The sequence below is a fragment of the Salvelinus alpinus genome, chromosome 36 (assembly GCF_045679555.1).
Source record: "Salvelinus alpinus chromosome 36, SLU_Salpinus.1, whole genome shotgun sequence".
Lineage (NCBI taxonomy): Eukaryota > Metazoa > Chordata > Actinopteri > Salmoniformes > Salmonidae > Salvelinus > Salvelinus alpinus.
The window spans coordinates 1,613,943-1,686,031 of NC_092121.1; the positions used below are offsets into that span (position 1 = coordinate 1,613,943).

The 72,089-nt window shown below is 43.5% G+C and overlaps 4 protein-coding genes across 5 annotated transcripts; 2 read left to right on the top strand and 2 right to left on the bottom strand.

Moving 5' to 3' along the window:
* Window positions 1–485: 485 nt before the first annotated feature.
* LOC139565378 (cyclic AMP-dependent transcription factor ATF-4-like) lies at window positions 486–3,639 on the bottom strand. 2 transcript variants are annotated; one of them, XM_071385669.1, is made up of 3 exons: window positions 3,452–3,639; window positions 2,140–2,547; window positions 486–1,821 (listed from the first exon to the last, which is right to left on the bottom strand). In XM_071385669.1, exons 2-3 carry the CDS (start codon window positions 2,429–2,431, stop codon window positions 872–874), a joined length of 1,242 nt encoding a protein of 413 aa, XP_071241770.1. In that variant the 5' UTR covers window positions 2,432–2,547; window positions 3,452–3,639; the 3' UTR covers window positions 486–871. The 2 variants fall into 2 exon arrangements, with proteins under 2 accessions (XP_071241770.1, XP_071241771.1); XM_071385670.1 differs by having other exon boundaries at window positions 486–1,818; window positions 3,452–3,598.
* A 12,917-nt stretch (window positions 3,640–16,556) lies between these two features.
* LOC139565379 (cathepsin D-like) lies at window positions 16,557–24,627 on the top strand. The gene is made up of 9 exons (XM_071385671.1): window positions 16,557–17,076; window positions 17,470–17,638; window positions 17,943–18,066; window positions 21,345–21,463; window positions 21,699–21,898; window positions 22,657–22,779; window positions 23,090–23,234; window positions 23,452–23,550; window positions 23,780–24,627. Exons 1-9 carry the CDS (start codon window positions 17,009–17,011, stop codon window positions 23,939–23,941), a joined length of 1,209 nt encoding a protein of 402 aa, XP_071241772.1. The 5' UTR covers window positions 16,557–17,008; the 3' UTR covers window positions 23,942–24,627.
* A 4,031-nt stretch (window positions 24,628–28,658) lies between these two features.
* Window positions 28,659–29,902, top strand: LOC139565260 (uncharacterized). The gene is made up of 2 exons (XM_071385443.1): window positions 28,659–28,771; window positions 28,981–29,902. The coding sequence occupies exon 2, from the start codon at window positions 29,026–29,028 to the stop codon at window positions 29,773–29,775; it is 750 nt and encodes a 249-aa protein (XP_071241544.1). The 5' UTR covers window positions 28,659–28,771; window positions 28,981–29,025; the 3' UTR covers window positions 29,776–29,902.
* A 4,739-nt stretch (window positions 29,903–34,641) lies between these two features.
* On the bottom strand, window positions 34,642–53,103 carry LOC139565291 (mitochondrial dynamics protein MID51-like). Its single transcript, XM_071385495.1, is given in 5 exon segments — window positions 34,642–35,476; window positions 35,685–35,837; window positions 43,207–43,322; window positions 50,019–50,223; window positions 52,825–53,103. Coding segments are annotated over 5 exon segments (1,449 nt in total). The 5' UTR covers window positions 52,972–53,103; the 3' UTR covers window positions 34,642–34,648.
* Window positions 53,104–72,089: the final 18,986 nt, after the last annotated feature.

Below are 72,089 nucleotides of genomic sequence, written 5' to 3' on the forward strand. Positions count from 1 at the left end.
GCCTGTGAAGCCCTTTTTGTGCAAAGCAATGATGACGGCACGTGTTTCCTTGCAGGTAACCATGGTTGACAGAGGAAGAACAATGATTCCAAGCACCACCCTCCTTTTGAAGCTTCCAGTCTGTTATTCGAACTCAATCAGCATGACAGAGTGATATCCAGCCTTGTCCTCGTCAACATTCACACCTGTGTTAATGAGAAAATCATTGACATGATGTCAGCTGGTCCTTTTGTGGCAGGGCTGAAATGCAATGGAAATGTTTTTTGGGGATTCAGTTAATTTGCATGGCATAGAGGGACTTTGCAATTCATCTGTTCACTCTTCATAACATTCTGGAGTATATGCAAATTGCCATCATACAAACTGAGGCAGCAGACTTTGTGAAAATTAATATTTGTGTCATTCTCAAAACTTTTTGGCCACGAGTGTATTATGATCATACTGTATATTCCCAGAGTTTGCTAAATGAATTGCACAAAACCAAATGGATGTTACTTTTTAATAGATAATGAAAGGTTTACAATTAGATACGATTCAGACAACAGTAAAAATACATATGAATAATAGGATTCAAAACCTATTTAAGACTACGTGCTTCTACAGAAATAGACATGTCTTGATAAGAATAAACAATGACACAGACTACAGAAGATCAGACTAATTACACAAGTCAATATACTGTTCGGAAAATACTTAAGGTTTTTATACAAGAGATCAGGGACTACATCAAACTCAAGCTACAAGAACAGTTTCTTTAAACTCAAAGGAGGAGACAGGCAGGAAGGTCAATAGAACTTGGGCTTTGGGAGTCTCAATACATGCATTTAAAAAGCATTATAGATAGTAGGATACTTGGTGGGTTACACTACGGTTAGAGGTCTCTGAGTCCCTTCTTGCTCGTCGCTTGGCGCACCTCCTCCATGAGGTCCTTGAGATACTGGATCCCATTGGCGATGGAGTCTGCTTTCTCCGCCAGCTTGTGGTTCCTTTGCTCCAGCTTGTCGCACTCCGCGCTCAGGTCCTCCTGCGCAGTCTTCTTCTTCTGGCGGTAGCGCGTGGCCGCCGTCTTGTTCTGCGCCATCTTCTTGAGCTTCTTCTCCTTCGGGGGTCCTCCAGTGGACGTGGTGGTGGGAGATGGCTGGTCTGGATGTTGTGGCCTGGACTTGGGGGTTGTTGGGTACGGGTTTCTCCTGTTTTGGAACCTTGACTGAGTTGTGGCGATGGAGGGCCAGTTGAGCTGACCGGAGGAGCTTAAGCTGCCGTCACTGTCAGAGGAGAGGATCTCTGGGATGGTGACGGTGGGGGTTGTCACGCCAACCTCGTGTTTAGGGGCCAGGAGGACAACGATGCGGGTCGGGGAGAGAGACAGCACGATGCTGGGGACCGGCTGGCGAACCTCCAGGTGAAGCAGCTTCTCGCTGACACTCGCCGAGGCATCCACCTCACTACCCAACTTTAAGGTGAAGGTGGGAGATGGAAGAAGAGAGGGGGCTGGGGACTGGGGCTCTGATTTGATCTCCAGCTCCTCCTGGGCATCGGGGACGCAGGGGGGAGGTGAATAGACCTTCTCCTGAGGGTCTTCCTGGGGCTGTGAGACGGTCGGTGGGAGGAGTGGATCAGTGGTGGTGGGGAGGTCCGTGGGAGTAGGGAGAGTTGGGAGGGGCAGTGAGTCCAGCTCCATGGGACACTCAAAGGAAGGAATGAGGTCTTCAGGGGTGCTGGGGGAACCGTCTGGGCTGCAGGAACATATAAGTGAGTCCAGGTCAAACTCACTCAGGTCGACCTTCTTAGCCATCCAGTCCATGCCAGAAAAGGCATCTTCTGTGGAGGACAAAGAAAGCGGGTTAATAGCTAAAGTAATATTAAAATACAAATATTCACATTACAAGTGGTGATCATAAATGTCAAAGTGGAAGTCTAAGTTTTAATATTTGTGATAAAAGCATTTCACTGTAAGGTCTACTACACCTGTTGTATTTGGCGCATGTGACAAATAAAATTGGATTTGAAAACCTATTACCTTTTCAATACTGCAAAAAAACAGATCATGGGAATAAAATATAAATTGCTATGGATTTCTACACACTGTTGACCAGTATGAACATACATGTGGAGGACTCAGGATGTGGTGGTCCTCACCTTTCCCATTATCTGCACCAATGTGATGGGTGTGGCCTAGCTCATCAGCAGATAGCCAAGGGAAGGACAGCAAGTATGCCTCAGCCTTCTCTTCCTGGAGGAGCAGCGAAGGCGGAGAGGGAGGGGATAGAAGGAGAATTGGAGATGACGAGAGGGGTGACGCCCCCCCCTCTATCAAGGTAACTTCATCATGGTAGAGCAGCGACCCCATGGGGTCAGCCATGAGAGAGGAAGGCCCCCTGAGTAGGGTCTCCATATCGCCCAGGCCAAACTGTGAGCTCATCATGGTCATAGCTCTGTTGTTGTTGTACAGTCACTAGGATCTGAGACGGTAGGTACTGCAGTAGGAGGTCGAGCGGTTCTTTTATGCTGTCAACTACAGCAGTGCTAAGGGTTTCCACAAGGGACCTGGGAAAGAGATCGGAGAAGACATGGTGAGTTCATGTAATAATGTAAACCGAAGCTCATAATGTAGCCTAAAGAAATGGCCTTTTCTCCTTTATGTTAATTCTATATTTTGTCATGGTCAGTCATGTTATGTTGTGATTGAGTAATGTAATATTTGTCTGCACACATTTTTAATTGGGTGGCAAAAAAATATGTAAGTCTGAACTTATGTTTATATCTGTAATGCGTTTTGTGCACAACACTGCCTCTACTATTTTACAACGCACCTCCTTGCACTGGCACTGAATACCCTCCCTGTCTTTGTCTTGTGACTCGCACACGCGCCAAATGAGGTCAGTCAGTTTCCACAGCAACCATCGTCAGAATGGAAGCAAAGATTTGTATAACTACACATTGTTCGATCTGTGATGGAAGTGTGTCTAGCGAATGAGATGGCTGCTTCTGCCTTCCTAACAGCCACGCTTGTGTTCACCCTCCCGCCTTAAACACTGATTATATCGCCATTTTGTTCGAAAAAGAACAAGAACCATTTTGTTCCAGGTTGGCATTCCTGGAATAAAATCGTATCACCCATATTATTTATTATTATTATTTTATTTTTTACCAATTTGGTGACAATGTCGCGGGCTGTTATATTAACAATTCACTGACCATTTTGCCCGAAAGAGATACAATGTCACATTCTCTGATCTGACTCGTGACGTCTGTATCCAATGTCATTCCAAGGATTTGTCTGGCGAATGGCAACCTTACGGCAAGATATACTATATGCATTTATAAAAATACTTCGCTACCCAACATAAGCAGGCTAATAGCGTCACAAATTGAGGTTAGAGCTCATTGTCGTCATTGACCTGTCACAGATTCACGTTAGCTAGCCACTTGCCTACAAATATATACTTACGTCATTTTGACAAATATGAAGTTGAAGCAGTGCACTGGATTGATGCACTGTTGGATTTGCTGCTGCTAGGACCGCCGCGAACCGTTAAACTGCCATTTCGCCCAAGAAAGCGGTGTCACTTGAATGTTGTTGGGTGCTGGTTGAAAACGACGCATGCTGAGGGCGCAGCGTAATAAACAACTCTCAAAAAGACCAACGATGTATATATACACACTAGATGACTTATAGGAGGCTTTGTGTTGAAGCCACCGTGCTTCCATCTTGCCCCCCCATTGTAAAACACATTTTGGAAGTTAAAGAAAAGCATTTATTAATGTCTACATTCATTTTTGTCACGTTTATACTATTACAGACACCTTAATGCATACTTTGAAATTATATTATGTGAGATAAACATAAAGTGAAAAAATAGTCAGATTCTTTGAGGCTTCTGATGTTACTGTCCCCACTACCGCAACAAATACTTAAATACATGTAATTTTGTCCTTGAAACATTTAAGTGAAATAGAATTCCATTAATTCCTATGGAGGACTGCGCCTACTGGGGAGTGCCAATATGTCCGACCAGTGGCTTCAAAGCCTCAAAAAGGCATTCAAGGGTTTATATACATCGCTGATGCAGACCTTGGATATCCTTCCACGGGTCCTCACTAGCTTCTATAGCTACAAAGTCATAAACCCCACCCATTTCTACAAATTCTCTTCTTAAAATGTGATATTAACCCTAACCACACTGCTAACCTTATGTCTAACCCCTAAATTTAAATTAAGACCAAAGCAAATTTTTTTCTGTGGAATCTGACTTTGTGGCTATAGAAGCTAGTGGAAACCGTATCATTCCGCACATTGGGGGTTAACGGGCCAGTTTTAGAAATCATCCTGTGATGTCTTATACTAATCACATAATTTATGTGAGCAAACAACTTTTCAATAAATGTAATTGCACATCCTTTTTAGTATTCAGATAATTCACAAATAGGATATAGATCAAATGTCCTGTGGATATTCTCAGCAGTACACACTGCGTAGTAAAACATTTCACATTCACACTCGTACATTTTAAATACTTTATTTTAATCCACAAATCACATTACAGTTGAGAGGATTCAAACATTTCGAAGTTCATGGATATATGGAGACTTATGGATACAGAAAGCACCAAGGCTGCCCAAACAGCTGACACAGAGCAGTACCGCTGCTTTGCCTTTGTCCTATTCAGGCCTGCAATCTGAAAGCCAGGTACTGTCAGCCTATGTACATGGCTGAGACTCCCAAATATTAGCACTGCAAGTTTGTACTGTTAACCAAGGCTGTTCACGGGGGCTGACATTTCAGTAACTTGTCAGCAAATGCTGGCTTCATGTGTGCTTCAATAGGGCAACCCACTTCAAAAATGAGCACCTCCCTCCGGCCTACCCCCAATAAAACAATATCTTGTATGTGTCCAAAACATTGCCAGACCTTTACTGCATTAACGACGGCACACACACACCTCAAAATCTACCGGCTGTTAGAGAGAAAGTCTGCCAGACCTGGTGCAGTTCATTGAGCTCCTCCTGTAGCTCTTGGGTCACACCACAAATCCTGGTTGCAAACTTAGTCTCAGAGCCCTTTTCAGCCTCTGGCCGTCCTTGTCAGTATAATACAGGTCCATGTCTCTGGCAAACCCTTTAGGATCATCTCAGACTTCATGCCCAACTGTTGGGACTTATTACACCCAGGATGCACTGCCTCCAGCACCGTGGCCATCCGCAGGGCCTCAGGATCAGCATGATGGAGCCTGTGGAAGTTGTACCGCCTCAGCTCAGCCATCCCACTGTGGATGAAAAAAAGACACAACTCCAAATCTGCTCTCTCGGCTTCGTACTTCTGCACCACCTCCTCCAGCCTCTTCCGGTCCACAGAGTTGATTTTGTTGTTGCCCATGGCCGCTTTGATGCCTATCCCACTACCCGACGCCACCATGCCCGCCCAATTGCTGTGGCTATGAGGGAGGAACCCATGGTCATGTGGGTGAGGACGATGCCCACAATGGCCACCGTCCCTCCCGTGGCGTCCGTGGTGCCCCCTGCGATAGCCATGGTTTTGGTTTTCTTTTGCACTTTGTCCAGCTTCTTGGCGAGGTCGTTGAGCTCTGTGAAGTGGCCTCGCAGGGTATCATTACGCTTCATTAGCAGGCAGTTGAACAGACAGAGGCCATTTTTCACATAGACGCACCTCTAGCTGAACTCCCTGGTGGGATGGAAAGACAGATTTAATAAAAGACAGAGGGCTGATTAAATGGTATGCCTGGCTGTATTAGATGTAAGATCAAAGCTCTATCCTTGAAATGGTGTATTAACCACATGTGTACAGTAAGAGGTTAGTCAGGTCTCACCTGGTTTCATCCTCTAGACTGAGGCCATAAAATGAAGGAGGCATGTTTTCCCAGCCTGAAAGAGACACATACACAATTACAAAACCAAATGTATTATCCCTCAGTAAACTCTTGGCATTCTCTCAACCAGCTTCACCTGGAATGTTTTCCCATGAGTCTTTTCCTAGCCACCATGCATCTACATCTGCATTGCTTGCTGTTTCTAGTTTTAGGCTGGGTTTCTGTATAGCAAATCTCATCTTTGTATAATACACTCAATAAAAACTATTATATTTATCATAGTGATTTCAGAGTAACATTAAAACACAATAATATGCCCCACCAACATTAGACAACAGTAAAACCTCAAATTGTTGAGATAAGTCAGATTAACCGATGACTAAAATAGCAGTGCAGAAGGCACTCTTTTGCTAAGTGCAGAGACTTATTGTAGGTAATGAATGTGAAGGGCAATGCTACATCATTTGTGGTGCAGCAGAAAGATCAGTGCACCACAAATCCAGAGGTTGTGACTTCAAATCCCAGGTGTTGTCATGTTTCAGCTGAACAGCGTACCACTTACTTTAAAACTACCATACCATTACTTTATTAATAATGGTTTGGGATCATCTGGGACCATCATGTGACGTCCTGACAACTGGTAAAACAAATGTCTTGCGAACATTTCACAAACATCCTAACATGGTCCTCACCCCATTACGGAAAACCACATGAATGTCACCTGATCACGTGTTTAAGCTAAGTTAATGTGACAACATGTAAAGTGTGAGTGGACCAAGTAATTTTAGGTTGCTCGAAAGCGGAAAGGTGGAATAAACGAGTCGGGAGCAGGTTTTCTTACATTGAACAAAGTTCTCTATTTTTCTCTATTTTCTTTCTTCTCAAACAATCCCACACAATCAAGGATCTCACAAGGATAACACAAATCTTCTTCTTTACAGGGATAAGGAACACCAGGTGAGTAACATTTAACTATAACACAAATCACGGGTGTGTCACTGCCTCAACTATCCATTCGTGGAGAGCTCCTTTCGGGTGGTGGTGCGGATCAGTGGTTGCCATTCCCAAGAGGTAATTTGTCCTCTTCTTCTCCCTTTCATCAGGTAAATCCTCTCCTTCGGAGAATCAATCACCATTTCTTTTTCTCCAGACTGCCAGTTCCCTCCTCTCTCTTGTAGGGGGATAAAAATAGGTGATTAGTACAGTCAGCTGTGCTTAACTGCCTTTGATCACCTTTACTCACCGGGCTGGGCTACTATCCGTGGGACCAGGCTGCCGCCTGCTGGTCCTTCCACAAGAGCAACATGTATTAACATGAAACTAAACACGCGACAACATGTGAAAACATGGTCTCGTGAAATGTTCCAAAAACATGTTTCCAATTGATTTCACTTGCACATGTGAAGTGTCCCAAAAACACATGTTTTCACATGTGAACAATAACAACAAATCAACAAGACACAAGTACATTTAATAACCATGAGGGGACTTTTTGAGTTTCAGGAAGGAAGGAACATAAATAGAGGTGGTTATATTTCACTGTGAACACTTCCCTGTCTCTGTCACACACATACAGTATCTGTTTCACCTCAGATGAAAGCAATGAAAGCATATCACAATAAATAAATGTTGTACTATATCCTTTGAACGGCACCATGTGTGTATGTAAATTTTCAGTCGTGAGCTGTATTTGTGCTTCTGTCAGCACCAGTTGGAGACAGGGACATGTACTGCTCTCACCTGCAGCAGGGGTTGGAGTTGTGTGGCCAATCACTGAGGGGGAACGAGACAGGGTGTGGAAGGGGGGCCCTCCCGGCCATGGTGGGGGCCGTGATGGGTGAGGCAACCTCTCATTGTCTGTGTTTGAGGGATATTGAACATGAAAAATCCCAGAAGCGATGTTAGTTGTGAATTGATATAACGGCCTAAAAAGTAACTTGAGTGATGCTGATATTGAGTGGTGCTTACCGTCGGACTCTGGGATCTATTGACGTCATAGTCCCCATACAAGGACAGGGGTTCAGATTTGGGTGGAGCTGGGGGTCGAACAGGGCAAGGGGACTGACTGTGCTTTCGTGCTATGGAATCCTATACCAATACAAAGAAAGCAAAGATGTCTTATTGACAGAAAGTAAAGTTACACTGATAAAACAGTGAACGTTGATGTCTTTTCTTATTTTTGCTCTACTCGTCGAAGGCCTGTGTTAAACCTTAGCGAAGACTAGTGGGTTGATTTGTTTTATTCAACCTATCTTACTGTATACACTATATACTGGCTTATTCAGTGGTTCTCTTGGTTTACCTTCTCAGTCATTCCAAGTTTAGATCTATCAACATTGTCATAGCCCCCACCTGCAGATGGAGAGGGCCTCAGAAGAGTGCAATAGGTCTTGGGAGGAACTGGAGGCCGGCGAACAGGACGGGGGTTCAAACAGGGGCTCTGATAGGCTGTTCGGGAGCCAGTCTGATTGGAGGTCAGTCAAAACAGTTCATCAATCATTTAGCAACAACAATTGGAACATTAACCGCAAGACACAGTGAGCCAGACTAGAAGCGGAAGAATGAGAGTGGAAAAGAGGAAGAGGCCCCTGGCCTCTGCACAGCAGTGAGTGCATCTTCTATGCTGGTTCTGACAGGAAAACTGATTAGAAGAACCTAGATGTAATGAAACACGAGAAGAGGGTGTTGTTGACTCACCTGGGTATCCATCACATTGCTGTAGCTTGGGGAGAGGCCTGGGAAGCCTGAGTTCTGTTTCTTGTCCAGGGGCTCTGAGTGGGACATAGACTGGGGTAATGCTGGCTGAGTCTAGATTTGGTACACAGATTGACTTCTTCCTGTTAGACTTAGCTGAGACACAAATCACAAAGTCACGATTATGTGCAGTTAAACGGTATATAGACTGTTGTGGTGTCATAGAGCTTTGGGACAGTAACGGAAAGGTTGCTGGTTTGAATACCTGAGACGGCAAGGGGAAAAAAATAAAAAATATATCTGTTGCAGTGCCCTTGAGCAAGGCACTTAACCCTAATTGCTCCAGGGGCGCTGTACAATGGTGACCCTACTCTCTGCGGGTGTCTCAGGGGAAGTTGGGATATGCCAAAAATAATAAATACATTTCTATTACACGCTTTTGTGTAACAGGGCAAATATAAGCACCCCCCCAAATTAGTAGTATTATTATAATATGAATAATAAGTACTTTACAGTTACAGCCCATTAGGATTAATGAAATTATAATATAGCTATTGTGACCAACCAGAGTTTTGAAACCCAGGTCTCCTGCGTACGACAGTATAAGGTGCATTTCTTCATGTCTTTAAATCATACATTTTTAGTGCTGTCATAGCAATTGAGTATGGGGAAGAGGTTAGTGCTGTCCTGCATTTGATATCACTTGGCTTCTACTCACCTGGGGCTCTGACATCTGAGGCAATTAGTCACCAGCAGTCACAAAGTTTGGCCGAAAGGGAGACCGGCTCCTTGACCTGGCAGACCCTGGTGTCTGGCTATTCCATGGGCTTCCATTGTACCTATAATTCTATCAAACGCAATTCAAATATCTTTAACACTGTCAAAGAAGGATTTGAAAATTTGGCAATTTTCCTTCTGCATCATCCTTACCGTTGATGCGTTTTCCTCTTGGCTGTCTGAATCCACGTGTAAGGATGGGAGATCATAGGACCCGATGGCCGTGGACGACTTCACCAAGAATGACTTCAAATCACTGCAAACTCTCGCTTGTCTTTTTACATGGCAAATCTCCAGTAAGAGCTTTGTTTTGAAATGTTGCACTTCCCCACTGATATCAAGTCTACTGTGCGAGGAAGATCCAAGACTCAGAAATACAAGATTACATCTAACTATGAGCAGTGACGAAGAATTTTAGCCATAATGTGGGTTAAGGCTTTAGTTTCACACTGAAAGTGGACACTGTTTTAATGATAACACAACAACCAACCAATGAATAGGATATCCGACCATATCATTTTCACAACATTCCCTTTTGGAAATGGTAGGGCGATATACACTACCATTCAAAAGTTTGGGGTCACTTAGAAATGTCCTTGTTTTTGAAAGAAAAACACGTTTTTTTTGTCCATTAAAATAACATCAAATTGATCAGAAATACAGTGTAGACATGGTTAATGTTGTAAATGACTTAGCTGGAATGTCTGATTTTTAATGGAATATCTACATAGGCGTACTATTATCAGCAACCATCACTCCTGTGTTCCAATAGCAAGTTGTGTTAGCTAATCCAAGTTTATCATTTTAAAAGGCAAAAAAAACCTTTTTCAATTATGTTAGCAAATCAAATCAAATGTATTTATATAGCCCTTCGTACATCAGCTGATATCTCAAAGTGCTGTACAGAAACCCAGCCTAAAACCCCAAACAGCAAGCAATGCGGGTGTAGAAGCACGGTGGCTAGGAAAAACTCCCTAGAAAGGCCAAAACCTAGGAAGAAACCTAGAGAGGAACCAGGCTATGAGGGGTGGCCAGTCCTCTTCTGGCTGTGCCGGGTGGAGATTATAACAGAACATGGCCAAGATGTTCAAATGTTCATAAATGACCAGCATGGTCAAATAATAATAATCACAGTAGTTGTCGAGGGTGCACCACCTCAGGAGTAAATGTCAGTTGGCTTTTCATAGCCGATCATTAAGAGTATCTCTACCGCTCCTGCGGTCTCTAGAGAGTTGAAAACAGCAGGTCTGGGACAGGTAGCACGTCCGGTGAACAGGTCAGGGTTCCATAGCCGCAGTCAGAACAGTTGAAATTGGAGCAGCAGCACGGCCAGGTGGACTGGGGACAGCAAGGAGTCATCATGTCAGGTCGTCCTGAGGCATGGTCCTAGGGCTCAGGTCCTCCGAGAGAGAGAAAGAAAGAGAGAAAGAGAGAATTAGAGAGAGCATACTTAAATTCACACAGGACACCGGATAAGACAGAAGTACTCCAGATATAACAAACTGACCCTAGCCCCCCGACACATAAACTAATGCAGCATAAATACTGGAGGCTGAGACAGGAGGGGTCAGGAGACACTGTGGCCCCATCCGATGATACCCCCGGACAGGGCCAAGCGTTTGTAGACTTTAAGAAACAAAGATGAAGGGACAGTTTCATCAGTACATGCTTAAAGAAAGTCATATCACAAAGATCACAGTGCCCACCAAATCTATGACAATAGAGCATGAATTGTAAGCACCAAAGTGTGTTTGTCAAAATAATATCTGAAAATGTCAGTTGTTGTACATAAATTGCTATTGCAAATAGAAGTATTATGATATATGCAGTTGAGGAATATTCCATGTACCAACACTAGATGTAGAACGGACATAAGACATTCCCACATACAGTATTTTTTTATTTCACCTTTATTCAACCAGGTAAGCCAGTTGAGAACAAGTTCTCATTTACAACTGCGACCTGGCCAAGATAAAGCAAAGCAGTGTGACACAAACAACAAGGCAGAGTTACACAGGGAATAAACAAACGTACAGTCAATAACACAATAGAAAAGTCTATATACAGTGTGTGCAAATGAAGTAAGATTAGGGAGGTAAAGGCAATAAATAGGCCGTAGTGGCAAAATAAATACAATTACGCAAATAAACACTGAAGTGATAGGTGTGCAGAAGATGAATGTGCAAGTAGAGATACTGGGGTGCAAAGGAGCAAAAGAAAAATATCTATAAATAAAATAACAATATGGGGATGAGGTATTTGGATGGGCTATTTACAGATGGGCTATTTACAGATGGGCTATTTACAGATGGGCTATGTACAGGTGCAATGATCTGTAAGCTGCTCTGATAGCTGATACTTAAAGATAGTGAGGGAGATATGAGTCTCCAGCATCAGTGATTTTTCAATTCGTTCCAGTCATTGGCAGCAGAGAACTGGAAGGAAAGGCGGCCAAACGAGGAATTGGCTTTTGGGGTGACCAGTGAAATATACCTGCTGGAGCGCGTGCTATGGGTGGGTGCTGCTATAGTAACCAGTGAGCTGAGATAAGGCGGGGCTATACCTAGCAAGGACTTATAGATGACCTGGAGCCAGTGGGTTTGGCGACGAATATGAAGCGAGGGCCAGCCAACGAGAACATACAGGTCGCAGTGGTCACAGTGGTGGGTAGTATATGGGGCTTTGGTGACGCATCCAATTTGCTGACTAGAGTGTTGTAGGCTATTTTGTCAAGGATCGGTAGGATAGTCAGTTTTACGAGGGTATGTTTGGAAGCATGAGTGAAGGATGCTTTGCTGCGAAATAGGAAGCCAATTCTAGATTTAATTTTGCATTGGAGATGCTTAATATGAGTCTGGAAGGATTACAGTCTAGCCAGACACCTAGGTATTTGTAGTTGTCCACATATTCTAAGTCAGAACGTCCAGAGTAGTGATGCTAGGCGGGCGGGCAGGTGCGGGCAGCGATCGGTTGAAGAGCATGCATTTAGTTTTACTTGCATTTAAGAGCAGTTGGAGGCCACGGAAGGAGAGTTGTATGGTTAGTTAACAGTGTCCAAAGAAGGGCCAGAAGTATACAGAATGGTTTCGTCTGTGTAAAAGTGGATCAGAGAGTCACCAGCAGCAAGAGCGACATCATTGATGTATACAGAGAAAAGAGTCGACCCGAGAATTGAACCCTGTAGCACCCCCATAGAGACTGCCAGAGGTCCGGACAACAGGCCCTCCGATTTGACACACTGAACTCTATCAGAGAATTAGTTGGTGAACCAGGCGAGGCAGTCATTTGAGAAACCAAGGCTGTTGAGTCTGCCGATAAGTTCCTAACTTCCCTGAAAAGTTGCATATCGCGGGGGCTATTTGATGCTAATGCAGTACGCCACAGGATGTTTTTGTGCTGGTCAAGGGCAGTCAGGTCTGGAGTGAACCAAGGGCTATATCTTTTCCTGGTTCTACATTTTTTGAATGGGGCATGCTTATTTAAGATGGTGATGAAAGCACTTTTAAAGAGTAACCAGTCATCCTCTACTGACGGAATGAGGTCAATTTCTTTCCAGGATACACGGGCCAGGTCGATTAGAAAGGCCTACTCGCTGAAGTGTTTTTGTGAGTGTTTGACTGTGATGAGGGGTGGTTGTTTGACCGCGGACCCATTACGGACGCAGGCAATGAGGCAGTGATCACTGAGATCCTGGTTGAAGACAGCAGAGGTGTATTTAGAGGACAGGTTGGTCAGGATGATATCTATGAGGGTGCCCGAGTTTACGGATTTGGGGTTGCACCTGGTAAATTTCATAATTTGGGTGAGGTTGAGGGCATCTAGCTTAGATTGTAGGACGGCCGGAGTGATAAGCATATCCCAGTTTAGGTCACCTAACAGTACAAACTCTGAAGATAAATGGGGGGCAATTAATTCACATATGGTGTCCAGGGCGCAGCTGGGGGCTGAGGGGGGTCTGTAACAAGCGGCAACAGTGAGAGACTTATTTTTGGAAAGGTGGGTTTTTAAAAGTAGAAGCTCGAACTGTTTGGGCACAGACCTGGATAGCATGACAGAACTCTGCAGTAGATTGCAACTCCACCCCCTTCGGCAGTTCTGTCTTGGGGGAAAATGTATACACATTCATAGAGGCATTTTCCAGCTATGATTTTACCACTCATAATCCAGAATGGATATGACAATGTGGCCAGCACAGGACGTAATACACCACATTTACATTTACATTTTAGTCATTTAGCAGACGCTCTTATCCAGAGCGACTTACAGTAGAGTGCATACATTTTATTACATTTTTTACATACTGAGACAAGGATATCCCTACCGGCCAAGAGCAGACGCTCTTATCCAGAGCGACTTACAGTAGAGTGCATACATTTTATTACATTTTTACATACTGAGACAAGGATATCCCTACCGGCCAAACCCTCCCTACCGGCCAAACCCTCCCTAACCCGGACGACGCTATGCCAATTATGCGTCGCCCCACGGATCTCCCGGTTGCGGCCGGCTGCGACAGAGCCTGGGCGCGAACCCAGAGACTCTGGTGGCGCAGCTAGCACTGCGATGCACCCTTACAACAATCTACTTTTTGATCTTTTTGACTTCTTATCTGGTAAACTGCTACTACGTGTCAAGAAGAGAGCCCCAAATAGGGGTTAGTGTACTCCAGTAAAAAACTATTGCCATGTGTCCCCGTTCATAGGAGCATGAAAGACTCGTCTCTGGTAGAATTGAGTTGGCACTTTATTGGCCCAAACACCCACAGACCCACAAGGTTGAGGTTACTCATGGACAGTAATTAGTCCTTTTTTTCTGTTGCATTGCTGCATTGTGGCTTCTAACTGTCCAAGAATAGGATCCAAAGTGCTAGGAAATATTTGTTCCCATAAATACAAAGGAGGATGTCTCTCCTCGTACCTCTGGCACTTTAGTCAGACTGCCAGACTGTGCACCACAGAGCCAATCAGGAGAGAATACATACAGGTCAACGGTGCCAATTAAAAGTCAAGGGGTGTGTCTGTGCCTTTTGGATTACTCTCTTTACAGAGAACCCCTGTGGTTCAAGTCTGCTCTGCGCATGTCTGAAAGTGACAGAGCCAGCAGCCAAGAGAGTTTTTCACAGTATGTCATAAAAAATTATTACACTTATGAATGTAGGTAAAATGCTAATATGTATTAGATGCAGTACAATGGAATAACTAAGACCTGAATTTGAATCCTGCGTGTTCCGATTCCTCCTTCTCTTTCTGTCCAGCAGGGTCAACCAAAAACACTTGGGCCTGATGGTTCATGCAGATACTGGGGAAGCAATATAGAAATGTATTGATCCCTTAAATGATTTTACTATTAAATGACACATATCACAACCCTCATACCTCTTCACAAAAATGTACCTAAATCAATTTTGGAAAAAGGATTTTACTCACAAAAGATGTAGGAATGTATTTTTCCAGTTAGAAATAGTAGGCCATGCATCAAATAACTATTTTCATCAGAAAAACGAACCCTCAAATGCACTATTGCATTTTGTAAGTTGTCTGCAGGTGGCTTGTTGTGAATACACTCAAATATCAAGTCATTATCAGGTTATGGAAACTGCGTTCTAATACTCAACGTAGAAGGATTTGTCTTAATGTACAGTATATGAAAGTGATGCTATGAAAAGGATTCTTTCACCTTATCAAGCTTACTCTGACTGACAAATCACTGCCTATTACCGTGAATAAAAAGAACACATGAAACATTGTTTTTCATGAGGCCTACATGTGTGCCTTCCTTTAAGCACCTCTGTTTGAACACCTCTCCTGTCCTTGATCCATACCACATACAGCCATTTGCGGATCTTTTCAGTGTCCATGTGAAAGATAGTTATTGCGAGGCTGGAACATTTGTTAACTTAAATTTTTTTTTTTAACACCCATGTGAAATGAAGGCCAGCAAGATTACAGATTTAAGTCTAATAGCATGATAAGAAAGTAGACAAACATCAGAGTGTGCGATATGAAGGTATAGCCAGTCGACATTCTGAACCTTGTTTGAGGTTAGTAGGTCACATGACCAAGGAGCTGTTGAAATTTTAAATTGAGAAGAATTCAAGTAAAATATTGTGAGATGAAAATGGACAAACTAAAGAGTGTGCAATATAGAAGGGTAGTCAGTGGACATTCTGAACCTTGTTTGAAGTCATTAGGTCACATGACCAAGGAGCTATTGAAATTTTACATTTAGAAAAGTTAATGTAAGATCTTGTGAGATGAAAATGGACAAACTAAAGGATGTGCAATATAGAAGGGTAGTCAGTGAACATTCTGAACCTTGTTTGAGTCCAGTTGCTCACATGACCAAAGAGCTTTGAAATTCAAAAATGTAAATAACTAATTTAAAATAGAGTGAGATGTAAATAGACTAAAAATAAATGTGTGCAATGTGTGTCTATGCCATCAGGTTAGCTAGAACCAGTTTTGAAAGTTTTAGGAGTAATGGTTAAATAACTATTGAAATTTGAAAAATTTGATTTGTCACTATGTTGACGGTCCCTAACTGCTGTTGGTGGACGTAAGGAAGACTACAGACGAATATCCAACCTGAAACTGTCTTTACTTCGGTCCAGGTTGCGGTTGTAAATGAGAACTGATTCTCAACTGGCCTACCTGGTTAAATAAAGGTTAAATAAATATTAAACCTGCAGCTGAGCAACTCATCCACGACTTTATTTCATCCCGACGGGACTATTGTAATGTCCTTTTTGTTGGCGCATCTGCCAAGTGCCTAAACTGGCTACAATATGGCCAAAACTTTGCTCCACGTGTCCTCACCCACACTATTAGGGCTGAAGAATCTCTGTCCTCCTTTAAGGCACAGCTCAAGACCTTGCTAATTCTGTTCTCATGTTCTCCGGATCTGGCGACACCTATAGCTTTGATCGTCTGTCTGTGTCTGTGTTGTTTTGGATTGTTTTTATTCATTTTTTTTGTTTAATTTATTATTTACAAATTATTACAAATTGACAAATTATTATAATGTTAGTGGGAAAATGGACATCTTCAAATCAAAACCCAACCTTCATGTTGTGACAAACGCATGTTCGACTGAATTTATGACCAAAATTATTATATTTACACTTTGTAGTAAATTTTGACACTATAATAACTTTTTACGACTCCTGTCGATAGGCTGTTTTAAAAGTGATGCGTTGCTTTTTAATGGCAGTCGGTCTTTAAGAGGGGTTCTTGCAGATGCAGCAACGCCCCGAATTGCGGGCCGCAATCAGACCCTTCTCCATGTATCTCGTGATCCTGAGACAACGACTTGTCAAGTGCGCAGTATGGTGTCTGATTTAAAATGTTCGGTGCTATCCGGGGATCCCACCAAGCTTTTATAATTTGAATCAACTGTGCAATATAAATAAAACAAAAAAATCTCCACTCCGGACGTCCAAAGGATCCCCGATTGCACTGACCAATTTAAAAGGATGTACACTTTACTAGCCAATTAAGACCGTCTAATGTATGTGCTCTCTCCAATCAGGGTTGGGCCGAGTGAAGAAAACCGAGTGTGTACGGAAATCACCGAACGACATACGGATATAACTGGGTTTAGTGCGTAGATTTGATAGTGCTCGGTCTTCTGTGGACAGGCTGTTTGGACGTCGAAGATTCTTGCCTAAAGTGAAAGAACTTACCATCCAGTTGGTTTATCGAAGACAGAATATGGAGTGTCTTAAAATATTGTATATAACCATCGCGCTGTTGATAGCGCACAGCTCGGCTATTATAAGGTAAAATATTTATCTTCTGTTTGGGAAACTTTTGAATAACTCAAAGAATTACTCACGCCATCCTGTGAGAATAAGCTATCTCTGGGGTAGTTTAATTTCCTGACATTATGCAATTATTATTACATGCATGTTTGTTTAGGCACATGTAGTTCAGATTTTGGTGCACACGTAGAACGTTTACATAACGCTGGCATGTCCATGCTATCTAGTTTGCATTGAGGTTAACATAGATTGTACATTTTTAAAAAAGAACCAAGCTGCTCGTAAATGAATGGGGTCAGCAGTAGAACACTTGTATAAAACAGGAAGTAGAGCGCACGAGTTCTGAATTATTCGTTAAACAAATTACGACAAAAACGGTCTATTTTCCTCATCATACATATTTGCCCGTAGAATTCCCCTCCACAAGACGCGCAGTATGCGCCGCCTGATGAGTGACAATGGGATGAGTTTTGAACAACTCCAGGACATGGCCAAGACCGTTGGTGGTGCAGGAGCTAACGTACCAATAAACACCCCGAGCCCGAAAGTGCCAGTTGAGAGACTCACCAACTTCATGGATGTAAGTGGATATTGTCACTAGGCCTGGGTTAACTCTAGCTTGTTCTAGGCTGACTGAAGCAATAAGTAAAGCCAGGGTTCTCCAGGAGTTGGGCGTGCAGGCTTTTGGTCCAACCCTTCATGACATGCCCAGTCTTCTAATCAAGGCCCAGATTGATGATCATGTAGTGTGTATATATATTTGTTTGAATAAAAGCTTGCACATTCAGAATCTCTCTCCCTAGGAGTGAGGAGAAGAGAACTGTAGTATAGACTTAGGCATATGTATTTATCATATGAATGTTGTTTGTATCATATCTCTACAGGCTCAGTACTATGGGGTGATCAGCATAGGCACACCACCCCAGGATTTTACTGTGCTGTTTGACACTGGCTCCTCCAACCTGTGGGTGCCCTCCATTCACTGCTCCTTCCTGGATGTCGCATGCTGTGAGTCAGTCTATTATTGCATTCACTGCACTTCACCATAGCCGCAGGAAGTAGGGGTCCTGGGGGGAAAAATGCAACAATTAAGGATGTTGATGCGTTACAGTTCATATAAGGAAATCAGTAAATTTAAATAAACAAATTAGGCCCTAATCTATGGCTTTCACATCACTGGGAATACAGATATGCATCTGTTGGTCACAGGTAGGGGCGTGGATCAGAAAACCAGTCAGTATTTGGTGTTACCACAATTTGCCTCATGCAGCATCTCCTTCAAATCGAGTTGACCAGGCTGTTTGTGGCCTGTGACATGTTGTCCCACTCCTCTTCAATGGCTGTGTGAAGATGTTGGTGGGAATTGGAACACACTTTTGTACACGTCGATCCAGAGCATCCCAAACATGCTCAATGTACTATGCAGGCCATGGAAGAACTGGGAAATGTTCCGCTTCCAGGAATTGTGTACAGATCCTTTCGACATGGGGCCGTGCATTATGCTGAAACATGGTGGCGGATGAATGGCATGGCAATGGACCTCAGGATCTCGTCACGCTATCGCTGTGCATTCAAACTGCCATCGATAAAATGCAATTGTGTTCGTTGTCTGTAGCTTATGCCTGCCCAGACCATAACTTCCCCGCCACCATGGGGCACTCTGTTCACAATGTTGACATCAGCAAACCGCTCACCCACACAATGCCATACACGCTCACCCACACAATGCCATACACGCTCACCCACACAATGCCATACACACTATCTGCCATCTGCCCGCTACAGTTGGAACTGGGATTAATCTGTGAAGAGCACACTTCTCCAGCGTGCCAGTGAACATTTGCCCACTGAAGTCGGTTACGATGCCGAACTGCAGTCAGGTCAAGGCCCTGGTGAGGACGGCGAGCATGCAGATGAGCTTCCCTGAGATGGTTTCTGACAATTTGCTGGAATTCTTTGTGCAAACCAATAGTTTCATCAGAAAATCCTGGTGGCTGGTCTCAGATGGTCCTGCAGGTGAAGAAGCTGGATATGGAGTTCCTGGGCTGGTGTGGTTACACGGGGTATGCGGTTGTGAAGCCGGTTGGACGGACTGCCAAATTCTCTAAAAGGATGTTGAAAGTGGCTTATGGTAGAAAATTAAGATTAATTTCTGCAGCCAGCATGCCAATTGTACGCTCCCTCAACTTGACACAACTGCACATTTGAGTGGCATTTTATTGTCCCCAGCACAAGGTGCACATATGTAACGAGCATGCTGTTTAATCAGCTTTAAATGCCACACCTGTCAGGTGGATGGATTATCTTGGCAAAGGAGAAATGCTCACTAACAGGGAAACATGCTCACTAACATTTAAACAAATTGGTCCCAAAATCTGAGTTAAATTAGTTTTTTGAGCATATGGGATATTTTTATTTCAGCTCATGAAACATGGGACCAACACTACAATTTGCGTTTATATTTTTGTTCATTATGTATGCATGTATGTGCACGCGAACCATCGCATTTAACCATGGCAAGGTGACTGGGAATATGGCAGAAAATATACAGTGTAGTTAATCACTCCGCAAAGTAATCAAACAAGCTAAAAGTCAGTATAGAGATCAAGTGGAGTTGTATGTGGCAGGGACTACAAAAGGAAAACCAGCCACATTGCAGAAACCGACGTCTTGCTTCCGGACAGGCTAAACACATTCTTCGCACGCTTTGAGGATAACACAGTGCCACCGACGCGGCTCGCTACCAAGGACTACCGAGGGCTCTCCTTCTCCGTGGCTGACATGAGTAAAACACGTCGGCCAAAACAATCCTGAAGCGTGGATTCCGATTAGTCAGACCAGCATTGAATAGTTCGAAGCACGAGTACTTCCTGTTTGAGTTTCTGCCTATAGGACGGGAGGAGCAAGATGGAGTCGTGGTCAGATTTGCAGAAAAGAGGGCGGGTGAGGGTCTTGTAAGAATTCCGGGAAGTTTGAATAGCAATGGTCGAGAGTCTTAGCAGCGCGAGTAGTACAGTCGATATGTTGATAGAACTTCGGCAGCCTAGTCCTCAGATTTACTTGGTTAAAATCCCCAGCTACAATAAATGCACCTTCAGGATATGTGGTTTGCATAAAGTCCAGGGAAGTTATTTGATGGCTGTTGAGATGGGATGTAAACAGTCGTGGCAATGACGGAGGATAATTCTCTTAGGAGATATTATAGTCAGCATTTAATTGAGGTACTCTATTTAATTGAGGTTGGGTGAACAAAAGGACTTGAGTTACTGTATGTTCCTAGAATTACACCAGGAGTCGTTAATCATGAAACACCCCTCTGCCCTTCTGCTTCCCGGAGAGAGCTTTATTCCTGTCTGCGTGACGTAGTGAGAATCCTGCTGGCTTTACCGACTCTGACTGAGTATCCCGAGAGAGACATGTTTCAGTGAAACAAAGTTTGTTACAGGCCCTGATGTCTCTGGAAAGAAATCCTTGCTCTAAGCTCATCAACTTTGTTATCCAAAGACTGAACATTAGCGAGTAATATACTTGGAAGCGGTGGGTGGTGTGTGCGCCTCCTAAGTTGAACCAGCAGGTCGCCTCGAGTACCTCTCCTCCGCCGGCGACGTTTTGGGTCGGCCTCTGGAATAAGTTCAATTTCTCTGGGGAGAGTGAACAAAGATCTAATCCAGGGAAGTCTTATTCCTGTTTGTAATGCTGGTAGTTCTGGTGAGTTACCGCTGCTCTAATATCCAATAGTTCTTCCCGGCTGTATGTATTGACACAACATTTCCTGAGCTAATAATGTAAAGAATAGTACATAAATAGAAAATACTGCAAAGTTTGCTAAGAGCTAGCGCCATTTTATCAGATTAACTGTTTTGTACAGATAATTATCGGACTCATGTTACAAATGCTTGTGAACACGGAAATACAAATACATTTAGTTGAAAAAATGTTGGGCCTTCACTAGTCCTGTATTAGTGGACAATATAGATGTCTACAGCGCAGGTTTTTTTTTGTTGCATCCTGTCAATGCAGCTCCCCCACCCCCAAACTACTTCCCGTGGCTATGCACTTCACTCATAACATTATGGCTTTACTACCTGCTGAGTCTCCTATCATATAATCATGAGATGGGGGCAAAAGCTAAAGTTGCAAATACCTTGTTTGCTCAGCCATGCTTTGGCATTGGAAGTCATATTCATCTTTAAGGCATCATGAAGGACCTGTTTGTTTTTTATGCAAATGATTGCCATTTATCCAACCTGAGAAGTAGTGTGAACTTTATCTACACCTCTGCTTAGGGCTCCACCATCGTTATAACTCCAAGAAGTCGAGCACGTACGTTCAGAATGGCACCAAGTTCTCCATCCAGTATGGCAGAGGCAGCTTGTCTGGATTCATCAGTGGGGACACTGTCTCTGTAAGTGGACTGTTCTGTGTTGTCCATTGTTCATTTGCATTCCTCTCATTTAAGTGGGCAAATCCACAGCATTTTTGTGTAATTTTACCACTGTCGATTTTTAAGTGACTGAATGTGGAGCATAGTCTGCATAACATTCCTTACTGTGTATTGTCTGTAAACCTCACTGTTTTAGTATTCAAGAACAGTCTGCTTTGTACATCACACTTCCTGTTCTTCATTCCATCCCTCTCAGTTGGCTGGCATGCAGGTCACTGGTCAACAGTTTGGTGAGGCCGTAAAGCAACCTGGCATCACGTTTGCAGTGGCACGCTTTGACGGGGTGCTGGGCATGGGCTACCCTACCATATCTGTCAACAAAATAACCCCTGTGTTTGACACCGCCATGGCTGCCAAGCTGTTGCCTCAGAACATATTTTCCTTCTATATTAGCAGGTTGGTTGGTTTTAGGGATTTTACCTTTTTGAATACATTCTTACTGAGGGCCCTAGGTCAATGTGTGGTTTGTTGACTTGTGATTTGTTTAAAAACTTATGTCCTGTTCACCGTTGGTGGAGGTCAACTGAAAGGAGTTTCTTGTATTTGAACTGGGATATTTTGAGCTTCTGTTATCCTGATTTTTAAAATTATTATTTTATACATTTGCGGTCATATTTCCTCAGAAACAAGGAAGTGAAATAGTTAACCTAATTTCAGTTTGTGACAACAAGCACGTTATAGTGTGAGAATCATTGTACCATCTATACCGCTGTCAAACTATTTTTTCCATTTTACCAAAAATATTGTATTTTTAGCTGTTTGGTGTACAAAACTGAAAGTAAGATGCAACAACTTAATGGAAGCATAGAAATACTGCACATAGAACATATATACTGCTTAGACTTGCTTGCAATGAGAATGACAGATCTATAACTCACATTTACATGTGAATTTGGTTGGGTCACCCAAAAAGTTACATATTGCAGCTTTAAAATGGCTTCCTTATTGTGGGTGAAGTCTATGAACACCACAGGGTAATTCATTTTCATAACTTGTACAACCTTATATTCTTGTTGTCACTAGCTTCAATGGGGTTGAGGCAATACATTTTATCATCTGATATTAGATTGATGATCAAGACCCTCTTCCAGTGCACTAGTAGATTTATCCAATGAACTAATACCTTGTAACCCCTTCGATATCCTGTTCCTTAGAGATCCATTGGCTGCTGTAGGAGGAGAGCTGATGCTGGGAGGCACGGACCCACTGTACTACACTGGAGACCTGCACTATGTCAACGTCACACGCAAGGCTTATTGGCAGATCGAGATGAGCAAGTAAGCAACTTGGTTCTCATCTACACAGAGGCTCTATTATAATATCCATTCAAGAGGAGAACTGCCCCCTCATTGAAGCCATGAGGTTCAAGGCTGACTGGGTATTGCATGCTGTTTCCAGAAAGCAGGGTCCCCATTATAGTGATTGGAAAAATAGCAATCTTCATGTAAATAATCAAAGACAATCATGATAACAATAATTGCTTCTATTACACCAGATGCATGTCCTTGAACCGTTTTATAAAGTCGCACACAGAAGTTATAAGGATAATTTAGTCTTGAGTGATCACAGCTAATTGGTGCTCTGCAGTGTGGAAGTGGGCAACCAGCTGACGCTGTGCAAGGCCGGTTGCCAGGCGATTGTTGACACAGGAACATCCCTCATCATCGGGCCTGTAGAGGAGGTCAGGGCGCTGCACAAGGCCATCGGAGCCTTGCCTCTACTGATGGGAGAGGTAGGTAGAGGAGTCTGTAGACTAAATGTCTACCTGTTGTTCCGTCAGTTCCAACCTGTTTTAGTTCTCCTGAATGGTCAACAAAAGATTTCAATCATGCTTGGTAAGGCTCTATTTTCTTGTAACCTCAGTTGTTTGTGTATTGTACTGGCAGAAGTTACGTGTTGATTTGTGAAGTACATGCAATTACTTGTAAACTACTTTCACTTCCTCTCAGTATTGGATTGACTGTAAGAAGGTTCCATCTCTCCCCGTCATCGCATTCAACCTGGGAGGGAAGATGTTCAACTTGACTGGAGATGACTATATCCTGAAGGTAAATTCCACCTTCTGACCAGTGTTCACTGTGGCCTGCCTGCCGGAGAAAACAGTCTGTGAAATTTGACATCAATCAGCATGAATTAAACGGTTAATCACAGTTCGTGTGCATAGAGGCGTTTCTTTTACGTCTAGATTCTAATACATTTTCTATTTCATTCTGTGGACATACGTGTAGATAGGTTGAAGTGACAAATCCTTCAAAGCTTCTCCCCTATGTGCTGCAGGAGTCCCAGATGGGTCTTAAAATCTGTCTGTCCGGCTTCATGGCAATGGACATCCCTCCTCCGGCTGGACCGCTGTGGATCCTGGGAGATGTGTTCATTGGACGCTACTACAGCGTGTTTGACAGGGACGCAGACCGCATGGGGTTCGCCCCCGTGAAGTAGAAGGGAGAAAAAACAGCCCCTAGCCACTTGTGGAGATTTGAAAGGATTTGAGTATAAGCAATATAGCGGGCTTATGAAACCAAGGTGGAGCTAGTACCTATCAAGTCCCCACAGATCATGCTGAATGAGGAAAAGCACACCACCAAAAACGTTGTTCCTTGTCTGTTTTGCTTCTTGTGGGCCCTTTTTTTTGAGGGGGGGGGGGGTTTAAAATGTTCTTTTAAGACCAATAGGTGTTCATGTGAGTTCGGTGAATGATTAATAAATAGTTGCAGAACGAGACTGATACGAGCTGCTGTAGGCAGTTCAGCTTGGTGTTTTGTATGAAGACAAAGTGATGCAACATTGCAGCAAAGATACACTATCTCCTGTCTGACAACGTAACCACTTTGTTTTTGGAAAGCAGATTACTGAATGCATGTCTTTACTCAAAATACATGTCCTTTGTAGATGAAGCAGAAGACGGCATGCATATCATTGTTGATTTAACAAAACTGATGTCCAGGGTCCAGTAATACTATCAAGGGTTGTGAAACAATGTCATGTGTACACTTACTCTTGTATGTTGACCCCCAAGACCACAATGCCTCTGTTATAGCCTAGAAATGCATGCGTTACATCATCAGGTGATTCTAACCGATTGAAATAAGTGCATTTATTAAATAAAAATCAAGCCTTTTCCAGAATGAACTATCTTTATTTGTATGCTTCGGCAGACACCCTTAGAGTTTAAGTGCCCTTAAAGAAGTGTGTTAAGTACTTGGAAGGAAATTGACCCAACCAAATGTCACAACCCCACCCTTTCCACTATTACAGGTGTAGGGATTAAAATTAATGAGTTTAAGCACTGGTCAACTGAGTTAGTAGGCCAGATTTACTAGCTGGTTTCAAAAATCTTTGCCATGCCATTTTTGACTAGACAATTTTACTTGCCAATTAGTTGAACATTTACTACTAACTTGGTCTGAAAAGTGCTAGCTTAATTTCCATCTTTGCCGGCAGCCAGCTAGCTACCTGTTGATTCACCTGCTGCTGTATCCTACCCAAAGATTATTTTCCCTACAAGCATCATGATTTGAAATAAATTACTAAATATAAATTCCACAGAAATCACGAACATCTGCTGCAACATTTATCAGAGTACACAAAGTGCTGTGTACCATTCAGTTCCAGACCTAAAATTAAATAGAAAACCGTCAAATAAAAACATACATTGCACGCAAGCACATCGTCGCTAGGCTGAAATCCACAAGGTAGATGTAGTTGTCTACTTTGGGCTTCATAAGATGTAACAAACTTGCATGGCAAAATGACCAACAGCACAGAAATGATAGTTGAAGTCAGGTCTGCAAACAAAGACAAATCTGCACACACACACATCCTCTATTTCTAGAAAGTCCCTTGAATTCAGTACATCCAGAATGAAGCACTTCAGAACACTACTCTGGTGGTAGCATTGCAAAACACTTTTTTTTGGTTACAAATGTACAATAGGTAGTAAAATACTAAACTCCACATGTCAAAGATTTTCTTGTATAATGCACTACTGTACCAAAGCACACCCTCCACTCCTAGAAGACTACCTGTGTGAGACAATATTGTGGTAATTGGGAAGATAGAAAAAAAATCTATCACAGAGGAGCAAAGTGATAATTTAGGAATAATGATGCATATTTGCATAACAATCTATAAGGCTTGTGATTGAACACTGGACGTCTTAGCATGGGATGGTTATAGCTGCCACCTGACCCGGTTTAAATCCCTGTCTGCTGGACATCAACTCGGTCAACACCAGATTAACCCTGGCTGTCTTTCAATGTGGGTTTATCAGAGCCCTTAACAAATGCACACAGTGAGCACCAAGATGAATACCCCAAAAATACCTTGTGTCTAAGTGTACAGTTAATGGAACTATCATAAATAATAAGGGAAATGTCTCTCCCAACTGAACACACCTTTGTTCCAATATCCACACTAAGAATGAAGCAATGTATAGGGTTGGGCATGCATTCCAAATAAGTGGTATGATGAAGTGGATATTGGAATATAGCCCACGTGTCCTCAGCAAAGGTAGCTCTTTGAGAAATGAGCCACATATACAGTGCCTTCAGAAAGTATTCACAACCCTAGACTTTTTCCACAAATGAAAAGTTGAAATGTCTCTAGTGAATACGTATTCAACTCCTTAGTTATGGAAAGCCTAAATAAATTCATGAGTAAAATGGGCTTAACAAGTCACATAAGTTGCATGGACTCTATGCAGAATAGTGTTTAACATTTTGAACGACTACCTCATCTCTGTAATCCACACACAATTATGTGCAAGGTCCCTCAGTCAAGACGTGAACGTCAAACACAGATTCAACCCCAAAGACCAGGGAGGTTTTCGCAAAGAAAGGCATCTATTGGTAGATGGGTAAAAAAAAAAAAAGCAGACATTGAATATCCCTTTTGAGCATGGTGAAGTTATTAATTACACTTTGGATGGTTTATCAATGGTGTATTTAAAACAGTTAGAGTTTAACTAAAACTGAGGATGGATCAACAACATTGTAGTTACTCCACAATACTAACCTAAATGACAGAGTGAAAAGAAAGCTTGTACAGAATAAAATATTCCAGAACATGCATCCTGTTTGCAATAATCACTGAATAAAAACTGCAAGAACTTTGGCAAATAAATCTACTTTATGTCCTGAATACAAAGTGTTATATTTGGGGCAAATCAAACATCACATCGCAGAGTACCACTCTTCATATATTCAAGCATGGCGGTGGCTGCATCCTGTTATGGGTCTGCTTGTCATCGGCAAGGCCTAGGGAGTCTTTTTTAATAAAAATAAATAAACAGAGCTAAGCAAAGGCAAAATCCTAGAGGAAAACTTGTTTCAGTCTGCTTTCCAACAGACACTGGGAGACAAATTCACCATTCAGCAGAACAATAACCTAAAAAACAAGGCCAAAGACGACATTGAATGTTCCTGAGTGGCCTAGTTACAGTTGACTTAAAAATCGTCTTGAAGATCTATCACAAGACTTGAAAATGGCTGTCTAGCAATAATTAACAACCAACTTGACAGAGCTTGAAGAATAAAAAACAAAAAGTGCAGATAAATGTTCAATTCTGGTGTGCAAAGCGCTTAGACTTACCTAGAAAAGACACAGCTGTAATCGCTGCCAACGGATTCTAACATGTATTGACTAAGGGGTGTGAATATTTACGTAAATTATATATTTCTGTATTTCATTTTCAATACATTTGCAAAAACATGTTTTCACTTTGTCATTTGAGGTATTGTCTGTAGATGGGTGAGAAAAATATATATGTAATACATTTTGAATTGAGGCTGTAACACAACAAAATGTGGAAGAAGTCAAGAGGTATGATTGCTTTCTGAAGACACTGTATCATGACTGAGCAAGAGTTACCTTATACCAGTAGGGGCCACTGAAGCAAGTTCAGACCCGAAAGCCAAACACTATGTGCAACTGTAAACAATTTTTTCCCCCCACAGCGACCGCAGAGGTGCTCTGCTTTTGATAAATTTGCTCTCAGCTTAACATCCCAACTATCACAAAGTTTAATTTGCAAATGCACACCAACCATTTTGTGCTATGAGTAGGAGAAAGTCATGGCAGAATTTTCACACAAGGTATGCAACAACCAGTTTTACCTAACAAAGACCTATGAATGAACATATAGATCAAGCATTTCATCTTAATCTCTCTCTCTCACTCTCTCCTCTTCCATCCTATCATCTCTTCCCTCTGCTCAAACCTTCTCCAACCTATCTCCTGATTCTGCCTCCTCAACCCTCCTCTCCTCCCTTTCTGCATCCTTTGACTCTCTATGTCCCCTATCCTCCAGGCCGGCTCGGTCCTCCCCTCCTGCTCCGTGGCTCGACGACTCATTGCGAGCTCACAGAACAGGGCTCCGGGCAGCCGAGCGGAAATGGAGGAAAACTCGCCTCCCTGCGGACCTGGCATCCTTTCACTCCCTCCTCTCTACATTCTCCTCTTCTGTCTCTGCTGCTAAAGCCAATTTCTACCACTCTAAATTCCAAGCATCTGCCTCTAACCCTAGAAAGCTCTTTGCCACCTTCTCCTCCCTCCTGAATCCTCCTCCCCCTCCTCCCCCCTCCTCCCTCTCTGCTGATGACTTCGTCAACCATTTTGAAAAGAAGGTCGACGACATCCGATCCTCGTTTGCTAAGTCAAACGACACCGCTGGTTCTGCTCACACTGCCCTACCCTGTGCTTTGACCTCTTTCTCCCCTCTCTCTCCAGATGAAATCTCGCGTCTTGTGACGGCCGGCCGCCCAACAACCTGCCCGCTTGACTCTATCCCCTCCTCTCTTCTCCAGACCATTTCCGGAGACCTTCTCCCTTACCTCACCTCGCTCATCAACTCATCCTTGACCGCTGGCTACGTCCCTTCCGTCTTCAAGAGAGCGAGAGTTGCACCCCTTCTGAAAAAACCTACACTCGATCCCTCCGATGTCAACAACTACAGACCAGTATCCCTTCTTTCTTTTCTCTCCAAAACTCTTGAACGTGCCGTCCTTGGCCAGCTCTCCTGCTATCTCTCTCAGAATGACCTTCTTGATCCAAATCAGTCAGGTTTCAAGACTAGTCATTCAACTGAGACTGCTCTTCTCTGTGTCACGGAGGCGCTCCGCACTGCTAAAGCTAACTCTTTCTCCTCTGCTCTCATCCTTCTAGACCTATCGGCTGCCTTTGATACTGTGAACCATCAGATCCTCCTCTCCACCCTCTCCGAGCTGGGCATCTCCGGCGCGGCCCACGCTTGGATTGCGTCCTACCTGACAGGTCGCTCCTACCAGGTGGCGTGGCGAGAATCTGTCTCCGCACCACGTGCTCTCACCACTGGTGTCCCCCAGGGCTCTGTTCTAGGCCCTCTCCTATTCTCGCTATACACCAAGACACTTGGCTCTGTCATATCCTCACATGGTCTCTCCTATCATTGCTATGCAGACGACACACAATTAATCTTCTCCTTTCCCCCCTCTGATAACCAGGTGGTGAATCGCATCTCTGCATGTCTGGCAGACATATCAGTGTGGATGACGGATCACCACCTCAAGCTGAACCTCGGCAAGACGGAGCTGCTCTTCCTCCCGGGGAAGGACTGCCCGTTCCATGATCTCGCCATCACGGTTGACAACTCCATTGTGTCCTCCTCCCAGAGTGCTAAGAACCTTGGCGTGATCCTGGACAACACCCTGTCGTTCTCAACTAACATCAAGGCGGTGACCCGTTCCTGTAGGTTCATGCTCTACAACATTCGCAGAGTACGACCCTGCCTCACGCAGGAAGCGGCGCAGGTCCTAATCCAGGCACTTGTCATCTCCCGTCTGGATTACTGCAACTCGCTGTTAGCTGGGCTCCCTGCCTGTGCCATTAAACCCCTACAACTCATCCAGAACGCCGCAGCCCGTCTGGTGTTCAACTTTCCCAAGTTCTCTCACGTCACCCCGCTCCTCCGCTCTCTCCACTGGCTTCCAGTTGAAGCTCGCATCCGCTACAAGACCATGGTGCTTGCCTACGGAGCTGTGAGGGGAACGGCACCTCCGTACCTTCAGGCTCTGATCAGGCCCTACACCCAAACAAGGGCACTGCGTTCATCCACCTCTGGCCTGCTCGCCTCCCTACCTCTGAGGAAGTACAGTTCCCGCTCAGCCCAGTCAAAACTGTTCGCTGCTCTGGCACCCCAATGGTGGAACAAACTCCCTCACGACGCCAGGTCAGCGGAGTCAATCACCACCTTCCGGAGACACCTGAAACCCCACCTCTTTAAGGAATACCTAGGATAGGATAAAGTAATCCTTCTAACCCCCCCCCCCTTAAAAGAGTTAGATGCACTATTGTAAAGTGGTTGTTCCACTGGATATTATAAGGTGAATGCACCAATTTGTAAGTCGCTCTGGATAAGAGCGTCTGCTAAATGACTTAAATGTAAATGTAAAATGTTAATGTCACAAGACATTTGACCTCATAGACAGTACAAAGATGGTGTATAACAATAACTCAATGTATGATTAACTGTCTAAATTGGTATTCTTACTCATGCAAACGGCAAACCTACCTAACGTGAAAGTATATATTCTTATTTCTCAACCTTCTTTCATTCAACAACTTTGTGGGAGGAGTCCTAGAAAACACACAAATCATCCGCAACTTAAATCCCATGAAGATAGAAACCTATGTGATTTATACAATAGGCCTTATAGTGGGTGCTTCCACCAGTGGAGGCTGCTGAGGGGAGGATGGCTCAATAATGGCTAGAATGCAGTGAATGGAATCAAAACATATGAATGTGTTTGATACCCTTCCCTCTATTCCGGCCATTATTGAGCCGTCCTCCCCTCAGCAGCCTCCACTGGTTTCCACCCTTGCAAAGTTTGCTACAATTTCAGAAATAACTGCAAGTTGAACCGAATTGAACCAAAACACTCACTTCAAGAACTATACAAAAAAAAAGTGGGGCAACAAACATCTTCTTCTTTTTTAACCCAAGAATGTCAAGATTTCAGTCGTTGCACAATCATTTATTTGCTTTAGGGGCAGCTCACATGGTCAATATTACATTCTATCCATTTACACAGTGGTAGCGTAGGCTAAGTGTAACCTGGTCCCATACTGTATGGAGTGTAAGCAACTCTTCTAGCCTTGCCATGCCAATGCCATACATGATTAGAAGAGTTGGCTACAGCACAAATTGTACGATACCATTCTACAGTACTATAAGTGCCCTGCAGTAGAAGAACAACCCCTGCCATGTCCCACTCACTGGTCTTGTTTTCTCGTGGACCACAACAGTGCTTAAGACAATTTACCTTGTGGCAGTACTGACGGTGTCACCAAAACTATCTGTCTATCTGAACTGGCATCTCATGTCAGAGTGTAATAAGCACCAAGTCTCAGCTGAATAGTAAGCTATATACACTAACGGTCAAAAGTCTTATAACACCTACTCATTCAAGGGATTTTCTTTATTTTTGCTATTTTCTACATTGTAGAATATTAGTGAAGACATCAAAACTTTGAAATAACACATATGGAATCATGTAGTAACCAAAACAAGTTACACCAAATCAAAATATATTTGATATATTTCAGATTCTTCAAATAGCCACCATTTGCCTTGATGACAGCTTTGCACACTCTTGGTTAAAAGTTAATTTGTGGAATTTCTTTCTTTCTTAATTTGAGCCAATCAGTTGTGTTGTGACAAGGTAGAGGTGGTTTACTCCATGTGTAACTATGTGTTGTTGTATGTGTCGAACTGCTTTGCTTTATCTTGGCCAGGTCGCAATTGTAAATGAGAACGTGTTCTCAATTTGCCTACCTGGTTAAATAAAGGTTAAAAAATACAGAAGATAGCCCTACTTGGTAAAAGACCAAGCACATATTATGGCAAGAATAGCTCAAATAAGCAAAGAGAAATTACAGTCCATCATTACTTTAAGACATGAAGGTCAGTCAATAAGGAAAATTCCAAGAACTTTAAAAGTTTCTTCAAGTGCAGTTGCAAAAACCATCAAGCGCTAGGATGAAACTGGCTCTCATGAGGACCGCCAGAGGAATGGAAGACCCAGTGTTAAGTCTGCTGAAGAGGACAAGTTCATTAGAGTTTACCAGCCTCAGAAATTGCAGCCCAAATAAATGCTTCAGAGTTCAATTAACATCAACTGTGTGAATCAGGCCTTCATGGTCAAATTGCTGCAAAGAAACCACTACTAAAGGACACCAATAATAAGAAGAGACTGGCTTGGGCCAAGAAACACGAGCAATGGACATAAGACCGGTGGAAATTTGTCCTTTGGTCTGGAGTCCAAATTGGAGATTTTTGGTTCCAACCGCCGTTTCTTTGTGAGACGGGGGGTGGGTGAACGGATGATCTCCGCATGTGTCTTTCCCACCGTAAAGCACGGAGGTGTTATGGTGTGGGGGTGCTTTGCTGTTGACAATGTCTGTGATTTATTTAGAAATCAAGGCACACTTAACCAGTGTGGCTATCACAGCATTCTGCAGCGATACGCCATCCCATCTGGTTTGGGCTTAGTGGGACTATCATTTGTTTTTTCAACAGAATCAATCAATCAATCAATCAAGTTTATTTTATATAGCCCTTCGTACATCAGCTAATATCTCGAAGTGCTGTACAGAAACCCAGCCTAAAACCCCAAACAGCAAGCAATGCAGGTGTAGAAGCACGGTGGCTAGGAAAAATTCCTAGAAAGGCCAAAACCTAGGAAGAAACCTAGAGAGGAACCAGGCTATGAGGGGTGGCCAGTCCTCTTCTGGCTGTGCCGGGTGGAGATTATAACAGAACATGGCCAAGATGTTCAAAATGTTCATAAATGACAAGCATGGTCAAATAATAATCAGGAATAAATGTCAGTTGGCTTTTCATAGCCGATAATTAAGAGTTGAAAACAGCAGGTCTGGGACAGGTAGGGGTTCCATAACCGCAGGCAGAACAGTTGAAACTGGGACAGCAGCAAGGCCAGGTGGACTGGGGACAGCAAGGAGTCATCATGCCGGTAGTCCTGACGTATGGTCCTAGGGCCCAGTTCCTCCGAGAGAGAGAAAGAAAGAGAGAAGGAGAGAATTAGAGAGAGCATACTTAAATTCACACAGGACACTGGATAAGACAGGAGAAGTACTCCAGATATAACCAACTGGCCCTAGCCCCCCGACACAAACTACTGCAGCATAAATACTGGAGGCTGAGAAAGGAGGGGTCAGGAGACACTGTGGCCCCATCCGATGATACCCCCGGACAGGGCCAAACAGGAAGGATATAACCCCACCCACTTTGCCAAAGCACAGCCCCCGCACCACTAGAGGGATATCTTCAACCACCAACTTACAATCCTGAGACAAGGCCGAGTATAGCCCCCAAAGATCTCCACCACAGCACAAACCAAGGGGGGGCGCCAACCCAGACAGGAAGATCACGTCAGTAACTCAACCCACTCAAGTGACGCACCCCTCCTAGGGACGGCATGAAAGAGCACCAGTAAGCCAGTGACTCAGCCCCTGTAATAGGGTTAGAGGTAGAGAATCCAGTGGAGGGGAACCGGCCAGGCAGAGACAGCAAGGGCGGTTCGTTGCTCCAGAGCCTTTCCGTTCACCTTCACACTCCTGGGTCAGACTACACTCAATCATATGACCTACTGAAGAGATAAGTCTTCAGTAAAGACTTAAAGGTTGAGACCGAGTCTGCGTCTCTCACATGGGTAGGCAGACCATTCCATAAAAATTGAGATCTATAGGACAATGACCTAACACACCTCCAGGGTGTGTAAATTCTATTTTACCAAGGAGAGTGATGGAGTGCTGCATCAGATGACCTGGCCTCCACAATCACCTCACCTCAACCCAACTGAGATGGTTTGGGATGAGTCAGACCGCAGAGTGAAGGAAAAACAGCCAACAAGTGCTCAGCATATGTGGGAACTCCAAGACTGTTGGAAAAGCATTCCAGGTGAAGCTGGTTGAGAGAATGCCAAGAGTGTGCAAAGCTGTCATCAAGGCAAAGCGTAGCTATTTGAAGAATCTCAAATACAAAATGCATTTTGATTTGTTTAACAATTGTTTGGTTACTACATGATTCCATGTGTTATTTCATAGTTGAGGTCTTCACTAATATTCTAAAATGTAGAAAAAAATAAAAAATAAAGAAAAACCCTTGAATGAGTAGGTGTTCTAAAACTTTTGACCAGTAGTGTATGTAGAGACCAATAATGTTAGAGCCGATTATTGAGGCTTGTTCATTTGACAGAGATTTTTCATGCCCCTGTTCAGACATGATATTAACTAGCATTAGACTAATGTTACCCATCATAATCTCACCATTTGAAAGACCTGCAATCTGAGGATGGCGCTAACAAAATGTATTTCAAATTGACCCCAATTTCCATTCCCACAAATTATAATATAATAAATATAATTTAATAAATATAATATTTTTCCAACACCATTCATTCCAAATTGGTTACATAATATTATGGTAACATAATATTAGCCAATGAAGCAATCCCCAATTCAACAAACACTGAGCCCTAACCCAAGGGGTATACTATGAAGCAGGTTCAACTTTGATAAACAACCAGAAATAACTGTAGATTTTTTTGTTTCACTAAGAAAGCTTAACTTAGACCAAGCCCATTTGAAGATTATCTTTCAAAATTTTTTTAGGATACCTAGGCAAGTTAGCTGGCTAACTCCTTGATCATGCTTTGTAGTATACCCCTCTGAACAGTACCCTTTATAAAACGGCTTACGTGCACCATTATGAAGAGACTGGTTTCATCATCTGAGGTTTAACTGGTATTTGGATGATCCTGTATTTGAGTTTAGCAGATATGGCTTGCATGTCAAAAATATGTTAAACCCACAAACTAAAGTGGTTGATTTTGCATTTCTACTTTATCACAAACATAATTACGCAGATAAAAAAGGTACAAGAGAAACATATTGATTGACGAAACAGCGACTCCATAGACGTAATGTTGAATCGATCACACAGCAACGTGGTCATAGGGGACATGGTCCATGTCTGAAACACATATGAATTACATATTATATCCTTTTCTGCAGTATGGAATCTATGGAACCTTAGTTTGAATTATATACCATCTGTCCTAAACCCTAGAACCCTAGAACCCATGACCAGACTCAGTCAGAATGAGGAGTCCTTAGGAGTCCCTCTGGGTCAGAGAGGGAACAGTAGAGGGTATATCCTAGCTCATCCACCTCCACTGGCGTCAGCTCACAGAACAGGTTGACCCTGGGGATCAGGGCACAGTGGAGCCTCCCGGCCTCTAGGTGTCCCACGAGCGAGCGGAGCAACTGCAGAAAGCGGTCAGCCAGCGCCTCCTGGGTCCAGTCGCCCTTCTTCTCACTCAGCAGCAGTATGGCGCTGGTGAGCAGACTGGCCGACAGGCGCGCCAGGGCGGGGTTCAGCTTGCACACAGCTTTAGTCACCTTGAGGCAGGCGCAGCGGCAGCCCCGGTCCTCCTGGTCCAGCGCCCGCAGGTGCACAGTCTCCGCCACGCGGAAGCTCTGCCGCCAAAGGTTTTCGTGGCGCTCGGCGGCCAGCCTGTGTGGTTTGGCGATCAGCGAGGCGCCGTCGTCCATCACCAGCAGAGGCAGGAAGTCCACATAAAGATGGCGGTCCGTCTTGTACTGGACCTCCAGGGTGAGCGTCTCCGATGGAACCACCAGCCGGATCACGTAGTCCAGAACGCTGCCGATGGCCGGCCAGTTGATGGAGCCCGCCACCAGCTTCTCGAACACCTCCAGGACAGACTTGGGGGAGAGGTAGCCTCCTACCATGCAGCGGTCCCAATAGCTGCTGCCTCGGGGGAAGTATTCTAGGTTCTCCCTGCGAATCAGCCAGAAGCCGGGAACATTCATAATGGTGTCCTCACCGGGGACTGACGACCACAGGTTCTTCTCCAGGGTCAGAGGGACCATGAGCTGAGCGTGATCCGCTGTCACCACCTGAGAAAGAGTGGGAGAGAAAGAGTCAGAGAAAGCAAATAGTGTTATTCTTGTAAACCACAACATTTCAAACCCAGATACGGGCATGGAGATAAAAAGCATTGTTTGTGGTCACAACACTCCTAAGCCTGTGAAGTGATATCTTTATCCTTTATCCCCTTCCCCCCGGAAGGATAATACAGTTGTCCTACTACTACCCTCTAATTACCTGCAGGTCATCGTAGAGGCTGCCGCTGAGGTACATCTCTCGGAGGGGCATGTCGGGCAGCTTGCCGCGCAGGAAGATCCTCAGCTCAGCGCAGATGTCCAGGGCGGCCCGGCGGGCTGTGGCCTGCTCCTCAGCGGGGATGGCCACTCTCTCCTGGTAGAACTCCCACAGTTTCTCCTGTAAGGAGTTTACTCTCCTGTAAGTTTACTCTCCTGTACCACGAGAGAGGCTGCTTTACCATTGGGTTTACAAACGATCCTCTCCTACAGAGAGTAACCTACTACTAAAGCCGGGAATACGCTACACCATTTCTTTAGTTGAGATCAGACCGTATTGAGAATCCTCACGACCAAGTGGAGAATCTTGTAGTGTGTGATCCCCCCTGGTTTGTGCCACAATGTTTAGCGTGAGCACCAATATGTTGGGAAGACAAAGAAACGACACGAAAGATAGTCGTTAAATGTGAGAGGCTCAGCAATGTTAGGATTTTGAAAGTTGTGTAGGTTGTGTAGTGTACACCCAGCATAAGAGAACCATCCAAAATACCACAGACTTTATTTGAGGTATTTTTTTTACATTATAAAACGAAATATCTAATGGAGCTCAATAGAAACTAACCATCTGAGTATATTTAGTGGGGCTTCTACTAACAAAACTATAGGGTCATTCCATTCGATTTCAATAGCTTTGACCGCACCCCTTTTAATTTGAACAAAACTTTCCATACATGTTTGCCCATGGTAGAAGTGGTCAGAAAGGGAATTTTTGGACCTGAATGGCAAAACATTCAGGAGAGAGGTGCCCAAAATGTGATTCATGAGAGAGGGGAGAGTATACCATGCCATGAGCCAGAGTATACCATACCATGGGACATCCACTGTATGGCTTTATCTCTTGAAAAGATAAATGGCTCAGTTTGATATCATTTAAAAGCTTACAAACAGGATTGTCAAACTATTTGGTCATTTCTTTAAAACAAAAAAGGATTTTTTTTATTTTTTATACCTTTAACGTCAATTATCTAAAAATGTGTGAACTCAGATTTTTGCATATGTTGTAGCTTATATCCTATTTTACATCTGAGGTTTATGTTGAGACCGCCATCGGTTGAGACACAGCATGCACTTGAATACAGAGTGGGTGTAATGTTTTGGCTGATGAATGTACTAAAATGGGAATGACATTGACATTTCAACTTTCCAATTGAACCACAAAGATGATTGGAGGTGTATGAATATGTCGAAGATAAATACACGACGCAGAGGACGAGAGGTCAAAGTACTGAAAGTCAATAGAGTCAATAGGTCAATAGGGAATTATCAATGGAAATAGTTGGTTTTCAGTTCAACATCTGTTAGGAATGTCAGTCCTGAAACTATAGCTACGTGTGGCACGTTCTCATTGGTCCAACCTGAGATTGGATACTTGTTATTTGGCCATTGGAGAAGTAATTTGTTTGTGTAGAGAGACAAGGTGAAAACTGTACTTTGTTATGATTGCTAATTATGCATTTCAATGTTAAATGCATTCCATTTGTTTAATGTAACATTTTGTTTTGTGTTTGGTGCACACATACGTGACACTTGAAATCGTGTCTTATATGCCTATACGGGCTGGGCACCATGTTGCTGGTGGTTTCAAGTTGTATTTGTCACATGCCCAAGTACACTGAAATGCTTAACTTGCCCTTGCCCTACCCAACAGTGCAGTATTCAATATCAAATAATATAATAACAAAATATAAACATTTTGTTTTTATTGTTATCATAAATATTCTTACATTCTTATTGTTGTGTAATTGAAGAAACAGCTACTTAGGAGTTACACATAACTAATCAAAGTTGTTTCTGAGATTGGGGAACCAAACGCCATTAAGTGGTGAAATCTCACAACTAGCATCTCGCAAACAATCACATACTGTTTGTCTCCATTAAGAATGTCTGAGTACTTTGTCTGCTAAATTACCCTTCGTGAAAACGAGGCTCAATAATCTGCGTTGTCAGCAATCTTATCCAAAGGCTTACAACTAATTATATTCTTTCAAAATATCATAATCTTAAACAAACAGAAACAGAAGCCAATGCCCCACATTTTGGCTAGGTGCCTTTGTGAAGAGCACAACTCCAAATAGAAAGACTGACAAAAGGAGGCATGTTGAATACTATATGTCTAAAGTAAAAAAAGGTTTAAAAAAATGGCTAAGAATTGTATTTGATTTACAATAAAAATGTACAGCACAGTTCTGTCTAAGGTGTGTCTGTCTAAGGCTAATGAGGCCTTCTTCGGTCAGGGAGTCTCGGGCAACTGAGGTCAAAGGTCAGGGGGGTTTCGGGCAGCTGAGTTCAGGGGGCTTCGGGTAGGTGTGGTCAGTGAGATTTGGTAAAGCACCAGTTTTGAAAGTGAAACTACATTGGCCAGACCCATATGTTAAGAACAGTTCCCACTAAGGGGGAAAGGGAAACAAGGCATGGGTTTTACAATGTACACAATAAGAAAAAACATGCATCAGAGTATAAATATAGGTTTGAAACCTCAGGAGGCTCATCACACATCTTTGACACTTTGACTGGAGGTATGGACATTTTTTGGCAATTTGCTAAAATAGTGATTTTTATTTAACTAGGCAAGTCAGTTAAGAACAAATTCTGACTTACAATGACAGCCTACCCCGTCCAAACCGTAACGACGCTGGGCCAATTGTGTGCCGCCCAATGGTACTCCCAATCACGGTCGGTTGTGATACAGCCTGGAATCAAACCAGGGTCTGTAGTGACGCCTCTAGCACTGAGATGCAGAGCCTTAGACCGCTGCGCCACTCGGGAGCCCTCGGGATAAGATAACTAAAATATTCACTGAGCTATTCCAATATTTCAGAACGGGATACTATTGATCATAATCAAGAATACCAAGGAAAATACCTTTAAAAAGAGTTCCAACGTTTGTTGAACATCGACATTGGCCATTCCATTAAGGAGAGTATTTGCAGTGAGAGGCTGCCTGAGATTCACCCAGTGTCTATTGAGAGACAGGAAATGTAATTCCTTAATTGGAATCACTAGGTACATATTATAGCCAACCCTTGTTTGTGTGGTACAACAAAACTTGCTGTTCACTGACTATCGCTGCATCATACGGAGCGTGCATATCTTGAAGTGTATTCAGTATTGAGGTAAACTAGTTTCTACTTTTATAAATGACATTTTATGAGCTTATACACGTACAAACAACGTCTGTAGGAATAACACAACTTAATCTATTTATGTGTAGGCTAATTACAGAGTGTAATGTAAGAGCCATGTATCTGTGAATGCTTGTGTTGTTGATCATAGTGGTCTCTCGGAGGGGCATGTCGGGCAGCTTGCAGTGCAGGAAGATCCTCAGCTCAGCGCAGATTTCCAGTGCGGCCCGGCGGGCTGTGTCCTGCTCCTCAGCGGGGATGGCCACTCGCTCCTGATAGAACTCCCACAGTTTCTCCTGTAAGGAGAGGCGCATCCTGACCCAGAGGAGGTCGGTCTCCCCTGCAGCGCTACGTCCCCGCCCCGTCGCCCTCCGTATGCAGTCTGAGGGGGATACAGCCACGACAGGCAGATGTTAGGAATGTGCAGGTATGGGTAAAATAATAATAAAATCGGCATATACAGTGTATATAAGTCCATGTGGGCTGGACATTCTGATAATGCAAGACATTTGATATATTTATTTCATGATTAAAGTATGTTGAAAGGGCATAGGAGGTAAATAAGAACGAATGTAAAGTGGATATTAGGTGACGACAGGAAATCAAACCCAACTAATGGGAACAAGTACCACGAGAGAGGCTGCTTTACCATTGGGTTTACAAACGATGGTTTGATTTCCCAGCCTGGTGCAGGTCTACAATTTAGTTTCTGGTGTCCTTTGACAGCTCTTTGGTCTTGGCCATAGTGGAGTTTGGAGTGTGACTGTTTGAGGTTGTGGACAGGTGTCTTTTATACTGATAACAAGTTCAAACAGGTGCCATTAATACAGGTAACGAGTGGAGGACAGAGGAGCCTCTTAAAGAAGAAGTTACACGTCTGTGAGAGCCAGAAATCTTGCTTGTTTGTAGGTGACCAAATACTTATTTTCCACCATAATTTGCAAACAAATTCATTAAAAATCCTAAAATGTGGTTTTCTCGATTTTCTTTTCTAATTTTGTTTGTCATAGTTGAAGTGTACCTATGATGAAAATTACAGGCCTCTCTCATCTTTTTAAGTGGGAGAACTTGCACAATTGGTGGCTGACTAAATACTTTTTTGCCCCACTGTATGTCGCTATTGTCAAGGGTAATTTTATTGGTTAGGTCTCTAACCTTCTTACTGATTGTAGCTGGACTGACTGTTGCTGGTATTGGTACTCAAAGGGACCAGTCATCCTACCGATTTATTCTGAAATATTATACTACCGGAACACATGATTGGAGCATTTTACTAGTTGTATTGTATTTGAACCTACACATGGCAAGGAATGATTATTGTTGCCATTTGTTTTGGAGGTGGACAAGTTCACTGGACTTCCTTTACGACCAGTGTGGTACACCTCAGTACTATCTTAGAGGCTCAGCAATGTTAGGATTTTGAAAGTTGTGTAAGTTGTGTAGTGTACACCCGGCATAAGAGAACCATCCAAAATACCACAGACTTTGAGGTATTTTCTTTTACATTATAAAAAAAATATCTAATGGACCTCAATAGAAACTAACCATCTGAGTATATTTAGTGGGGCTTCTACTAACAAAACTATAGGGTCATTCCATTTGATTTCAATAGCTTTGACCGCACCCCTTTTAATTTGAACAAAACTTTCCATACATGTTTGCCCATGGTAGAAGTGGTCAGAAAGGGAATTTTTGGACCTGAATGGCAAAACATTCAGGAGAGAGGTGCCCAAAATGTGATTCATGAGAGAGGGGAGAGTATACCATGCCATGGGACATCCACTGTATGGCTTTATCTCTTGAAAAGATAAATGGCTCAGTTTGATATCATTTAAAAGCTGACAAACAGGATTGTCAAACTATTTGGTCATTTCTTTAAAACAAAAAAGGAAAAAAAATTGCCCTTTTTTAAATATTTTTTTTTTATACCTTTAACGTCAATTATCTAAAAATGTGTGAACTCAGATTTTTGCATATGTTGTAGCTTATATCCTATTTTACATCTGAGGTTTATGTTGAGACCGCCATCGGTTGAGATACAGCATGCACTTGAATACAGAGTGGGTGTAATGTTTTGGCTGATGAATGTACTAAAATGGGAATGACATTGACATTTCAACTTTCCAATTGAACCACAAAGATGATTGGAGGTGTATGAATATGTCGAAGATAAATACACGACACAGAGGACGAGAGGTCAAAGTACTGAAAGTCAATAGAGTCAATAGGTCAATAGGGAATTATCAATGGAAATAGTTGGTTTTCAGTTCAACATCTGTTAGGAATGTCAGTCCTGAAACTATAGCTACGTGTGGCATGTTCTCATTGGTCCAACCTGAGATTGGATACTTGTTATTTGGCCATTGGAGAAGTAAATTGTTTGTGTAGAGAGACAAGGTGAAAACTGTACTTTGTTATGATTGCTAATTATGCATTTCAATGTTAAATGCATTCCATTTGTTTAATGTAACATTTTGTTTTGTGTTTGGTGCACACATACGTGACACTTGAAATCGTGTCTTATATGCCTATACGGGCTGGGCACCATGTTGCTGGTGGTTTCAAGTTGTATTTGTCACATGCCCAAGTACACTGAAATGCTTAACTTGCCCTTGCCCTACCCAACAGTGCAGTATTCAATATCAAATAATATAATAACAAAATATAAACATTTTGTTTTTATTGTTATCATAAATATTCTTACATTCTTATTGTTGTGTAATTGAAGAAACAGCTACTTAGGAGTTACACATAACTAATCAAAGTTGTTTCTGAGATTGGGGAACCAAACGCCATTAAGTGGTGAAATCTCACAACTAGCATCTCGCAAACAATCACATACTGTTTGTCTCCATTAAGAATGTCTGAGTACTTTGTCTGCTAAATTACCCTTCGTGAAAACGAGGCTCAATAATCTGCGTTGTCAGCAATCTTATCCAAAGGCTTACAACTAATTATATTCTTTCAAAATATCATAATCTTAAACAAACAGAAACAGAAGCCAATGCCCCACATTTTGGCTAGGTGCCTTTGTGAAGAGCACAACTCCAAATAGAAAGACTGACAAAAGGAGGCATGTTGAATACTATATGTCTAAAGTAAAAAAAGGTTTAAAAAAATGGCTAAGAATTGTATTTGATTTACAATAAAAATGTACAGCACAGTTCTGTCTAAGGTGTGTCTGTCTAAGGCTAATGAGGCCTTCTTCGGTCAGGGAGTCTCGGGCAACTGAGGTCAAAGGTCAGGGGGGTTTCGGGTAGGTGTGGTCAGTGAGATTTGGTAAAGCACCAGTTTTGAAAGTGAAACTACATTGGCCAGACCCATATGTTAAGAACAGTTCCCACTAAGGGGGAAAGGGAAACAAGGCATGGGTTTTACAATGTACACAATAAGAAAAAACATGCATCAGAGTATAAATATAGGTTTGAAACCTCAGGAGGCTCATCACACATCTTTGACACTTTGACTGGAGGTATGGACATTTTTTGGCAATTTGCTAAAATAGTGATTTTTATTTAACTAGGCAAGTCAGTTAAGAACAAATTCTGACTTACAATGACAGCCTACCCCGTCCAAACCGTAACGACGCTGGGCCAATTGTGTGCCGCCCAATGGTACTCCCAATCACGGTCGGTTGTGATACAGCCTGGAATCAAACCAGGGTCTGTAGTGACGCCTCTAGCACTGAGATGCAGAGCCTTAGACCGCTGCGCCACTCGGGAGCCCTCGGGATAAGATAACTAAAATATTCACTGAGCTATTCCAATATTTCAGAACGGGATACTATTGATCATAATCAAGAATACCAAGGAAAATACCTTTAAAAAGAGTTCCAACGTTTGTTGAACATCGACATTGGCCATTCCATTAAGGAGAGTATTTGCAGTGAGAGGCTGCCTGAGATTCACCCAGTGTCTATTGAGAGACAGGAAATGTAATTCCTTAATTGGAATCACTAGGTACATATTATAGCCAACCCTTGTTTGTGTGGTACAACAAAACTTGCTGTTCACTGACTATCGCTGCATCATACGGAGCGTGCATATCTTGAAGTGTATTCAGTATTGAGGTAAACTAGTTTCTACTTTTATAAATGACATTTTATGAGCTTATACACGTACAAACAACGTCTGTAGGAATAACACAACTTAATCTATTTATGTGTAGGCTAATTACAGAGTGTAATGTAAGAGCCATGTATCTGTGAATGCTTGTGTTGTTGATCATAGTGGTCTCTCGGAGGGGCATGTCGGGCAGCTTGCAGTGCAGGAAGATCCTCAGCTCAGCGCAGATTTCCAGTGCGGCCCGGCGGGCTGTGTCCTGCTCCTCAGCGGGGATGGCCACTCGCTCCTGATAGAACTCCCACAGTTTCTCCTGTAAGGAGAGGCGCATCCTGACCCAGAGGAGGTCGGTCTCCCCTGCAGCGCTACGTCCCCGCCCCGTCGCCCTCCGTATGCAGTCTGAGGGGGATACAGCCACGACAGGCAGATGTTAGGAATGTGCAGGTATGGGTAAAATAATAATAAAATCGGCATATACAGTGTATATAAGTCCATGTGGGCTGGACATTCTGATAATGCAAGACATTTGATATATTTATTTCATGATTAAAGTATGTTGAAAGGGCATAGGAGGTAAATAAGAACGAATGTAAAGTGGATATTAGGTGACGACAGGAAATCAAACCCAACTAATGGGAACAAGTACCACGAGAGAGGCTGCTTTACCATTGGGTTTACAAACGATGGTTTGATTTCCCAGCCTGGTGCAGGTCTACAATTTAGTTTCTGGTGTCCTTTGACAGCTCTTTGGTCTTGGCCATAGTGGAGTTTGGAGTGTGACTGTTTGAGGTTGTGGACAGGTGTCTTTTATACTGATAACAAGTTCAAACAGGTGCCATTAATACAGGTAACGAGTGGAGGACAGAGGAGCCTCTTAAAGAAGAAGTTACACGTCTGTGAGAGCCAGAAATCTTGCTTGTTTGTAGGTGACCAAATACTTATTTTCCACCATAATTTGCAAACAAATTCATTAAAAATCCTAAAATGTGGTTTTCTCGATTTTCTTTTCTAATTTTGTTTGTCATAGTTGAAGTGTACCTATGATGAAAATTACAGGCCTCTCTCATCTTTTTAAGTGGGAGAACTTGCACAATTGGTGGCTGACTAAATACTTTTTTGCCCCACTGTATGTCGCTATTGTCAAGGGTAATTTTATTGGTTAGGTCTCTAACCTTCTTACTGATTGTAGCTGGACTGACTGTTGCTGGTATTGGTACTCAAAGGGACCAGTCATCCTACCGATTTATTCTGAAATATTATACTACCGGAACACATGATTGGAGCATTTTACTAGTTGTATTGTATTTGAACCTACACATGGCAAGGAATGATTATTGTTGCCATTTGTTTTGGAGGTGGACAAGTTCACTGGACTTCCTTTACGACCAGTGTGGTACACCTCAGTACTATCTTAGAGGCTCAGCAATGTTAGGATTTTGAAAGTTGTGTAAGTTGTGTAGTGTACACCCGGCATAAGAGAACCATCCAAAATACCACAGACTTTGAGGTATTTTCTTTTACATTATAAAAAAAATATCTAATGGACCTCAATAGAAACTAACCATCTGAGTATATTTAGTGGGGCTTCTACTAACAAAACTATAGGGTCATTCCATTTGATTTCAATAGCTTTGACCGCACCCCTTTTAATTTGAACAAAACTTTCCATACATGTTTGCCCATGGTAGAAGTGGTCAGAAAGGGAATTTTTGGACCTGAATGGCAAAACATTCAGGAGAGAGGTGCCCAAAATGTGATTCATGAGAGAGGGGAGAGTATACCATGCCATGGGACATCCACTGTATGGCTTTATCTCTTGAAAAGATAAATGGCTCAGTTTGATATCATTTAAAAGCTGACAAACAGGATTGTCAAACTATTTGGTCATTTCTTTAAAACAAAAAAGGAAAAAAAATTGCCCTTTTTTAAATATTTTTTTTTTATACCTTTAACGTCAATTATCTAAAAATGTGTGAACTCAGATTTTTGCATATGTTGTAGCTTATATCCTATTTTACATCTGAGGTTTATGTTGAGACCGCCATCGGTTGAGATACAGCATGCACTTGAATACAGAGTGGGTGTAATGTTTTGGCTGATGAATGTACTAAAATGGGAATGACATTGACATTTCAACTTTCCAATTGAACCACAAAGATGATTGGAGGTGTATGAATATGTCGAAGATAAATACACGACACAGAGGACGAGAGGTCAAAGTACTGAAAGTCAATAGAGTCAATAGGTCAATAGGGAATTATCAATGGAAATAGTTGGTTTTCAGTTCAACATCTGTTAGGAATGTCAGTCCTGAAACTATAGCTACGTGTGGCATGTTCTCATTGGTCCAACCTGAGATTGGATACTTGTTATTTGGCCATTGGAGAAGTAAATTGTTTGTGTAGAGAGACAAGGTGAAAACTGTACTTTGTTATGATTGCTAATTATGCATTTCAATGTTAAATGCATTCCATTTGTTTAATGTAACATTTTGTTTTGTGTTTGGTGCACACATACGTGACACTTGAAATCGTGTCTTATATGCCTATACGGGCTGGGCACCATGTTGCTGGTGGTTTCAAGTTGTATTTGTCACATGCCCAAGTACACTGAAATGCTTAACTTGCCCTTGCCCTACCCAACAGTGCAGTATTCAATATCAAATAATATAATAACAAAATATAAACATTTTGTTTTTATTGTTATCATAAATATTCTTACATTCTTATTGTTGTGTAATTGAAGAAACAGCTACTTAGGAGTTACACATAACTAATCAAAGTTGTTTCTGAGATTGGGGAACCAAACGCCATTAAGTGGTGAAATCTCACAACTAGCATCTCGCAAACAATCACATACTGTTTGTCTCCATTAAGAATGTCTGAGTACTTTGTCTGCTAAATTACCCTTCGTGAAAACGAGGCTCAATAATCTGCGTTGTCAGCAATCTTATCCAAAGGCTTACAACTAATTATATTCTTTCAAAATATCATAATCTTAAACAAACAGAAACAGAAGCCAATGCCCCACATTTTGGCTAGGTGCCTTTGTGAAGAGCACAACTCCAAATAGAAAGACTGACAAAAGGAGGCATGTTGAATACTATATGTCTAAAGTAAAAAAAGGTTTAAAAAAATGGCTAAGAATTGTATTTGATTTACAATAAAAATGTACAGCACAGTTCTGTCTAAGGTGTGTCTGTCTAAGGCTAATGAGGCCTTCTTCGGTCAGGGAGTCTCGGGCAACTGAGGTCAAAGGTCAGGGGGGTTTCGGGCAGCTGAGTTCAGGGGGCTTCGGGTAGGTGTGGTCAGTGAGATTTGGTAAAGCACCAGTTTTGAAAGTGAAACTACATTGGCCAGACCCATATGTTAAGAACAGTTCCCACTAAGGGGGAAAGGGAAACAAGGCATGGGTTTTACAATGTACACAATAAGAAAAAACATGCATCAGAGTATAAATATAGGTTTGAAACCTCAGGAGGCTCATCACACATCTTTGACACTTTGACTGGAGGTATGGACATTTTTTGGCAATTTGCTAAAATAGTGATTTTTATTTAACTAGGCAAGTCAGTTAAGAACAAATTCTGACTTACAATGACAGCCTACCCCGTCCAAACCGTAACGACGCTGGGCCAATTGTGTGCCGCCCAATGGTACTCCCAATCACGGTCGGTTGTGATACAGCCTGGAATCAAACCAGGGTCTGTAGTGACGCCTCTAGCACTGAGATGCAGAGCCTTAGACCGCTGCGCCACTCGGGAGCCCTCGGGATAAGATAACTAAAATATTCACTGAGCTATTCCAATATTTCAGAACGGGATACTATTGATCATAATCAAGAATACCAAGGAAAATACCTTTAAAAAGAGTTCCAACGTTTGTTGAACATCGACATTGGCCATTCCATTAAGGAGAGTATTTGCAGTGAGAGGCTGCCTGAGATTCACCCAGTGTCTATTGAGAGACAGGAAATGTAATTCCTTAATTGGAATCACTAGGTACATATTATAGCCAAGCCTTGTTTGTGTGGTACAACAAAACTTGCTGTTCACTGACTATCGCTGCATCATACGGAGCGTGCATATCTTGAAGTGTATTCGGTATTGAGGTAAACTAGTTTCTACTTTTATAAATTACATTTTATGAGCTTATACACGTACAAACAACAGCTGTAGGAATAACACAACTTAATCTATTTATGTGTAGCCTAATTACAGAGTGTAATGTAAGAGCCATGTATCTGTGAATGCTTGTGTTGTTGATCATAGTGGTCTCTCGGAGGGGCATGTCGGGCAGCTTGCAGTGCAGGAAGATCCTCAGCTCAGCGCAGATTTCCAGGGCGGCCCGGCGGGCTGTGTCCTGCTCCTCAGCGGGGATGGCCACTCGCTCCTGGTAGAACTCCCACAGTTTCTCCTGTAAGGAGATGCGCATCCTGGCCCGGAGGAGGTCGGAAATATTATACTACCGGAACACATGATTGGAGCATTTTACTAGTTGTATTGTATTTGAACCTACACATGGCAAGGAATGATTATTGTTGCCATTTGTTTTGGAGGTGGACAAGTCCACTGGACTTCCTTTACGACCAGTGTGGTACACCTCAGTACTATCTTAGAGGCTCAGCAATGTTAGGATTTTGAAAGTTGTGTAAGTTGTGTAGTGTACACCCGGCATAAGAGAACCATCCAAAATACCACAGACTTTGAGGTATTTTTTTTAATACATTATAAAAAAAATATCTAATGGAGCTCAATAGAAACTAACCATCTGAGTATATTTAGCGGGGCTTCTACTAACAAAACTATAGGGTCGTTCCATTCGATTTCAATAGCTTTGACCGCACCCCTTTTAATTTGAACAAAACTTTCCATACATGTTTGCCCATGGTAGAAGTGGTCAGAAAGGGAATTTTTGGACCTGAATGGCAAAACATTCAGGAGAGAGGTGCCCAAAATGTGATTCATGAGAGATGGGAGAGTATACCATGCCATGAGCCAGAGTATACCATACCATGGGACATCCACTGTATGGCTTTATCTCTTGAAAAGATAAATGGCTCAGTTTGATATCATTTAAAAGCTTACAAACAGGATTGTCAAACTATTTGGTCATTTCTTTAAAACAAAAAAGGAAAAGAAATTGCCCTTTTTTTTTATACCTTTAACGTCAATTATCTAAAAATGTGTGAACTCAGATTTTCGCATATGTTGTAGCTTATATCCTATTTTACATCTGAGGTTTATGTTGAGACCGCCATCGGTTGAGACACAGCATGCACTTGAATACAGAGTGGGTGTAATGTTTTGGCTGATGAATGCACTAAAATGGGAATGACGTTGACATTTCAACTTTTCAATTGAACAACAAAGATGATTGGAGGTGTATGAATATGTCGAAGATAAATACACGACGCAGAGGACGAGAGGTCAAAAGTACTGAAAGTCAATAGAGTACTAACGGTCAATAGGGAATTATCAATGGAAATAGTTGGTTTTCAGTTCAACATCTGTTAGGAATGTCAGTCCTGAAACTATAGCAACGTGTGGCACGTTCTCATCGGTCCAACCTGAGATTGGATACTTGTTATTTGGCCATTGGCCCAGTTTTATCGCAAGGAATTCTAATTCGTCAACCACAGGCTAGGGCTGGGTTATAAAAAACGACATCCTGTCCCTTTGTTCTGTGGAGAGAATCATTGGGGAGAATCACTGAGGACAGGGGAGCATGAACATTTACCATCTACCTTCCTGCATGATTCGTCCTCTTTGAATAAAAATAAACCTATTTTCCTCCCCCTAATTTGCTTTGGGGTCTGTGTTATTGAAGAGTAACATCAACTGCTAACAGAGGTCCACACAGAAAATATTGACTTGAATGGGAATATTAGTTGTTTTAAAATTACTATGTCAATCTTCCATAAGAAACCTATTGAAATCATTTAAATATAGATAATAAAATAGACATTCCCTTTAAATTGACATTCGACGGTGGGTGGCCATCTTTGCAGTAATAATTGGAATGTCAAATTTCAATTCAATTAATTTCAAAGGTGTACCAGCTAAATTGCAGCTGTCCGAAAGGATGGGTCCATTCTATGAATTATATTTCTATGATTATAATGACACCCACCCAGTATTCAAGAGTGTGCTGTGTCTCAACCAATGGCAGGCACAACACATACAGTACACCTCAGATGATATACATTAGGATCTAAGCGTCAACATATGCAAAAATGAAAATAAATCTGAGTTTACATGTTTTTAGATCAATTAAATATTTTTTTATGCAATTTATAACATAGTTTGGCAACCCTGTTTTCAAGCTTTTAAATTATATCAAACTTAACCGTTAATCTTTTCAAGTGATGAATACATGGGCGTCTCATGGTATGGTGGGGTATGCAAAAATGGGTAAACTTCGAGCACCTCTATCTCCTGCATGTTTTAGTATTCAGGTCCAAAAAGTAATTTTCTGATCCCTTCAACCATGGGCAAATATGTATGGAAAGTTCATTTCAAATCAAGAGGTGCAGTCAAAAACAAATTGAAATCAAATGGAACGACCCTCTAGCTTCCTACAACAAGCACTGAGAGTCAGTAGCATCACCCACAATACAGGAAGTACAGCCATCCTGCCATCAGCCATCCTGTCGTCAACAGACACAGCCAAGAATTAGAAAACACTGCACAGAGATGAGGTCAAACCATCTGTAACACACTACTAACCCGCTGTGACCACCTGCTACTACATCAATCCCAAGTTGTACCATTCAGGCCTCACTCTGAACACAGATAGGCAATGTGTACGAGTGTGAGCAAGTGTGAGTGTAACAGGCGTCCCTGTGCTGCTTAGCAGCACAGATTCCTCGCTCACCAATCCTTAACGGTACTTGATCTCACATCCTCTGCCTTGCCAACACACATAACCATCCTGCTTGACAATGTACTAACCAGTCGCACCACTGAAAAAGTACCAATTTGGTAGCGCCATTGGCAATGTTTCACGCTGTGGGGTGAGCTAACGACACGATTGTAACTGTTATATGAGCAATGTTGATAGTTGTAATGCGGAATAACATTATTGTGTGTGACACCCTAAATACATTAGCGTACCTTTCCTGGTTCAAAGGAGTTGTAGGAGGTGGGTAGAGTCTGCAGTGACCTGCTCACTGTTGACTTCATGTCATGGTAAAGTACCTGTTGTGACGAGCACATCCAGCTGGGCTCCTCCCAGCTCCTTTTCCCTGATGGTTCCATCTTAGTTGGACTGGTTGGAGCACTTATGGCACGGTCATACATCTGAAAGGAGATTGAATTGAAAAGCTTTATTGTCCATTAGAATGTTTCATGAAATGGACATGTCTTCCACTCGTGGTTAAAAACAGTAAAATTACTGATGTAGAGATCAGATGCCAAATAGTGAGAGGTGATCACATTTAGCCTACAACTGAACTGGCACAAGGGACAAATAACGTACATAATAACATTTACAAGAAAATAATTGCTTAAAGAATGTCCCACTTTGTCACGGCCATTTAAAGGAGTGGACCAAGGCGCAGGGTGATTTGAATCCATTCTTCTATTTATTAAACGAAGAACACTTAACAAACTCACAAAAACAACTAAACGAAACGTGACGCCAACGCTGGTTGGAACAGGCTACCTAAGTATGGCTCCCAATCAGAGACAACGATAGACAGCTGCCTCTGATTGGGAACCACACCAGGCCAAACACATAGAAACACCACAACATTAAAAAAAAGAACATAGACTGCCCACCCTAGTCACACCCTGGTCTAACCAAAATAGAGAATAAAAAACTTGTCTATAGCCAGGGCGTGACAGTACCCCCCCCCCCCAAAGGTGCGGACTCCGGCCGCAAAACCTGACTCTAAAGGGGAGGGTCCGGGTGGGCCTTCTTTACGGCGGCGGCTCGGGTGCGGGACGTTGACCCCGCTCCACATCAGTCTTGGCCCACTTAGGTGGCGCAGCGGCCCCGGACTGAAGACCCTCGTAGAGGGCACTACTGGACTGAGGGGCGACTCTGGACTGAGGGGCCACTCTGGACTGAGGGGCGACATTGGCGGCTCCGGACAGGCGGGAGGCTCTGACGGCGCCGGACAGGCGGGAGGCTCTGGCGGCGCCGGACAGGCGGGAGGCTCTGGCGGCGCCGGACTGGCTGCTCCGGACAGGAGGGCGTCGCTGGAGGCACCGGACTGGAGGGCGTCGCTGGAGGTTCCGGACTAGAGGGCATCGCTGGAGGCCTCGTGCCATAACTCCTCACTGGAGGCTTAGTGCCATGGATCTTCACTGGAGGCTTCTTGACATGGATCATCACTGGAGGCTTCGTGCCATGGATCATCACTGGAATCTTCGTGCCATGGATCATCACTGGATGCTTCGTGCCATGAATCACCACTGGAGGCTTCATGCCATGGATCATCACTGGAGGCTTCTTGCCATGGATCATCACTGGAGGCTTCGTGCCATGGATCATCACTGGAGGCTTTGTGCCATGGATCACCACTGGAGGCTTCTTGCCATGGATCATCACTGGAGACGTTGTGCCATGGATCATCACTGGAGGCTTCGTGCCATGGATTATCACTGGAGGCTTCTTGCCATGGATCATCACTGGAGGCTTCTTGCCATGGATCATCACTGGAGACGTTGTGCCATGGATCATCACTGGAGGCTTCGTGCCATGGATTATCACTGGAGGCTTCTTGCCATGGGTCATCACTGGAGGCTTCTTCCATGGATCACAACTGTAGGCTTTGTGCCATGGATCATCACTGGAATGGAGAGACACACAGGAGGCCTGACTCTGGCAGCAGGCACAGGACTCACCAGGCTGGAGATACATGCAGGAGGCCTTGTCCTTGGCCGAGGCACCGGATGCACTGGGCCGTGGAGGCGCACTGGGCCGTGGAGGCGCACTGGAGGTCTCGAGCAAAGATCCTGCACAACCCGTCCTGGCTGTATGGTGACTTTGACCCTGCACATGCGGGGCGCAGGCACAGGACGCACTGGGCTATGCAGACGCACTGGAGACACAGTGTGCAGAGCTGGCGCAGGATAACCCGGCCTGAGGAGACGCACTAGAGGCCTGGAGAGCAGGGATGGCACACTCCTTCCTGGCTCGATGCCCACTCTAGCCCGGCCGATGCGAGGAGCTGGGATATAGCATACCGGGCTAAGAACACGTACTGGAGACACCGTGCGCTCCACCGCATAACACGGTGCCTGACCAGTACGAAGCCCGCCACGGTAAGCACGGGGAGTTGACGCAGGTCTCCCACCTGGCTCAGCCAAACTCCCCGTGTGCCACCCCCCAAAACAGTTTTTGGGGCTGCCTCTCGGGCTTCCTTGCCAGCGGTGTTCCCGTGTAATCCTTGGCCCCTCTCCTAGCTGCCTCCTCAGGACGGCGATGTTCACTCCTCTGTCCCGTCCCTTGCCTTCTTGGATTTCCTCCCATGTCCAACTCTCCAGGTAACCACGCTGCTTGGTCCTCTTTTGGTGGGTAGTTCTGTCACGGCCGTTTAAAGGAGTGGACCAAGGCGCAGCGTGATTTGAATCTATTCTTCTATTTTTTAAACGAAGAACACTTAACATACTCATAAAAACAACAAAACTAAATGTGACGCCAACGTAGTGCTCAGAGGCAACTAAACAAGGACAACTGCCCACAAACACTGGTTGGAACAGGCTACCTAAGTATGGCTCCCAATCAGAGACAACGATAGACAGCTGCCTCTGATTGGGAACCACAACAGGCCAAACACATAGAAACACCACAACATAGAAAAAAGAACATAGACTGCCCACACTAGTCACACCCTGGCCTAACCAAAATAGAGAATAAAAAACCTGTCTATAGCCAGGGCGTGACACACTTACTCTTTTAACTGCTAGTGTTGCAATGCCAAGCATGGCAGCTCCTCCGACCCCAAGCACAAGCTTGGCATTAGAGAGCAAAAAGTCAACGGACGTGCCCATCCCGTTGTCATCCTTCTTTCCTTTACGGTCACTGTTCACTCCTGCCATTCTGTCTTTGTGAATGTAGAGTTAGAAGGGAAAAACTATGAGAGAAGAACAAAGAACGAACTCATTCAGATGTGAAGAGTCTTGCGTCCTATTATCATAACTCAAGGACTCTTCAGTATGTCCTCCTTGTCGCTCGGCACGGTCTGGACCTGGCAGCGGGCGGAACTCCCCGGCCACGGCGCGCTGGTAGCAGTTGCGGTCTGTGTAGTGAAGGTGGCGCCCTGCACGGAGCAGTGCTCGATACAGCTCCAGCACCGCAATACGAGACCAGCCGCCCATTAGGGATGCACATGGAGAGGGGAGGACTCCTGTGAGGAGAGATAAGAGACAGTAGGACATTTATTTATTTCAATAGAATAGGTCATCATCATTATGCAAGGGTAGTATTAGCTTTGATTTTCGAACACTGTCGCCTAGGCATCTGCCACTGGTGAAGCAGAGGGACAACATGGACCAAGTTAGGCTATACTAATCCTGAACAGTAACTTCAACTACTTGGTGGCAAGATGGCACCAATAGAGATGACAGCTTCGCTTCAAGTCCTTAGGAAACTGTGCAGCATTTCGTTTTTTTATGAATTATTTCTTACATTGTTAGCCCAGAAAACCTTAAGTGTTACTACATACAGCCGGGAAGAACTATTGGATATCAGACTTACCAGCACAACCAGCACTACGACTAGGAATACGACTTTCCCAAAGCGGATCCTTTGTCTGCACCTTCCAGGGCATTTCAACTGACTCCAGAGGCCAACCCAAAACAATGCCGTCGGAGGAGAGGGTGCCAGAGAGGTCTTCTAGTGAGGCTTGCTTCCGAGTATATTACTCGCTAATGTCCAGTCCCTAGTTAACAAAGTAAACGAAATTAGGGCAAGAGTTGTTTTCCAAAGAGATATCAGGGATGTAACATACTCTGTTTCACAGAGACATGGCTAGCTGGGGACTTGCTGTCGGAGTCCGTACAGCCAACGGGATTTTCAGTGCATCGCGCCGACAGAAGCAAACAGCTCTCTGGTAAGAAGGGCGGGGTGTATGTTTCATGATTAACGACTCATGGTGTAATTGTAACATAGATGAACTCAAGTCCTTTTGTTCACCTAACCTAGAGTTCCTCACAATCAAATGCCGACCGTATTATCTCCCAAGGGAACTCTCCTCGGTTATCGTCACAGCCGTGCATATCCCCCCGCAAGCGGATACCAAGACGTCCATCAAGGAACTTCACGCAAATTGGAAACCATGTATCCCGTGGTTGCATTTATTGTAGCTGGGGATTTTAACAAAGCTAATCAGAGAACAAGGCTACCTAAATTCTATCAGCATATCGATTGCAGTACACGAACAAGTAACACACTCGACAACTGCTACTCTGCGATGCATACAAGGCCCTCCCCCACCCTCATTTTGGCAAATCTGACCATGACTTCATCTTGTTGATCCCCTCCCATAGGCAAAAAACTAAAACAGGAAGCGCCCATGCTTAGGTCTATCCAACACTGGTCTGACCAATCGGATTCCACGCTTCAAGATTGCTTCGATCACGTTGACTGGGATATGTTCCGGGTAGCCTCAGACAATAACATTGACGTATACGCTGACTCGGTGAGCGAGTTTATTAGGAAGTGTATAGGAGATGTTGTACCCACTGTGACTATTAAAACCTTCCCTAACCAGAAACCGTGGATTGATGGCAGCATTCTCGCAAAACTGAAAGCGCGAACCACCGCATTTAATCATGGCAAGGCGACTGGAAATATGACCGAATACAAACAGTGTAGTTATTCCCTCCATAAGGCAATCAAACAAGCAAAGCTTCAGTATAGAGACAAAGTGGAGTCGCAATTCAATGTCACAAACACAAGACGTATGTGGCAGGGTCTAAAGATAATCAATGACTACGAAAAGAAAACCATCCCCGTTGCAGACGCCGATGTCTTGCTCCCAGACAAATTAAAACAACTTCTTTGCGCGCTTTGAGGACAATACAGTGCCACCGACGCAGCCCACTACCAAAGACTGTGGGCTTTCTTTCTCCGTGGCCGACATGAGTAAAACATTTTAACAAGTTAACCCTCGCCAGACGGCATCCCTAGTCGCGTCCTCAAAGTATGTGCAAACCAGCTGGCTGGTGTGTTTACGGACATATTCAATCAATTCCTACCCCAGTCTGCTGTCCCCACATGCTTCAAGATGGCCACCATTGTTCCTGTTCGCAAGAAAGCTAACTGAAATGACTATCGCCCCATAGCACTCACTTCTGTCATCATGAATCACTTCTGTCATCAAGGATCATATCACCTCCACCCTACCTGTTACCCAAGACCCACTCAAATTTGCTTACCACCCCAACAGGTCCACAGATGATGCAATCGCCATCACACTTCCCTATCCCATCTGGACAAGAGGAATACCTATGTAAGAATGCTGTTAATTGAATACAGCTCAGCATTCAACACCACAGTACCCTCCAAACTCATCATTAAAGTGGAGGTGGAATGTTTTAAGTTCCTCGGTGTACATATAACTGACAAACAAATGGTCCATGCACACAGACAGTGTGGTGAAGAAGGCAACAACGCCTCTTCAACTTCAGGAGGCTGAAAAAAATGTGGCTTGTCACCAAAAACCCTCACTAACTTTTACAGGTGCACAATTGAGAGCATCCCGTCTGGCTGTATCACCGTCTGGTATGGCAACTGCACCGCCCACAACTGCAGGGCTCGCCAGAGGGTGGTGCAGTCCGCACAACGCATCACCGGGGGCAAACTACTTGCCCTCCAGGACATCTACAACACCCAATGTCACAGGAAGGCAAAAAAAATAAAGGAAAATAACCACCCGAGCCACTACCTGTTCATCCTGCTTCCATCCAGAAGACGAGGTCAGTACAGGTGCATCAAAGCTGGGACAGAGAGATTGAAAAACAGCTTCTATCTCAAGGCCATCAGATGGATAAACAGCCACCACTAGCACAGAGGGGCCTACCTACAGACTTGATACCATTGGCCACTTTAATAAATGGAACACTAATCACTTTAATAATGTTTACAGATCTCGCATTATCATCTCATATGTATATACTGTATCCTTCACTATCTATTGCATCTTAGCCGCTCTGTCACAGCTCATCTATATATTTTATACTTATATATTCTCATCCCATTCCTTTACTAGATTATGTGTGTTAGGTTTTGTTGTGGAATTGTTAGATATTAACGTTAACTGTTAGATACTGCTGCACTGTCGGGTCTAGAATCATAAGCATTTTCGCTACACTCGCAATAACATCTGCTAACCATGTGTGTGTGACCAATAAAATTGTATTTGATTGGGCAAATATAGCTAGATAACCATTGTGAATGATGATGAGATAAGAGATGAAACTGGTCATTTGCTGCTGTAGATTCAGTGGTCGTTGTACCGATTAGTAGTACTACTAGCTAGCAGCAAGTCATCAAGTTAATTTGCAAACTAGCTAACATTAGCTATGTTACGCCTGTCTAGTCTGCATGCAGCCTAGCCGATTAAACTCACCTTGAAATCGTAAATTGAATTTAGTCAGCTATGCAGCAGTTTCAGACCAGAGCAACACATGAAATACACCAAAGATACAGAGCTAGCTAACCCCTTAAATCGGACATTAGCTAGCTATATAGTTTACGATAGCACTAGCCCAAACGAACACACGTTAACAATTTAGCGAGCAAACGTTAGTTGCTTTTGCCCCGTTGTCCGTATAGACAGTACGATAAGTGAGCTAACAATTAGCTTGATAACGTTACTAGAATAGCAAAACCAGTAGCATGAGCATTGTTCCCTTTAATTGGCTAATAGTATAAATAAAAAAATCACGTTAGTACTACAGTAAAAAGCTAACTAACCTTAACTGCTTTAAAAAAATATATACTTTTAGCTACTAGCCAATCAAAGGGAACAAAGCTGAACGACGCTGACCTTACACATTGAGGAACTGATACTCACAATCAATTAAATAAAAATATAGGATATTGACAGAACAACATTTTACATTGTCAAGAGAGAACGCTGAACTTACGTTTGAGAAACAATTTCAAAGGTTTATCCTTAAAAGTACAACAGACAAAGTCCCCCCCCCACGCCAGGGTCAGAATGACAAACAGGAAGATATTGGCTACCTATTTTTGCACTGGAGTTACTACATCTGGTTTGAAATATTTTTATGGTTGAGAAATGTGACATTACAGCACTCAATCTTATTTAGCCTACAAACCTACACATTTCTATGATGGAATAAAGCATTTTTATAAAGAAGTCGTATAAGAACCATATGTGAATAAGATATGAGTAGAGTAGACCAGAGTAGGCTAGAGGAGAGTGGAGTATTACTTTATTGATCCCAACTTGTGAAATTGTTTTATCACCTCTAGCATTATCACTGATTACTGGACACGACTAGGATAAATGTAACACATATGATAAAACAAACTCATATTAATATGTATTGGTCAGTTTGTGAGCAGCTAAGATACGGCACACTCCCTCTGGCACCAGAGATGGGTAGATTCAACAGAGTCCCCGAAGAAGAAAAATGTGTGTATAATGTGATCTTGGGTTAATAGAAAGTGAAGCCCATTTTGTGTTTAATTGCCCTCTGTATGATGACTTGAGACATGTTCTATTTTGTAAAATTGTTGGTGCTCACTCATTTACATTTACATTTACATTACATTTAAGTCATTTAGCAGACGCTCTTATCCAGAGCGACTTACAAATTGGTGCATTCACCTTATGATATCCAGTGGAACAACCACTTTACAATAGTGCATCTAACTCTTTTAAGGGGGAGGGGGGGGTTAGGAGGATTACTTTATCCTATCCTAGGTATTCCTTAAAGAGGTGGGGTTTCAGGTGTCTCCGGAAGGTGGTGATTGACTCCGCTGACCTGGCGTCGTGAGGGAGTTTGTTCCACCATTGGGGTGCCAGAGCAGCGAACAGTTTTGACTGGGCTGAGCGGGAACTGTACTTCCTCAGAGGTAGGGAGGCGAGCAGGCCAGAGGTGGATGAACGCAGTGCCCTTGTTTGGGTGTAGGGCCTGATTAGAGCCTGAAGGTACGGAGGTGCCGTTCCCCTCACAGCTCCGTAGGCAAGCACCATGGTCTTGTAGCGGATGCGAGCTTCAACTGGAAGCCAGTGGAGAGAGCGGAGGAGCGGGGTGACGTGAGAGAACTTGGGAAGGTTGAACACCAGACGGGCTGCGGCGTTCTGGATGAGTTGTAGGGGTTTAATGGCACAGGCAGGGAGCCCAGCCAACAGCGAGTTGCAGTAATCCAGACGGGAGATGACAAGTGCCTGGATTAGGACCTGCGCCGCTTCCTGTGTGAGGCAGGGTCGTACTCTGCGAATGTTGTAGAGCATGAACCTACAGGAACGGGTCACCGCCTTGATGTGAGTTGAGAACGACAGGGTGTTGTCCAGGATCACGCCAAGGTTCTTAGCGCTCTGGGAGGAGGACACAATGGAGTTGTCAACCGTGATGGCGAGATCATGGAACGGGCAGTCCTTCCCCGGGAGGAAGAGCAGCTCCGTCTTGCCGAGGTTCAGCTTGAGGTGGTGATCCGTCATCCACACTGATATGTCTGCCAGACATGCAGAGATGCGATTCGCCACCTGGTTATCAGAGGGGGGAAAGGAGAAGATTAATTGTGTGTCGTCTGCATAGCAATGATAGGAGAGGCCATGTGAGGATATGACAGAGCCAAGTGACTTGGTGTATAGCGAGAATAAGAGAGGGCCTAGAACAGAGCCCTGGGGGACACCAGTGGTGAGAGCACGTGGTGCGGAGACAGATTCTCGCCACGCCACCTGGTAGGAGCGACCTGTCAGGTAGGACGCAATCCAAGCGTGGGCCGCGCCGGAGATGCCCAGCTCGGAGAGGGTGGAGAGGAGGATCTGATGGTTCACAGTATCAAAGGCAGCCGATAGGTCTAGAAGGATGAGAGCAGAGGAGAGAGAGTTAGCTTTAGCGGTGCGGAGCGCCTCCGTGACACAGAGAAGAGCAGTCTCAGTTGAATGACTAGTCTTGAAACCTGACTGATTTGGATCAAGAAGGTCATTCTGAGAGAGATAGCAGGAGAGCTGGCCAAGGACGGCACGTTCAAGAGTTTTGGAGAGAAAAGAAAGAAGGGATACTGGTCTGTAGTTGTTGACATCGGAGGGATCGAGTGTAGGTTTTTTCAGAAGGGGTGCAACTCTCGCTCTCTTGAAGACGGAAGGGACGTAGCCAGCGGTCAAGGATGAGTTGATGAGCGAGGTGAGGTAAGGGAGAAGGTCTCCGGAAATGGTCTGGAGAAGAGAGGAGGGGATAGGGTCAAGCGGGCAGGTTGTTGGGCGGCCGGCCATCACAAGACGCGAGATTTCATCTGGAGAGAGAGGGGAGAAAGAGGTCAAAGCACAGGGTAGGGCAGTGTGAGCAGAACCAGCGGTGTCGTTTGACTTAGCAAACGAGGATCGGATGTCGTCGACCTTCTTTTCAAAATGGTTGACGAAGTCATCCGCAGAGAGGGAGGAGGGGGGAGGAGGGGGAGGAGGATTCAGGAGGGAGGAGAAGGTGGCAAAGAGCTTCCTAGGGTTAGAGGCAGATGCTTGGAATTTAGAGTGGTAGAAAGTGGCTTTAGCAGCAGAGACAGAAGAGGAGAATGTAGAGAGGAGGGAGTGAAAGGATGCCAGGTCCGCAGGGAGGCGAGTTTTCCTCCATTTCCGCTCGGCTGCCCGGAGCCCTGTTCTGTGAGCTCGCAGTGAGTCGTCGAGCCACGGAGCAGGAGGGGAGGACCGAGCCGGCCTGGAGGATAGGGGACATAGAGAGTCAAAGGATGCAGAAAGGGAGGAAAGGAGGGTTGAGGAGGCAGAATCAGGAGATAGGTTGGAGAAGGTTTGAGCAGAGGGAAGAGATGATAGGATGGAAGAGGAGAGAGTAGCGGGGGAGAGAGAGCGAAGGTTGGGACGGCGCGATACCATCCGAGTAGGGGCAGTGTGGGAAGTGTTGGATGAGAGCGAGAGGGAAAAGGATACAAGGTAGTGGTCGGAGACTTGGAGGGGAGTTGCAGTGAGATTAGTGGAAGAACAGCATCTAGTAAAGATGAGGTCAAGCGTATTGCCTGCCTTGTGAGTAGGGGGGGAAGGTGAGAGGGTGAGGTCAAAAGAGGAGAGGAGTGGAAAGAAGGAGGCAGAGAGGAATGAGTCAAAGGTAGACGTGGGGAGGTTAAAGTCACCCAGAACTGTGAGAGGTGAGCCATCCTCAGGAAAGAAACTTATCAGGGCGTCAAGCTCATTGATGAACTCTCCAAGGGAACCTGGAGGGCGATAAATGATAAGGATGTTAAGCTTGAAAGGGCTGGTAACTGTGACAGCATGGATTTCAAAGGAGGCGATAGACAGATGGGTCAGGGGAGAAAGAGAGAATGTCCACTTGGGAGAGATGAGGATCCCAGTGCCACCGCCCCGCTGACCAGAAGCTCTCGGGGTGTGCGAGAACACGTGGGCAGACGAGGCGAGAGCAGTAGGAGTAGCAGTGTTGTCAGTGGTAATCCATGTTTCCGTCAGTGCCAAGAAGTTGAGGGACTGGAGGGACGCATAGGCTGAGATGAACTCTGCCTTGTTGGCCGCAGATCGGCAGTTCCAGAGGCTGCCGGAGACCTGGAACTCCACGTGGGTCGTGCGCGCTGGAACCACCAGGTTAGAATGGCAGCGGCCACGCGGTGTGAAGCGTTTGTATGGTCTGTGCAGAGAGGAGAGAAGAGGGATAGACAGACACATAGTTGACAGGCTACAGAAGAGGCTACGCTAATGCAAAGGAGATTAGAATGACAAGTGGACTACACGTCTCGAATGTTCAGGAAGTTAAGCTTACGTTGCAAAAATAAAATAAAATCTTATTGACTAAAATGATATAGTACTGCTGGCGGTGAAGTAGGCTGGCTAGCAGTGGCTGCGTTGTTGACTTTGTTTGAACGTGTAGCTGGCTAGGTAACCTCGACAATTTCTCAAAAACTACACAATTATCTTGGATACAAGGACAGCAAAGACAACTATGTAACTAGCTAACACTACGCTAATCAAGTCGTTCCGTTGTAATGTAAGTTGTAATGTGAGTTTCTACAGTGCTGCTATTCGGTAGAAGTTGGCTAGCTAGCAGTGTTAGCTAACAGTGTTGACTAGGTAGGAGACGGCAGCGCAGCGCGGCGGACGAAAATAGCTGGCTAGTTAACCAAATAATTACTCTAACCAACTCTAAGCTACACAATTATCTTAGATACAAAGATAGCAAAGACAACTATGTAGCCAGCTAACACTACACTATTCAAGTCGTTCCGTTGTAATGTAATCGTTTCTCCAGTGCTGCTATGCTACTATTCGGTGGCTAGCTGGCTAGCTAGCAGTGTTGACTACGTTACGTTACGAAAATAGCTGGCTAGTTAACCGAATAATTACTCTAACCAACTCTAAGCTACACAATTATCTTAGATACAAAGATAGCAAAGACAACTATGTAGCCAGCTACCACTACACTAATCAAGTCGTTCCGTTGTAATGTAATCGTTTCTCCAGTGCTGCAGTGCTGCTATGCTGCTATTCGGTGGCTAGCTGGCTAGCTAGCAGTGTTGACTACGTTATGTACGTTCGGTCGAAAATAGCTGGCTAGCGAACCTCAATAACTACACAAATATCTTTGATACAAAGACGGCTATGTAGCTAGCTAAGATCAAACAAATCAAACCGTTGTACTGTAATGAAAATGAAAATGGTAAAACTACCTGTAGAGCGAAGCGGAATTGCGACTGCACGCTCCAAACCGGAAGTGTAATCTGCGTTGTCACTCATGAAGTGTTCGACGACAGGATGAAGTTCTTTCTCAGAAATTGCACAATTTATTTTCCTGGGGTAGAGAAGGAGAAGTGTATTGTTTGTGTAGAGAGACAAGGTGAAAACTGTACTTTGTTATGATGGCTAATTATGCATTTCAATGTTAAATGCATTCCATTTGTTTAATGTAACATTTTGTTTTGTGTTTGGTGCACACATACGTGACACTTGAAATCATGTCTTATATGCCTATACGGGCTGGGCACCATGTTGCTGGTGGTTTCAAGTTTTATTTGTCACATGCCCAAGTACACTAAAATGCTTAACTTGCCCTTGCCCTACCCAACAGAGCAGTATTCAATATCAAATAATATAACTAATAACAAAATATAAACATTTTGTTTTTATTGTTATCATAAATATTCTTACATTCTTATTGCTGTGTAATTGAAGAAACAGCTACTTAGGAATTACACATAACTAATCAAAGTTGTTTCTGAGATTGGGGAACCAAACGCCATTAAGTGGTGAAATCTCACAACTAGCAGCTCGCAAACAATCACATACTGTTTGTCTCCATTAAGAATGTCTGAGTACTTTGTCTGCTAAATTACCCTTAGTGAAAATGAGGCTCAATAATCTGCGTTGTCAACAATCTTATCCAAAGGCTTACAATTAATTATATTCTTTCAAAATATCATAATCTTAAACAAACAGAAACAGAAGCCAATGCCCCACGTTTTGGCTAGGTGCCTTTGTGAAGAGCACAACTCCAAATAGAAAGACTGACAAAAGGAGGCATGTTGAATACTATATGTCTAAAGTAAAAAAAAGGTTAAAAAAAATGGCTAAGAATTGTATTTGATTTACAATGAAAATGTACAGCACAGTTCTGTCTAAGGAGTGTCTGTCTAAGGCTGGTGAGGCCTTCTTCGGTCAGGGAGTCTCGGGCAACTGAGGTCAGTGGGGTTTCGGGCAGCTGAGTTCAGGGGGCTTCGGGTAGGTGTGGTCAGTGAGATTTGGTAAAGCACCAGTTTTGAAAGTGAAACTACATTGGCCAGACCCATATGTTAAGAACAGTTCCCACTAAGGGGGAAAGGGAAACAAGGCATGGGTTTTACAATGTACACAATAAGAAAAAACATGCATCAGAGTATAAATATAGGTTTGAAACCTCAGGAGGCTCATCACACATCTTTGACACTTTGACTGGAGGTATGGAAATTTTTTGGCAATTTGCTAAAATAGGGATTTTTATTTAACTAGGCAAGTCAGTTAAGAACAAATTCTGACTTACAATGACAGCCTACCCCTTCCAAACCCTAACGACGCTGGGCCAATTGTGTGCCGCCCAATGGGACTCCCAATCACGGTCGGTTGTGATACAGCCTGGAATCAAACCAGGGTCTGTAGTGACGCCTCTAGCACTGAGATGCAGAGCCTTAGACCGCTGCGCCACTCAGGAGCCCTCGGGATAAGATAAGTAAAATATTCACTGAGCTATTCCAATATTTCAGAACTGGATACTATTGATCATAATCAAGAATACCAAGGAAAAACCTTTAAAAAGAGTTCTAACGTTGTTGAACATTGACATTGGCCATTCCATTAGGGAGAGTATTTGTAGTGAGAGGCTGCCTCAGATTCACCCAGTGTCTATTGAGAGACAGGAAATGTAATTCCTTAATTCGAATCACTAGGTACATATTTGATAATGGAATTTATATGTTTAAGGTAATGACTAAAGTATTTCACCCTGAAACGTATAACAGAGTGAATAATTAGAATTATAAGACTGTAATTCTCTAATGTGTGTGCATAGGACAAGTTAAGATTGTACTATTTAGCAATGTAAATGAGACAGTGTGTGCATAGGAAAAAATGAACTTGTGACAGACAACTTGTGACCACTGATAACAGGAAGGAAATCTCTCCACCCAGGGAGGAGAGAAACCGTTAGGCTTGCAGTAGATTATGTAACACGTTGCAGGATATGATAAGCAATGTATGTGGTGGAGTAGACTTGTAAATAGCATTGACAGTGTTAGAGAAGATGAGGGGCAATTATAAGGGGTATGGTATATGGTATGACCAAATGTGAGGTATATAAGGTTAGGTGCATTGTATGATATTCAGAGCTCTCTGAATAAAGCACTTACCTTTTGCAGACTTCTGGGACTTTGTCAAATTCTTCTATTAACCGGGGCCTTTACAACCCCCGGGGAATTGGTCAAAGTATATAGTGAGTTTTGAGTTAATATCATTGGAACTAGACATTCTCGTGACAACTTGGTCCTTCGAGCCGGATCTCAATACCTGCCTCTGTCGTCCCAAGGAACTGCTGAAAACCGTGCACGGGCGGATCACGGATCGTACGTGGTGTGATCATGGTTAATGCCTTCTAATAATTTCCCTCCTGAATGGAGGATTCTATTTATTAGTGACATGTGTGTTAACCATTGGAAGAGTGCACTGGAGATTCCCTTCCATGTGTTGCACTCTGAGTGACTCCTATGTTGCTATTGTCAAGGGTAATTTGATTGGTTAGGTCTCTAACCTTCTTACTGATTGTAGCTGGCCTGACTGTTGCTGGTATTGGTACTGGTGCTCAAAGGGACCAGTTATCCTACCGATTTATTCTGAAATATTATACTACCGGAACACATGATTGGAGCATTTTACTAGTTGTATTGTAGTTGAACCTACACATGGCAAGGAATGATTATTGTTGCCAATTGTTTTGGAGGTGGACAAGTCCACTGGACTTCCTTTACGACCAATGTGGTACACCTCAGTACTATCTTAGATGTGTTCTAAGATATCCCCATCTAGGGGCCTGTCTGCTCCTCAATGTTCTCATAGGGGAGTTTACAACTAGATTTGATTTATGCTCTGGCGGCCTCGTACGGTGTTGTCCGTAGTCTTGACCCCCCCCACCGGCCTCGATGAGGCTCATCATGGGTCTGGGCTACTATTCCCCCCCCTTTGTGTCTCGGGACCCCCCCCACCAGCGGGTGGTGTAGGTGTCCGAGGCGCAAACGAAAAGGTCGGACCCTATGTATGAGTTGTCAGCGGCCGCGTTGTTATGAGAATGGCTGTAACCTTTCAACCAAATCTCCTGGTGTTTGTGCTTCAAAACGCTCAGTGGCTGTCGAGGCATGTCAGTCACCACCGCGTCCGCGTGTGGCAACCTCTTCAGTACCTGCGAACTGAGACGAGGATATCGGTCTGTGATATCGCAAAGTGTTTCACCAGTGGGAATCATCGGGTCAGTTGCTGGACTGACGCCATTAGTGTCATTGTAAGGGGTGACAGTCCCCAACAAAGCGGAAGGTGTATCATCGGAAGCAGAGTATACTCTGCGCATGAATGTTTTTCTTGCTGAGACGGCCGCAGTGCTTGCGGAAATGTCCGAAGGGCAAGAGGAGTTCATCTCAACTACCGTATTGCACGACTGCACGGAGGAGGGAAGTTGCTTATTAACAGAGACAGCTGGCTCGAAATCATGAAAAGAATGGTCAATCAGGTTGGCTGATGGAATGTGTCGAGATATCGTAATATCTCCTTGGATCGGATTCTGCCCCAAGAGGTTTTTAAACGTCTTTTTCCCAAGGGGTGCTTTAGACAGATACCCCTCGTGACTGACTGCGTTGCAGCTAGCGTTAGGGGAAGACAGTGTGGTCAGTGGAGAAGGCACTGTGGCCTGTGACCATACCTGGTTGGTTTTCCAATCCATCAATGGGAGTAACCGATCCATCAAGTCTGCTCCAAGTAGCAGGGTTACAGTTTCGAGGCTGATAACATACACAGGGTGAACGAGCGATACGTCCTTGAAGTGTAGTTTCAGCATGACTCTTAATGTGAGAGACGAGGTAGTCTGAGTGACCCCTCGAAGTGTAGTGTCGCATCGTTCCACTTTTAACCAACGTTTAGTTGGGTTCAAAGCCTTTTTGAGATCATCAAACAATGTTTGAGAGATGAGTGATATTGTCGCACCCGAATCAATTAGCGCATGACAAGTTAAGCAGTCCTCCAGGACTGTTTCCAGGTATGGCCGTTTAGATTCGTGGTTAGTGGACATATTCCCCACAAAGTGGAGTGGTCGTTCGCAACGACGTGATGTGCCATTTCTGTTCAAGGTGGAAGCAGATTGACTTTTCCGATTTTGAGTGGGCTTGACTTTAACGAAGCGTTTGACCTTTTTCTTCGCAACCTTTGTATCAGAGTCTATAGACAAAGCCCGGGGGCTTGTTTCTTGATCAAGTGGGCCCTGGATAGGGTCTTGAATGAGAGCAGGAGTAATTTGAACTTTAACATCATTGCTATGGGTGTTAATTCCTGCGGACCTGGTGTCCGGTAATTCCCCGTCTAGTCCTTGTGACTTATCTTTTACCCTTTTCTCAAATTGTTCTCGCTTTAGTTCTTCCCGTAGTGGAACTTCTGGAGAGCATTGGTCTACGTTTTGATTGTCCTTTAACCCTTTTTTACCCTTGCGCTCTGACACTTTTTGTGGGTTGGGTGCAGGAACGTAGCGAACAGGTCGATTGTAGCGGTAGTCATGTTGATTGCGACGTACTTTACAGTTATTTTGACCGCGGAGGTTATTGGAATCATGGTTTCGTGGTAGAAACTGTTGTTGTGCGTCATCTCTCAACGCTCCAATACCTGATAATGCACCCTCTAACTGGAGTGAGTGCTCCTGGTCAAACTTCAAAACCGAGTGGTCAGGGCTCTTAGCGTTGTGAACTTTTGATGCCTCAAAAGCTGTGCTTGCAAGCTCTCTGAGTTGTAAGATAGGCAAGCCAACGTGGGTGGCAGGGCTCAAGTAGGTAATGAAGGTAGGATACATGTTCGACAGGAACATTTGTTTAAAAGGTAACAGGTCTTCCATGCCTGTTTCAGTGAGTAGGCCGAAGTAAGCTGAACGAAGCCTATGATAGTAAGCTTGTGGGTGTTCATTCCGAGCTTGTTTGACAGTGTTAGCCAGTGAGCTATCGTGTTTGCGAGTCGCAGAACCACTGAATTCTACTTTCAAAGCTGTGGCAAGTTTAGCGTAGTAATTTAGCACGTGTTGCTGTTGTAGACTAATGAACCTTGTCACGTGTCTATTCGATGTTCGCATCAACAGGTAAACCCTGTCAGAACCCGTAGCGTTCGGGTAGCCATCCAACGCGTCCTCTATGTCAGCTAGGAACGTCTCAGTATCGTTTGGCTGACCTGGAACGGGGTCAAAGGTGGGGAAATTCTTGATGAGTTTGTCAAGGTATTCCACGCCAAGCGGGCGGAGAGGGTTGGCCTTATCCTGTGGAGAGATTGGGGCCGAAAGGCCAAGAGGAAAAGCCAAGCCTTGTTGTTGTTGTTGTTGTTGGCCAAGAGGTGCAATTTTACTCAGTGCCGAATGGCCAAGAGGAGAAGACTGAGGGACACATGAGGGAGGCAAGGTCTGAAACCTATCGTCTTTACTCCTGTGAGTACAGGGCTCCGGTTGCTTGGATTGGTAGTCACGCTGTAGAGCGTGACCATTCTGGACTTCCTCCAGATGGTACCTAAGGTTGGTATTCTGCTGCATTGCAGAGTCCACTTGAGCGCTTAGAGTACTGATTTTGGACACGTGAGTGTCACACTTGCTCCTTTCGGTCTCAAACTTATCTGTCATGGTTTGCAGATAGAGGTCTTGAGTACGGAGCGAGAGATTCAGTGATGAGATTTCCGCCGCTTGTTTAGAAATCAATATTTCCATCTTCCTCACCTGAGTTCTCTCATCATTCATTTGGTCAGCGACTTCAATGAGTTCTGCTGATTTGCCATCCAACTTTGTCATTATGTTCATTAACTGATCGTCTTTGGTCTGCAGCGTTTTGAGTAGAACCGTGTTACTTTGAGTAACGTTCAACAAAACTGCATGCATGTTATCAAGTTGAGCGCTCCTGTTTGTAGATAACTCTTCAGATTTATCTAGTTTGGCGTGGACATCATCGTATTTAGTTTTGTATAAATCGAGTTGTTCCAGTAGCATTAGATTTCGTTCCTGTAGAAGACGATTTTGTTGAAGAGCTTGTGCTTGTTCATCGTCATACGTTTTTGCAATTTTATTTAATTGTTCAGTTTTCAAGCGCAGTTCCATAGCTAGCAGAATTGTTCAATTTTCTGCATTTGTCATTGGTTTCCCGGTTCTCTCCACCTGTCCCTCTATGTCTACCATCACCTGCTCGTGCTTCAGCTGTGCACTGCGGTATTGGACAGATGCCAATCTCAGGTGGCAAGACATCAGGGCTAGACTGGAGAGAACCTTTACGAGGCCTGCGCCTGATGGTTGAGTTTGGAAAGCGTTGTTGTCTGCTTTTCCACTAAGGGCATAATTAGTGTTGGTATCGCTGCTGAGGTCAGAGATCAATCCATTTGCGGGTGGAGGTTCACTAATTAGCGGGCGAGTGGGGACTACCCCCTCTGATTGCTTGCACATTATTAGAACATTTTGAAAGAAAATGTTTTTCCTAATTTTCCTAAATTTGGTTTTGGAATATATTGGGAGCTGCAAAGACGATTTTAATCTATTTATAGACGTTAATGAACCATCAGTACTGGACAGTACTGTGGAAGTTGGACGTGAATGAATTTGCAAAAGCAAATTGAATTAATCAATGAATGATCATGATTAATCATACCTGGATAGGCTATCTGGGAATTAAACCTTAAATTAACCTGGGAAGTTGGTTCATTTACTATTGCAAAGCTTAAAGTGTCTCATTTAACAGAAGAACCTAGAAAGGTATGTTCGACAATTTAAATAAATAAATTGAATGAGACAATAATAGCCAAGCAATTGAGATTGCTGGATTATCATAAAGGTAATGTTAGGTACATTTACCACTATGGTACACTTTCTCCTTAAGCCAAAGCCATATGGGATTCCCGCTGGAGGCGGGACTGATTGATTATGCTTTGCAGAAGCAGATTTGACTGATTTATCAAATTTAATGAATAATCAAACCTGTATAGGCTATCTGGGAATTAAACTTTAAATTAACCTGGGAAGTTGGTTCATCTAGGTTAGTATTGCAAAGTTTAAGGTGTCTCATTTAATTGGAAGAACCTAGAAAGGTATGTCCGACAATTTAAATAAATAAATTGAATGAGACCAAGCAATTGAGATTGCTGGATTATTTAAACGTGATCCACGTTTGGATTTCGCCACTTCTTTTAAGAGATGTACTTGCGATTCTTCACCACCAGTGATGCAGAATGCTGAAATCAAACGGAAGTACAAAGGGTGGGACTTCCGTCGCGCAAGGCGAGGAATTTAAACGGAACACAGAAAGTGAAAAAAAATTCCCTCTCTGTTAGCTTGCACCTCGTGGATTTCCCACCTCGTGCTTAACCTACGTTGTTCAGAAATATCACGTTCTAAGCACAAAATAGGGTCCCTCTCACCATGGAAAGGGTGGGTTTACTAGTGACATCTCACATTAAACCATTCGGCAAACTTTTCTAGCGTTATGACCGGAGCGACACGGTACATAATACGGATATGCCTGTAGTCAGTCCACTCTGGTTTAGTGTGGTAGGCGGACAAAATACTTTGGCTCGGTCACCGAACGAATATCTTCTAATTTCTAACCTTACTGGCTCTAGAAGTTAATATTGACCGACAGAAATAGTGCCGTTTGGCCTAACGGACTAAATCTGGAATTTATCACTCACTGCTCTGACGCTAACAACCGCTAGTGGAGGCGCTCTGTAGCCTCTTCAAATGGGAATACACACACAACCAATTTGTATAGAAAGCAGTCTGTTTGTACAATTCTGTTTGCACAATTGGTATATAGAATTCCACAGCAGAGTCTAATTCTATCTTAGATTCCTCTCAGGGGGCGGAAATGTCATATATGTCGTGTCTTTACTGTCATTAAATTGAAGACTTATAGTTTTTATCAAAGATTCTCTGTAATTAGTTATTACGCGATCAACTAAATAATAACGTAACTAATTAACTATTAATTTGGGGCACCAGGGAATATATTCAGATTACAAAGTTATATTTTCCCAATATAACCTTTCAGATATTTTCATATCTGATCAATAGTCTTCTGATTAATGATTTATTTATTTTTACCTCACGTTAGTCTAATTCCAAATGTCGTAAATTGTTGGTTATCTGCACGAACCCAGTCTTCACTATGAGTCATCCATACATCAATTGTCTTAAATCATTTATTTATTACTAACTAAGTAATTCACAGAAATGCATAAACAAACAAACAAACTTAAAATGGTTACATGAAATGATGGGAGAAATATGCCCTAGTGGGCTGAACCGGCATGGCGGCTTGTTAGACAAAGGGAAAATTGGGGATCGACTAAGAATGACTGACGCCAGACTAAGAAGTCACTACAGAGTTCATAACTATAACAATTGACATGCTAATCCTTTACACATGAACGCTCACTCATTAGGGAACAATTGCAATCAATATATATATATTTACGCTCAGTGTGTCGTCTTGCTCGCTGGAGAAAAGTTAGTTTCTGTTGGAGAGTTTGGTCCGTCTTTCTGTCCTGGTTATTGTGGATAGTTCAGAGTGACATTCGTTATAGAATGGATGTTTCGGCGGATGTCGTTCTTCGCGTTCAATGATACCGAATTCCTAGCTGCAGACTAGTAGTCAATATCAAAGACTTGTTCTTATTCGTCTAAGAGTTTAACCACATGGTATGGTTAACAGATTCAGCAATGGTACTCAACCTTCGTTCTCCTCCTATGGAGAAAAAACATGGTCTAGTGATAATTTCTCAAGTTGGGTTTTTATTAGGAATTGCCGAAAGGGGCTGTCCCAGGATGTCTGACCCAACTGGGCTCAGGGGCGAGTCCTCGGATTTAGTTCAAATCAAAAGGGATTTGTATTTTTCTTCATTAAACAGTCCAAAATCATATTACACAATTATACAAACAGTATCATACTCACTCATTCATTTTATACAACAATTAGATGTAAACCTCATATCTGAGGTTATTATATAAACAGCGGTATGGTAATGTAGCCACACAGTCTCCCATGAGTTTCCCCAGTTGTGACAAACGGACATGTTAATAGCTGGAATCTTCACCGCTCTTTTATACTTTTTCCGGAACATGAAATCTGTTCGTACCTCAAATTCTGTGAGGTGGAAGAAAACCCTTTGTCCTGAAAGTTTACCCTCTCTCTAATACTGTTTGGCCCTGAGGAGATTCTCAGGAATTTACGACGTCTCTCTGTGACCACAGCATGGGTTGAAGGAGGAAAGGGGGAGGCAGGGAGTGGCAGGGAGAGGGGGATGGGCTTTATGTACCTAAACAGGCAACGTCATGACACTACTAACCCACTGTGACCACCTGCTACTACATCAATCCCAAGTTTTACCATTCAGGCCTTACTCTGAACACAGATAGGCAATGTGTACGAGTGTGAGCAAGTGTGAGTGTAACAGGCGTCCCTGTGCTGCTTAGCAGTACAGATTCCTCGCTCACCAATCCTTAACGGTACTTGATCTCACATCCTCTGCCTTGCCAACACACATAACCATCCTGCTTGACAATGTACTAACCAGTCGCACCACTGAAAAAGCGCCATTGGCAATGTTTCACGCTGTGGGTGAGCTAACGACACGATTGTAACTGTTTAATGAGCAATGTTGATAGTTGTAATGCGGAATAAAATTATTGTGTGTGACAGACTAAATACATTAGCGTACCTTTCCTGGTTCAAAGGAGTTGTAGGAGGTGGGTAGAGTCTGCAGTGACCTGCTCACTGTTGACTTCGTCATGGTTAAGTACCTATTGTGACGAGCCCATCCAGCTGGGCTCCTCCCAGCTCCTTTTCCCTGATGGTTCCATCTTAGTTGGGCTGGTCAGAGCACTTATGGCACGGTCATACATCTGAAAGGAGATTGAATTGAAAAGCTTTATTGTCCATTAGAATGTTTCATGAAATGGACATGTCTTCCACTCGTGGTTAAAAACAGTAAAATTACTGATGTAGAGATCAGATGCCAAATAGTGAGAGGTGATCACATTTAGCCTACAACTGAACTGGCACAAGGGACAAATAACGTACATAACATTTACAAGAAAATAATTGCTTAAAAGAATGTCCCACTTACTCTTTTGACTGCTAGTGTTGCAATGCCAAGCATGGCAGCTCCTCCGACCCCAAGCACAAGCTTGGCATTAGAGAGCAAAAAGTCAACGGCCGTGCCCATCCCGTTGTCATCCTTCTTTCCTTTACGGTCACCGTTCACTCCTGC

Bases quoted from the DNA above. Each gene is read 5' to 3' on its own strand.
- LOC139565378 (XM_071385669.1), bottom strand. From the start codon at position 2,431: ATGACCATGATGAGCTCACAGTTTGGCCTGGGCGATATGGAGACCCTA. The intron at 1,822-2,139 runs GTGAGGACCACC...TGTCCTCCACAG, and splicing joins TGGTGCAGATAATGGGAAAG to AAGATGCCTTTTCTGGCATG.
- LOC139565379 (XM_071385671.1), top strand. From the start codon at position 17,009: ATGGAGTGTCTTAAAATATTGTATATAACCATCGCGCTGTTGATAGCG. The intron at 23,235-23,451 runs GTAGGTAGAGGA...ACTTCCTCTCAG, and splicing joins TGCCTCTACTGATGGGAGAG to TATTGGATTGACTGTAAGAA. The intron at 23,551-23,779 runs GTAAATTCCACC...TATGTGCTGCAG, and splicing joins GAGATGACTATATCCTGAAG to GAGTCCCAGATGGGTCTTAA.
- LOC139565260 (XM_071385443.1), top strand. From the start codon at position 29,026: ATGACGGATCACCACCTCAAGCTGAACCTCGGCAAGACGGAGCTGCTC.